A 72089-nucleotide genomic window follows, 5' to 3' on the forward strand; every position below is an offset into this window, starting at 1 on the left:
CTGACTCCCCTCTTATATTCGAGTGTGTTGGCATCTATCAGATGCCAATGCATTTGAACACTGGCGTCTTTCAGACACCAATATATTTGGAAACTGGTGCCGGGGCTGGGGAAGAGAAATGTGCGTCAACCCCGATCCCGTTAAGCAGCAGTGTGATGAGGTCAGCATGCTGCTGACCTCATCACACTGCTGCCAGAGCAGGGCTACACAGGCAGAGAAGATAAAATGTGCTTTTGTTTTAGCTGAGGGTGCGGAGAGAGAGAAGAGTTGTGTTTACTGTGAGGGCACATAAAGGAGTAATGGTGGGCATTATGAGGCAAGGTGGGGCATTGTGGTGCAATGGGTGTCATTATGGGGCAATTGGCAGATTGTGAAAGGGGACATAGTATAGAGAGTGGCAGTGGGAACAATATGTAGAGAGGCATTGTGGGGGAGATATGGAAAGGGGCAGTGTGGGCGGTGAGGAGGTATATTATGCAGGGGGCTGTCAGGAGGTATATTTTGGAGAGGGGCAGTGTGGGGGGTTATGGTTAGTGTCTTTTATACAATATCACTATGGGGTTACTAATGGATAGGTGTCTTATACACGCCTCTCCATTACTAATCTGTGGGCTTTATGTCACCTGACAATACAAAGGTGACTCGAACCCCACTTGCCACCGCTACAGGGCAAGTTGGAAGAGAGAGGCAAAGTGCCAGAATTGGCGCATCTTATAGATGCGCCTTTTCTGGGGTGGCTGAGACCTGATGTTTTTAGTCTGGTAGGGGGCCAATATCCATTGCCCCTTCCTAGGCTATTAATATCAGCCTGCAGCTGTCTGCCTAGCCTTTGCTGGTTAGATCTTATAGAGGGACCCGAAGTCAATTTTTATCTGGGGCCCCCTGTAAACTAGCCAGTAAATGTGAAGCAAACAGCTGTGAGCTGATATTAATAGTCTGGAAACCTTTATGGCTATTGGCTCCTTCCCAGAATATTAACATCAGCACTCAGCCGTCAGCTTTCCTTTTGCTGGTTATTAAAATTAAGCGGGAGCCCACGCATTTTTTTTAATTTTTTTTTCTTTAAAATTAACAGTTGCTGTTGGGTTACAGCTTATGTATGTTCATTCTGTTAACGCTCCTACATAGGTTGGAACAGGCTGCCATGAGAGGTGATGAGTTCTGCTTCAATGGAAGTCTTCAAAAAGAGGCTGGACAGATATCTGTCTTGGGTGATTTAGCGAATCCTGCTTTGAACAGGGGGTTGGACCAGACGACCCAGGCAGGGCCGGTTTTAGGCAAAGTGGGGCCCTAGGCAAAGTTTAAAATGGGGCCCCAAATGCTACATATTGCACATCACACAGAAGCATTTCAGTTGTATTTACATGTGCCGAGTTCAGGACACTAAATGAGTGTGATCGACAATACTGAAGTCGTTCAACCCTTGTTTCCCGGCTTCTTTCCACCATCTGAAAAAGAATGATGGGGACAGAATGATCACCTAATAGATCAATCTGTCTCCATACAGTATCCTGTTAGCAGCAGCACATCTACAGTTTAAGGGGGTTTTACACATAGCGATATCGCTAGCAGTATCGCTAAAGCATCACCGATTTGGTGACGCAGCAGCGATATCGCTAGCGATCTCGCTATGTGTGATACATACCTCCGACCAGCTCCCCCGCTGTCTGTCATTGATCGCGTGAGATTGTGCAGCTCCATTTCTCGTCGGGCGCTTCCTGCTAGCGACGCGTGGACGCGGACGGGAGGACGTCAGGATCGCCGCGTCTGAAAGGTAAGTAATGACCGCTGTATCGCTGCTGCATTTCTGTGAGATCTTCCTGTGTGGCAGCTCACTAGCGACCATTTAGCAATGCACCAGCGATCCTGACCGGGTCGTATCGTTGTCGGGATCGCTGGTGCATCGCTAAATGTAAAGGGGCCTTTACACCAGCGATGTGCTGCTGAGAACAATGATTTTTGTTCCGGCATAAACAATCCAATCACTCGATGAATATGCAGCATTTTGCTTGTTTAGTATAATACACCACAGAGTCCTCCATATATTTTAATGTGCACCACAGTCCTCCACATAGTATAATACACTCCTTAGTCCTGCATATAATATTATACACTTCCCATAGTCCTCCATATAGTATAATACACTCCTCATAGTCCTCCATATATTAAAATACACTGCTCAGTACTCCACGTAGTATAATACACTCCTCATAGTGGTACATATAGTATAATGCACTGCCATAGTCATCCATGTAGTATAATTCACTTCCCATAGTATAATGCACCCCATAGTTCTTCATCTAGTATAATGTATTCCCCATAGTCCTCGATACAGTATAATGTAGCCCACATATAGTATAATGCAGCCACCCCACAGAGTACAATGTAACCCCCATAAAATATAATGCAGCCCCTCTCATATAGTATGATGCCATCACCCCTCATAGAATATAATAAATATAATACAGCCCCCCATAGAATATAATGTAGCCCCAAATAGAATATACAGCCCACCTCCCCATAGAATATAATGTAGCCCCATCAGAGTATGATGCAATCCTCCCTCATAATATCTAATACAGCCCCCCATAGAATATAATACAGCCCACATACCCATAGAATATAATGTAGCCCCCCATAGAATATAATTTAGCCCCCCCATAGTATATAACACAGCCTCCCCATAGAATATAATGTACCCCTATAGTATATAACACAGCCTCCCCCATAGAATATAATGTATAATGTACCACCCATAGTATATAACACAGCCTCCCCCATAGAATATAATATACCCCCATTAGTACATAACACAGCCCACATAGTATATAACACAGACCACATAGTATATAGCACAGTCCGCATAGTATATATCAGCCCACATAGTATATAGCACAACCAATGTAGTATATAGCACAGCCCACAACTCCACCCCCGAGAATGGCCCCACAGTCCAGTACTCACTGTTATATTAAAAAAACCATAATCCTCACCTCCCCTCGTGCCCTCGCTGCTCCTGTCTCAGCGGCTGCACTGCAGGCACACAGTGGGTGCGTGATGACATCATCATGCACCCGCAGTGTCAGAGGCAGAGCGGGGAATTATAGGAGAGAGAGCGTCAGCTGATGATCTCTCCTCCATCATTGCTTTGAACTGTACCGGCGGGGGGAGTCGGCGCTGGCGGCAAGTGGGCCCCCCTGCCTCACGGGCCCCATAGCGACTGCGTGATGTACCACTAGCTGGGGGCCCCTGGGAGAACAAGGGCACTAGGCAGCTGCCTTGTCTGCCTGCCCCTAACGCCGGCACTGGACCCAGGAGGTCCCTTCCAACTTTACCATTCTATGACAATGTGTGTGTTTGTGTGTGTGTGTTTACGTGTCGGCTTAGTAATAAGGGTGTTGAGCCGACACCTTTTCATTACTAAGCCTAGGGCTAGGTGTCAATGACAGCTGCTGACACCAAGCCCTAACCATTACCCTGATGCCACTGCATCAGCATGGAAAAAGGAGGTGTTGCACCAAGAAATTACATCACAAAACTTTTTTAAAAATATCTTTATTTAGCCTTCCTTGCTGTACAAAAACACATGCAAAAACGCATGCAAAAAACGCATACAGTGGCCATAGGATGGGAGACATGAGCGCCTTCAATTATCTGATCACAGCCTCTGCTCTTCTATTGATTAGCCAGCCTGGTGGAATATCTCGTGTGTCATGTAACAATGATGACATTGAGCCAGGCCAAGTAATCAGAAAAGCCAAGAATGCTATCAGGTAAGATGCAGCTCTTACTGCTTCTGTTCAGTGGACAGAGATTAATGTCTTAGCAAATAGACTAGGACATTTAATTTTTTTTACAAACTATAGTACTAGCCTAGAAAATCACGTGTCCACGTCATTTTTATAGCACAATGAACACCGTAAAAACAAAACACAAAAAAACACGTAGAATTGCATTTTTGCTCAATTTCAGCACACTTGTATTTCTTCTCTCCTGTTTTCCAGTACATTGACTGGTAAAATGGTAAAACAGAAATTCTCCCAGTCAGGAAGGGGGGTAATTAACATTGATAGCGGTGCCAAATTAAATCTTATATTTTTGCTCCCCATTACCCATAAACATACAATATAGGTGCATTCTTGATGTATTCAGAGTACATGTATATGTATATAGACAGTACCCTATGAAAAAAAAATTAAATTCAGTCAATTTTGTGTTGTAGTAGAACCTAGGGCTGATTCTAGCCTTTCTGATGCCTGGGATGAAAATAGAAATGGCACTCCTCCCTACAGTGCAATTTAAATTCCAGTGAACAAACACAATTCTGTCACTGTATTTGCATTTTGCTTTTACAGTATTCATTCATTACCATTTTGTCACTTTAGGGGACTTGAACCTTCGTCTGACAGACACTATACAGTAGTATATAGAACAAATCACTGTCTTCTATGAAGGAATACAACAGCAGAACAACCATCAGTACAGGAATACAGCACCAGAACCACTATCACTACATGAACACAGCATCAGAAACACCACCAGTACATAAACACATTACCAGGACGATCATCAGCACATGAATGCATTACCAGATCCACCATCAGTACATAAATACAGCATCAGAACCACCACAGTACACAAACATATCACCAAGACAACTAAAGGCATATTAAAACATCACAAGAACCATCATCCATAAATGATTGCAGCACCAGAATCACCATCAGTACAGGAATACAGCACCAGAACCAACATCAGTTACATGACTGCATCACTAGAACCACCATCAGTACATGAATACAGCACCATAATAACCATCAGTAATGAATACAGCACCAGAACTGTCATCAGTACATGAATGCAGTATCAGAACCATCATCAGTACAGGAATCTAGTGCCAGATACACCATCAGTACATGAATACAACACCAGCAACAACATCAGTACATGAATAAAGTACCAAGCCTTCTACAGTAGTCAATTGCAATTTCAGATCAGCCCTCACCATAAACAATGGTATCATTGTACCTTTGCCGGCTGCCGCAGCGTTTTCTTTTGACTGGTCTCCGAGGTCAGTGATTGTTTTGTGATGTTGGTCTACTAGACATTGCTCCCACCTAGCCAGAATCCTACTCCACACTGATGAGGGGCAACACCCCGGAACAGCTGTCTGTGGATGGATACCTGGCCTTGGTATTTCCCTTGTCATATCTGTAAACTCGTAAAGAGCTGGATATTGACTTAAAGGGCCACTTAATATGGTGGTAATGGTGGTTTCCGAAAGGAGCCACTCCTTGGCTGGGTCCTTCCCTGGAGGAAGATCTGCCTAGTCCCTTGTTTGAGACTCTTAAATGAGGCTCCACGGACTTCATTTGCATATTCTATACATGGCATAGAACTCCTTTTGTCCCCGGTAGTGCCCATTCCATGGCATTGGCCTTCCCCTTTCTTTTACTAATATTTTACTAACATTTTATTATACTACTCAATAAATTTATCATTATTGGACATTTCTTCGGGGTCTCTCGTTGTTTTTGAGGCAGAGTGCAAAGCTCAGAAGGGAAGAGGCACCATATTGGAGTTCAGATTTTGCTGTAATGGTTTCAGGGTGCCATGTCACATTGGCAGAGCCCCTGAGGTGCAGTAACAACAGAAACCCCCTAATATGTGAACTCATTTTACAAACTTCACTCCCCAATGATTTAGTTAAGGGGTGCAGTGATCATATTAACACCACATGTGCCTCACAGAATTGAGCAGTGAAGAAAGAATAAATTACATTTTTACCACTTACGTTAAATGTTGTTTTAGCCTCAAGGGCGAATAGGAAATTTTTTTACAACAAACTGAGGCTGGTTTCACACTTGCGTTTTTTTTCGCGGTATTTTAGCGCTAAAAAACGCAAGCGATTTTTTTTCCTATACTTTGCATGGGATGCGCTTATGTGCGCATACACACGCGTTTGTATGCGTTTTTGCGCGCATGCGTTTTTTTGCGGTATGCGCTCGGGCGCACAAAATGCATCCTGTTGCATTTTTTGGGCGTCCGACTTGCCTCAAAAAAACGCATGCGCGCGCAATGCGTTTTTTTTACAGCAAGACACCCATTATAAGTCTATGGGTGCGCATATGTGCGCATTGGCATGCTTATGTATGCGTTTTTTTGCACATGCGTTTTTTTTTGTTAACCATGGAATTTAGGGGTTTGGGTTAGAGTTAGGGTTAGTTAAGGGGGTTTAGGGTCAGGGTTAGGGTCAGGGTTAGGGTTAGGGTCAGGGTTAGGGTTAGTTAGGGTTTAGGGTTTGGGTTAGGGTTAGTATGGTTTGGTTAAGGGTTAGGGTCAGGGTTAGGGTCAGGGTTAGGGTCAGGGTTTGGGTTAGGGTCAGGGTTAGGGTTAGTTAGGGTTTAGGGTTTGGGTTAGGGTTAGTATGGTTTGGTTAAGGGTTAGGGTCAGGGTTAGGGTTAGGGTCAGGGTTAGGGTTAGGGTCAGGGTTAGGGTTAGGGTCAGGGTTAGGTTTAGGGTTAGGGTCAGGGTTAGGGTCAGGGTTAGGGTTAGGGTCAGGGATAGGGTTAGGGTTAGGGTCAGGGTTAGGTTTAGGGTTAGGGTCAGGGTTAGGGATAGGGTTAGGGTCAGGGTCAGGGATAGGGTTAGGGTTAGGGTCAGGGTCAGGGATAGGGTTAGGGTTAGGGTCAGGGTTAGGGTTAGGGTTAGGGTCAGGGTTAGGTTTAGGGCCAGGGTTAGGTTTAGGGTTAGGGTTAGGGTCAGGGTTAGGGTTAGGGTCAGGGTTAGGTTTAGGGTTAGGGTCAGGGTTAGGGTCAGGGTTAGGGTTAGTAAAGTCATGGTTTGGGTTAGTGTGAGGGGCCACCTAATGTTTGGAAAAAACGCAAACGCGGTAAAAACGCACTAAAAACGCATACAAACGCATAAAAACGCTGCGTTTTTTTCATGCATGCTCATAAAAATGCTTGAAAAAAATGCAGCAGTTGTATGCGTTTGTATGCGTTTTTTCAATGCGTTTTTTTGCGGGAAAAACGCGCTGCAAAAAAAAGCAAGTGTGAAATTAGCCTGAGGTCCATTTTTTCCTGAGTGCGCCAATACCCTATATGTAATCAGGAAATATTTTTCAGGCAAAGTGCAGAGCTCAGAAGGCAAGGAGTGCCAGATTTTACTGTTATGGTTTGCAGGTGCCATGACCCACTGGGAGAGCACATGAGGTGGCAACACAGCAAAAAAAACATAAGTGACCCCATTTTACAAACGACACCTCTCAATTAATTCATTTAGGGGCGCAGTGATCATATTGACACCACAGGTGTGTCACAGAATTTTCTACCATTGGGCAGTGAAGAAAAAAATAACTACATTTTTAACACCAATATTTTGTTTTAGCCCCAGATTTTACATTTTCACACAAGAAGTGGGTAAAAATGGCACCAAAATTTGTCCCACAATTTCTACTGAAAGTGGCAATACCCCATACGTGTCTGTACAGTACTACTTAGCCAAACAGAGAGACTCGGTATGAATCTCCGGAGCGCTATTTGCCTCCTGGAGCACAGATGTTCCTAGAACAGTTTGTAGACTCCATATACAGAATTGCTAGAAGAGCAGAATCCCTCCTCAAGTGACCCCATTTTGGAAATTATACCCCTTAGGGGAATCTACAGGTGTAGTGACCATTTTGACTCCATGGGTATTTTTCAGAAACAAGCAGCAATGAATGTTGTCGAGTGAAAATTGTAAATTGCCGTTGCAGTCATCAGTACGTTATGCCCAGCCCGTGCTTCTGGAGGCATGCACCCGAAAGTTAGGTGGGCTCTCATCGCTTCAGAAATGTCAAACGTGGATGTTATATGTAGTTTAAGTACAATGTCGGGTTCAGAAGGGAGGGGGGGGCATTTGGATTTGGGAGCCCAGAATTTCTTTTGGGTTGAGAGGAGCCATTTCGCTTTTCAAAAGCCTTTGTACTACCAGTAACATGGAAGCCCTCAATATTTCCGTTAAAAGATGATGGACATGAGTGAGGGCTTGCTTTTTTGTGGATTAAGTTGAAGCTTTTATTGGGAACATTTTACATAATGTTTGGGATCACATTTATCCGGCTCTCTACGCTGAGCACTTACATAGGGGTTTCCATCTAAATCTCTGCGTGATGTGATTCAGATGAAGCCCCCGAGGGATTAATTCACTATAATGAGGCAGCAGAGTTACTCTGGACTTTGTCTGGCCTCTCTTCCACGGTGTCTTTCTTTTCAGAAGTGTACAAAACTGTGGCCGATAGCAATTTTATGCAATCCTAAAGAGACGGACACCGCCCGATCACAGGTCAGACAGCATCCACAGTGCCTTCATCTGACTCATTATAGAGAATCTTCCTCCAGGGGTTCCGTCTGATTCACGTATTACAGAGAATTACACGGAAACCCCAGTGTAAACGCTCAGCACAGAATGCAGGGTAAATGTGCGCAGGGCTTTACTGCGATCTTTGGGAGGTAGAATGAAAAAATTAACAGCATGTGAAGAATTGGTTTTATTAATTTTTTATGCCGTTCCTCATGTGGTATAAGTGATTAGGCGACTTAATTCATCAAGTCGGTGCGATTACAGCGATACCAGATTTATATCGGGTTTTTATGTTTGGTTGAAGTCCAGCAGAACAAAACGACATAGGTTTTGACCCAGTCCTGGGTCTTATTCACACTCTCTGGAAGGGTGAAAATAACATACTGCAAGTTACAAGATATCAACAATATACAAATCTCAATAATATATACAAGGACCCAAATTTGGACAACTCTTGTAAGACTATGAGAGCAGCAATATACAGTAAGACACATTTGTCACAATGTGCTTACATAAACAGATTTAAAGGGAACCTGTCACTAGAAATAACGCTGTTGACCTGAAGATATGCGGTAAATTGGCAGGTTAACAGCGTTATAATGCTGCCCAGTGCCTGCATACAGCTGAATGCAGCGGGGAGTAAATGATCTTTGTTCTCCCCACCATTCTGTATTCAGTCATAGGGGTGGAGCCGGTTCAGTCACCGCTCTGAGTATACAGATCGGCCACTGTAACCGCGCCTCCGTCCCTGACTGATACTCCCTCTGCATTGAGGCCGTCTGTCACGCTTACAATGAGTGGTTGTGACAAACGGCTGGTAGGTATAATACAACACTAGGGGCAGGGAACTAGCATTAGTGGCACCACTCCGGCCTTGAAATAAAACAGCAAACACTATAGTGGTGCTGTAAATGCCTCACACTGTTTCAATATAATAAACTAAATGATACCCAACCTCATGGATTCTGCAGGTTTCATTCTGGTGCTCGCCGGTCCCATCCTCGACACACACTGGAAATCATTCAGCCAATCCAGTGCAGTGGTGCCCCTTTCAGCCTGTGATTGGCTTGGCAGGCATTTCCCACCATTTCTGGTGTGTTGGGCACAGGACCAGTAAGTGGGGACCAGATGATTGCCAAAATGAGAGCAGCAGGGGATTGAAGATGGTGAGCATCATCAAGAAGAAGAAGGCATTTAAAAATACTCCCTGGCATGCCCCTTTAACCAATGCATATTTTAGGTATATACTGTACAAGTACGGTAATTCCAGCATATTTACATTACATTCGTTCATTCTTTAATTTGTATAAAAGACACTGTCCACAATCCAGACCTATAAAATGTACATATTACTCCTTGTGCAAATGAAGACATCTCGGTAACCATCACATCAGCGTCCTGCACGCTAGCAGCATCATTCACAGGTGAATAAATGAGAATCCATCCCGGAGAACATGGCAGGCCTGATTAGAATTTATGAGCCTACTTAGCTGTATCCATGTTTATGTCTGTCAGTGTGCATGTAACAAGATAGCAGGGGATGCTGCAGCCCTCTTTTCCATGGCAACTGTTTCCATGGGACTGCCTCTCTCTTCCTTCTGCTACCATGGAGATGGTAGTCGGGGGCCAGCTGCAAGATGTTGCTAGGGAGAAAAAGAAGGCTGTGTGCTGATGAGCAGAGCTGTATACACTACAGTGTGTGTGTATACATAGGTAAATAATGGCAGATGATCCACCTAAACCTGCATTTATTGCTAAAGATACATGCATTTAGTTGTAGCATGCTCATAGGTTTCATATAGCTAATATTCAATTGATAACTTTTACACTGTGCCAAGCTAACAAGGTGCCCTGCAACCTGGGCATCGGTGTATATTTAGTCACCTCAAATGACCCCAACATCCCTCCCCGTAGCTATCCTTCTTCCACCCCCACCCATCATCTCTCCTTCGCCCACAGCACATCTTTACCAGTGACTGGATATCATAAATGCTCCAAACTTCCAGCACACCTCCCCCTCCTGGCCACCACTATCCCTCTTTGCACATCTCCACCCTGACAGAAGCCCCTCCATATTTAGCTCTCCTCCTCCTTTCCATCCTCCACCCCCTCCAGCCGTCTCAAACCTGCATCTATAAGCACAGAGAGGTGAGTGAGGAGCTATGTGTGAGTGAGCGGATTGTAATGTGTGCCATGTACATAGGTGTGTGATTGCGGTCCCACTCCGTGCTGCACTCTTTATCTGGGCTCATTGCCACCTTATCCTGGGTATCATGTACATGGGTGTATGAGTGTGGTTCCACTCCGTTCTGCATGCTATATCTGGGCTCATTGCCACCTTATCCTGGGTATCATGTACATGGGTGTATGAGTGTGGTTCCACTCCGTGCTGCATGCTATATCTGGGCTCATTGCCACCTTATCCTGGGTTTCATGTACATAGGTGTGTGATTGTGGTTCCACTCCGTGCTGCACGCTATATCTGGGCTAATTGCCACGTTATCTTGGGTATTTCCTACCCCGGGATGAATATGTGCCCATCTGATAATCCCCCTGTGTGCACTCACTGTAATCAATACCTGCCAATATGTTGCTATTCATAATAATGTCTATTTAGCTTGTTTTCTGCACTATTTGCATGTGTTCTGTACATACATGCATGTCAGTGACCTAGAAATAGTAGTGTTTTGCTTTGTTTTCAGGCTGGCAGACACATTTTAGATAATATGCGTATCCCTTGGATGAGCCATGCTATTGTATGTATTACCATGACACACCATATATGCCCATTATACCGTAAACCTTGACATTTCTACATTTGGATATTACACTGACTAAATTGTTTTCTTTGTTAGGCTCCCCAAAGTCTGCTCATAATCATACTGTCAGTCATTTTTCGTTTTTACTATGCCTCATTAATAATTTACATATTGTCTGGTGAAGTGAATAATCTTCTGAACCAATAGTAAAATAGAAATAGATGAAGTTTGACCCCCAGGATCCCCTATTAGAGCTTGACAAATAATGTGGATTTCCATTCTCACTGCATTGACAACAAAGTGTAAACTCAGTGAACCATGTATAGTATTTAGTGTAACTGTCATGTTTTCTCTTTTTTAGGTATTTTAGTAGTCACATGACCGAACTGAGATTGACTTCGAGAGACCATTAGGGACTGGATAAGAGCTTCTACTTGGATAATGGACACACCGGTATAGGGACAGGTAAAAAAGAAATATAAAGCTGCAAAATCTTGCATTTATAGAAACGCCTTGGAGGAAAAAGGTGACAAAGAGCAATTAAATAGACTGAGTTTATACATGAATCCAACTCTTTATACATCAATGGGTGAACTCCATAGGAGACAGAGAAACTAAATATGCATTGATTGTGGAATAGGCAATTAAGAGGCAAACTGGGGGTCGGACGAGATCGATGTGAGACCGGCTTTTGCATGTTCAGCGGGGGAACATTTGGGTTTTCAGATGGTGGATGTTATGTGGGAGACTGGCATGAGGGTCGAGCTCATGGATATGGCGTATGCAAAGGCCCTACGAGGCAAGGAGAATACAGTGGCCTTTGGAGTAATGGATTCGAATCTCTGGGAGTTTATACGTGGCCCAGTGGTAACACATATCGGGGATACTGGGACCAAGGCAAAAGAAATGGGCTGGGTGAAGAGCACAAAGGGCGATGGCTGTATCGAGGCGAGTGGACACATGGATTAAAAGGAAGGCTTGGAATGAGAGAGAGCCTCTCCGGAGCACGATATGAAGGCTTATGGACAGATGGACAGCAGGATGGATATGGTGTTGAGACATATTCAGATGGAGGTAAGACATCAATCATCTATATTTTAATGGATTTTACTTACTGTCTAACACATATGACAAAGTCCATAAACGTTGCAAAGTGAAAAACATTCTCTGCTTTGGTAAAATGAACCTGTCACAATATACTTTGATAATTCTATTATTAAAATATTATTCCTAATATGTCAAGTTATCACCTATCCTTAGAATATGTGATAACTTTATACCAGTCCCAACTTTGCAATACATAATTTAAATGGAGTTATGGCTATGCGTATGCACCACCGCTTCATTCACAGTGTATGGTACTGCCATAGTGGTGGTGTACCCCCCAGCAATCAGCAAGTTATCACCAATACTATGATTAGGTAATAACATGCCATGTTTGGAATAACTACTCAAGTACTACAGCAAAGATCTGCATAATAACCAATGAATTTTATGCCGATATGACTTTTAAGTCCTTTTCTTCCCTGCAGGTACATATCAAGGACAGTGGCAGACTGGTAAACGTCATGGATATGGGGTGCGACAAAGTGTCCCATATCACCAAGCTGCACTTCTACGTTCTCCTAGAACACCAACCCTGAATTCCTTGCCACATTCACCTGGTCCCCATTCTCATGCCAACCCAGAACTGCTGCCAGGAAGTCCAGCCTCTGGCTCACGAGGAGGTTTTGTACTGAAAGTTAGAGGGGTTGGATCAGATGGCCCAGGACCTGGAGGCAGTGGTAAGCCCAAGAAAAGAGGCTTTTTTTTCACACGTTCTCTCATACTCAGTGGTTTCCGATTACATCGTGGATCAGACACCAAAGCACCTTCAAGTGGTCGAGATAGCCAACGCAGTTCTATAAGAAGTGAAACAAGAGGTGCTGGAGGATCTTTGGGGTCAAGTGCCAGTCAGGATGGTTCAAGTGCTAGTGTAGCGGAAACAGAATCTGAGTTGCCAATTGCTGCATGGGAAACAGAGACTTATGCTGGTGAATGGAAGGGTGACCGGCGCAGTGGGTATGGGGTAAGTCGAAGGTCCAACGGCCTTTGTTACGAAGGAGAATGGTTGCGAAATCGACGGCATGGCTATGGTAGAACCACGTATCCTGATGGGTCACGTGAAGAGGGAAAATACAAAATGAACATGTTGGCCAGTGGAAAAGTCAAGAGTCTGTTTCCACTACGAAGAGGAAAAGGGAGAGAGAAGGTGGAAAGAGCTGTAGATGCTGCAAGAAGAGCAGAGGTTACAGCAAGACAGAAGCAAGAGATGGCACTAGCCAGGTAAGTGTAACTAGAAGATGCTACTGACACAACAGTTCTCCCAAACAATAGTCTTTATTTGTATGATATTGTTTTTTAACCCATAAATGGAATTTTTCCCAAGCAGAACTGAACAAGGTTCACAAAACTTTGTTAGATTTCTTAAAGCAAAGGCAGTTTTGGCTTTACATACAACAATGGATTTGTTATTGGATAAATAGCAATTTCCTAATAAACTGTTAATAACAGGCTAGATAGCAAATAATTAATCTTGCTTTCTAGTTCTTCAAAATAGATGCTTTGGAACACAGTGAGCACAAGTCCCCTTGATTTTATACCATGCACGGCTCCACTCTAAGCGGTGGGGTTGCTGTGAGTTAGACCACCACCAATCTTTACTTAGGGTTGGCTATCAATTTTAAAGAACTGAATAAAGTCATTTAAAGATTTTTTGGACTTAATGAGCAGGCATCAATAGTATGTATGTGATGTTATATCACCTATAACTTATTAAAAGGTGGACTATCAAGATTATTTTCCTCTGTGTGATAGGATCACCTTGTTGTTCACATATTTCCTTTGTATCTGGAGCTATCCTACCAGCCCTAGTTACAAGGGAAGACGGCCTTGTTATTGGTAGTCTGATTCAGGGCTGTCATTTCACAGATCACATGAGAAGTCACCGGGTCCTAGAGAGGAAGATGCAGAACATCCTCCGCTGTGTACACAGGGCTCATTGAGTGCTGTGCGTAACATGATAGAGAAGTCAGACGCAGACTGCCCATACACTATTAATGTAGGAGGTTCCAGCCAAAAATATACCTATGGGTGCCCCTCAACTAAAGCAAATGCCATAAGTCTGCAAAAGGAGGATCAGATGTATTTGATTCGAGATATTCATTTCTGGCTTGTGCCATAAGAAAAGGCAGGGAGATAACTGTTTGGCCAGACGATGGTTTAACCAATAAGAAGTGGCGCACTCTTTTCCAATGTGTGCCCCGAAGGTCTCTCACAGCCGGATACCTGACAAGTACCCAATTGTGCTGCCATGGCTGTGCATCAACCTCACCTCATAAAATGTTACTGCAGATCAAATTATAAGACTATATGATGCCTGAAGATCGCACAGTCAGTCTTTGAGTTTAACCCCTTCCTATCTGAGCCCATTTTTGTTTCTGTGCTTTTTTCCTCCACTTTATCCAATAGTCATAACTTTTTTTATTTTTTGGTCGACATAGCCATATGAGTGCTTGTTCCTTGAGATGGGAAAAAAAAATCCATGAGAGGTCAAATTGTGAGAAAATGTAACTCTGTCATTGTTTTTATAGTGTTCATTGGATGAACATAATTCTCCATGTTCAATCACAATGGTATAGCTTGGATAGCTTTTTTACATTTTAGTGGTAAAAAAGATATAAACTTTGTAAGAAAAAATATTGGTTTGTGTGTCCATTTTCTAAGACTCGTAAGGTTTTTTTCTTTATCTCTCCCTTAATGAGGCTGTATGAGGGTTTGTTTTTGGTGTGACAAGCTGTAGTTTTTATTGGTACAATCTTGGGGTACATTCAACATTTTTTTTTTAGCTTCTACTCCCTATTTTTGGAGATGCGTGAAAACCAAAAAATTATAATTCAGGCTTTTCTCATTTTTTTTCTGTACAATGTTTTCTGTTCAGGTTAATTAATTTGAAATACTCATACATCAGACTTTTGCAGACACTGTGATACCAAATATATTTTTTATTATCATTTTTAATTTTTTTATTTTTTTAAATTGGGAAACAAAAATCAAACTTTTCGATTTTTATTTTTTAACTTTTTTTATTAACATTCACTTATTTATTTCAGGATTATTTGATTGCTTATACTGAAAAACTTTGGTATGGCAATATAAAGCAAGTGTGACAATCTCCTAAGAAGACCAGGCACAGGCTAGACTGCATGGGAATGCAAAAATGGTGGTGATGGGGGCCTTTAGTAGAGCCCGGCTGCTATGGTAATCCATCGGATAAGACTAAGTCCCTTCAATTAATATTTTATGCGTTTTTTCCTCTGCATGTATCCGTGCTAAAAAAACACAGCGTTTAAAAAACTCTCTCACAGACTCCTTACTCTTCTGAGACCATCAGGAGGCTTAAGTGTCCCAGATTTTACCTCATATCATAAAGCGATACATATGAGTAGATGGTTAAAACTCGCTTCAGCTTATCAGTCCTCACAACATAATAATTTAGAACTTCTTCTACTCGAAAATAACATGCACCAGTACATATGGAATGATATAATTCCCCCTCCCCATCTGAAGCTAGACCCAATCACCCTGACAGCCTTTAAAATCAAAAATGACCTATCTAAACCCAAATTCACAGATGATAGACTTTCCGCAGTGACTCCTACTAGTGTCATTCCGTATCTTCTTAATCCCAATTATACTGATACATTTAACCTTTGGCACCGTCTGCCTTCTCGGGCAATTTCCCAACTAGACTTAAGGTACTGTCACACTAAGCGATATCGCTAGCAATATCGCTATAACTTGTGACGTTATAGCGATATCGCTGTGTGTGATACTTACCTACAACCCTCTCCCCCGCTGGTTATCGCTGATCGCGCGAGAACGTCCAGGATTGTTTCTCGTCGTCAGCTTCCTGCGGCGCTTCCTTCTGTGGTGACGAGCGACGCGTGGAGCCAGGCGGGAGGACGCAGGATCGCCTAGTGTGACAGGTAAGTAGCGACCCCTGTACCCAGCGATGTCGCTGGTGAGATCTGCGTGTGTGGCAGCTCACTAACGACCACTTAGCGATGTACCAGCGATCCTGACCGCGTCATATCGCTGGTCGGGATCGCTGGTACATCGCTAAGTGTGACAGTACCTTTAGGCAACATTTCTCCTTTAGACATCTGGCCTACAAACTCCCACATTCACCCTAAGAACTTCCTACAAGAAATCCATGCCTTGGAAACTCTAAAACAATTTAATGCTAAATTTACTAAGACCAGAGACTGGACTTGGAGTGAATTACTGTTGAAATTCCGAATGCCTTTTCCCAAATTGCTTTCCAAGATATACAAAAACATCATTTCCCCTCCCGCCGTATCAAAACCAGTATGCCTCCTCTCTTGGGAAAAAGAACTAGACATTTCGTTAACTGATCTAGAGGTGTACAACATCCTAACCACCTCAAAAGGCTTTTCTAGATGCACGTTGCTACAAGAAAATGCGTACAAAATCTTTACGAGATGGTATAGAAAGCCCGAGTTTCTTTACCATCTTGGACTAACTAAATCAAAATTATGTTGGAGGTGCGGCTTAGGAATGGGCAATATGTCACACATATACTGGTCCTGTCCTCAACTTCTTGAATTTTGGTCGGGGGTCAACAAAACATTAAAAGACCTTAAACTAACTACTAAAACCCTTTCCCCTAAGGAGGTTCTGCTTTCATGTCCCTCATCTGATTACAAACTGAAGAAACATGAACCCTTGGCTCTGCTGCTAAGCGCTGCTAAGCATCTTATCTCAACCCATTGAAGGGACCCATCTCCTCCCTCCTTACCCGAATGGATTGAGACAGTAAAACTTATATATAGATTAGAAGAGCTCTCAAGTTGGGAGTCTCACTCACATCCATTTTTCTTAAAGGCCTGATCCTCATGGAGACAAAAATACGCTCAATAGAGCCCTCTGATGTTTCCTGACCTTTACCTGCTCTCCAACTAGCCTTTATTCCCATCCGTCTGCCCTGAGTAACATCTACAGTTAGATGACCCCCGTCCTAAGTGCTGCCATGTCCCTCATCCGGACCCACTTTGTAATTTTAATATTAATCGACTTCAATACCTGTCTACCTGTTAATGATGACGTATTACTTCTATCTCGTATTACCTTATTACACCTGTACCACTGCATTGTTCTGTATTGGTTAATATTTGTGTTATATTATTGGGTTTGACTCTGTTAGTTAAACCGTATTTTTCCTATGACATACAGATTGTCAAATAACTGTTTCTGCTCATGCAAAGTATTTATATATCTGTACTGTTGTCCATGTTGTTTGAATAAAAATTACATATTATATAAAAAACACAGCGTTTTACAGTTCTAGCAAAATGTATGGGATTTATAGAAATCTCATTCACACTGTGCTTTTTTTCTACTCTTGGGAACTTGATTTGTGGTGTGATTTTGAAATCTGCAACATGACAATTACTCTTACTGTAAATATGCATTCAATTTAGAGCTTTTCCCATAAGCCTGGATGAAATGAGGAAAATCCATAGATAAAAAAAACACTTATGCAATGTTTCTGCGTTTCCACAGTGGAAATGCAATATAAACGCATGTATTCCACACAATGTCAATAAAGTTTTAAAAAAAAGCTAAGTAGCAGGAAGTATCCAAAACAAAGCAATTATATCTAAAAACAAGATATACCAAAAAAAAAACAAAAAATGCAGCTAAAAAAATGCGATAAAAACTCGTTACCTAATTTACGTAGTAGTTGCAGAAATTCAGCAGAAAATCTGCAAAATCAAAAACTTACTAAATATTCGTTGTGGAAAGTTAGTCGAAATGGCTAAAATACAGCAATCTCTATATTTGTAGGCATTTAATAGAAAATTTGACCTGGTCATGTGATGAGCACAAAGGTAAAGGACTGACTACAACTACAGTACAGTTATCAGAGCTCTTTCTTAAAGCACGGATTTCCAGGAATTGCAGTACTTGGGCCGACTCTGCGTTTTGCTGGCTGCCAGCCCTTTAATTTCTTCTTAGTCTACGAGCACGTGCATGCAGCGCTCACTACTGAATGCTGCGGCATATGCAATGAAAGATTGTATCCTACCACTGGCCAGTGCCAGCGTCAGGACGTACTTTGTGGTTAGAGTTCGCGGGCAATGCGCTCTCGTCCCACAGTAGCGCGTCTGCAGTGACATCTATACTGCAGCTCCTTGTTCCTGTGATGTCTTTATACCCCAGCCCCATGTCTCCTCCTGTGATGCCTGTACCGCATTTCATGTCTCCTGTGATGTATATACCACAGCCCCATGTCTGCTGTGATGACTATGCTGCAGTCCAATGTTTACTGTGATGTATATACTGCAGTCCTAGAATCTCCCGTGATGTCTATTCTACAGCCCCATGTTTACTGTGGTAACTATACCTCAGCCCCATGTCTCGTGTGATGTCTATACCACTGCCCCATGTCTCCTGTTATGAATATACTGCAGCCTTTTGTCTGCTTGATGTATATACAGCAGTCTTGATGTCTCCTATATGATGTATTACAGCAGTCTAGGTGTCTCCTATGTGATGTATATGGTAGATCTCCCACTGTTTGAGTTTTATAAATGTAATGTGAACAATGATGAGTTTCCTACTGTGAGGAGACCCCCCAGTGTAATATACAGTGCCTACAAGTAGTATTCAACCCCCTGCAGATTTAGCAGGTTTACACATTCGGAATTAACTTGGCATTGTGACATTTGGACTGTAGATCAGCCTGGAAGTGTGAAATGCACTGCAGCAAAAAAGAATGTTATTTCTTTGTTTAATTTTTTTTTAAATTGTGAAAAGTTTATTCAGAGGGTCATTTATTATTCAACCCCTCAAACCACCAGAATTCTGTTTGGTTCCCCTAAAGTATTAAGAAGTATTTCAGGCACAAAGAACAATGAGCTTCACATGTTTGGATTAATTATCTCTTTTTCCAGCCTTTTCTGACTATTTAAGACCCTCCCCAAACTTGTGAACAGCACTCATACATGGTCAACATGGGAAAGACAAAGGAGCATTCCAAGGCCATCAGAGACAAGATCGTGGAGGGTCACAAGGCTGGCAAGGGGTACAAAACCCTTTCCAAGGAGTTGGGCCTACCTGTCTCCACTGTTGGGAGCATCATCCGGAAGTGGAAGGCTTATGGAACTACTGTTAGCCTTCCACGGCCTGGACCGCCTTTGAAAGTTTCCTCCCGTGCCGAGGCCAGGCTTGTCCGAAGAGTCAAGGCTAACCCAAGGACAACAAGGAAGGAGCTCCGGGAAGATCTCATGGCAGTGGGGACATTGGTTTCAGTCAATACCATAAGTAACGTACTCCACCGCAATGGTCTCCGTTCCAGACGAGCCCGTAAGGTACCTTTACTTTCAAAGCGTCATGTCAAGGCTCGTCTACAGTTTGCTCATGATCACTTGGAGGACTCTGAGACAGACTGGTTCAAGGTTCTCTGGTCTGATGAGACCAAGATCGAGATCTTTGGTGCCAACCACACACGTGACGTTTGGAGACTGGATGGCACTGCATACGACCCCAAGAATACCATCCCTACAGTCAAGCATGGTGGTGGCAGCATCATGCTGTGGGGCTGTTTCTCAGCCAAGGGGCCTGGCCATCTGGTCCGCATCCATGGGAAGATGGATAGCACGGCCTACCTGGAGATTTTGGCCAATAACCTCCGCTCCTCCATCAAGGATCTTAAGATGGGTCGTCATTTCATCTTCCAACAAGACAACGACCCAAAGCACACAGTCAAGAAAACCAAGGCCTGGTTCAAGAGGCAAAAAATCAAGGTGTTGGAGTGGCCTAGTCAGTCTCCTGACCTTAACCCAATTGAAAACTTGTGGAAGGAGCTCAAGATTAAAGTCCACATGAGACACCCAAAGAACCTAGATAACTTGGAGAAGATCTGCATGGAGGAGTGGGCCAAGATAACTCCAGAGACCTGTGCCGGCCTGATCAGGTCTTATAAAAGACGATTATTAGCTGTAATTGCAAACAAGGGTTATTCCACAAAATATTAAACCTAGGGGTTGAATAATAATTGACCCACACTTTTATGTTTAAAATTTATTAAAATTTAACTGAGCAACATAATTTTTTGGTTTGTAAGATTTATGCATCTGTTAATAAATCCTGCTGTTGTGTGAAGTTTGAAGGCTCTAACTTATTTGCATCTTATCAAACCTGCTAAATCTGCAGGGGGTTGAATACTACTTGTAGGCACTGTATATCTGTGTTCAGTACGACTTACCGCTGCAAGTTTTTTACAAAACTTATAATTGGAAATATTTGCCTTTGCGCTAGACCAGGGTTCCCCAACTCCAGTCCTCAATGCCCACCAACAGGTCATGTTTTCAGGATTTCCCTTGTATTGTACAGGTGATGCAATTATCACCTGGGCAATACTAAGGAAATCCTGAAAACATGACCTGTTGGTGGGCCTTGAGGACTGGAGTTGGGGAACCCTGCTCTAGACCGACACAAATCTGGAAAAGCAGTTACAAGTAGCAACATTATCAATACCACCTAACATCACAGCCTCACCAAAGAGAAGCAGTTACAGCTATCACATTAGCGATGAGCTTCATAAGAGAAGTAATGCTGAAATCTGTGTTTTAACCCCCTCCTCACGGTGTCTTCAGATTACATAGTAAAAACTTGCTGACAGATTCCCTTATAAAGGAACAATTGGTGAAAATAGTCCAATTAGCCCACATCTGTGAGATTTGTCAGTACGACCTTGTCTACAAACCTCCAGTTGTTTTATGGTCCTCTGTATACAAGTTTATTGAGTATCAAAATGTGTTCTAATTAAAGGGGTTTTACCACAATAAGAAATACTTCCAATCTAAAATATTTTGGAAAAAACATACACTTTTCAAATAGAATTAATTTCCAAAAATGCATCCTTTTTTCAATATCAAGCATACCCATGTAGCCTGATCTCTGGTGCGTTACATTGCTTCTAACCACATGCTTCTCCTGCTGTGACCCAGCATGCGCAGATGATATCCGGAGTATGGAGATTGCACATATTCTTCACATGGGCTTAGGCAGACAGCGGAGTTCTCATAGCAGGCAGGTTTCTTCATCCTGTGCCAGTGAGCTACAGAAAGTTGGAAATATCAGCTTACTGTCACCGCTCTAGAGGCCAGTGTGAGAACTGTAATTTCCAGATTATTTTAATGTCAATATTCACATGAAAACTGAAAAAAACAGATCAACCAAATTAAAGCCCAATTGTACATGCTGATGAATTCCCTTTAATGTATGACAAAGGGTAACATGCAACGTTAAAAACAAACAGACTCTGTAAGTGAGGTGGATGATGAGTCACATGTTGACGGATTTCACAAATTGATAGGATGGCTAATTCCTTAAGTGTGTTTTTTCCTTTTTTATCTTTTTCCCTTTCAAGCTTCCTGAACTATAACAATTGTAATTGCTGCGCAGACAAAATTGCAGAAATCATTTATTGTTGATGCTCTAAGTGCTTTTATGCCAAGAAAATAAATTAAGATTAATGACAATGTTGGAGAGAAGAGCACAATATGTTGAGGTGATGGTATCATTCCAAACCATGAATCCCCTGGAGATAAATTATGGAGATTTCTTTAGATTGCACATGACCAGACACACAGGCAGTAGATAATTTGCAGTACCCACTACCTAAAACATGAAAGAATTTGGTAACAATATTTGAGAACAGTTTGATTTCCTGTAATACAATGGTCATAAGTGACCATTTTCTTTTCTCATAGGGAAAAGCCATAGTCCAAATTCCCCCTGCCCCCCTTATATTTAAAAAAAGAGGGCTGGTCCAGGTAATATACTAATTGGTGGGAATCCAACCAATGGGACCCACATAGATAGGCAGAACTGGGAATTTTCATCCCTAACGAGGCACTTCTAACCTCGTTACTAAATGGAGGAGGCAGGTCTGTTGGAATGTGCTTGGTGCAACAACTCCATTCCTGTCTGAGTGTTTAGTTGCTAGATTTGTATGCTGTTTATAAAATTAGGAAAAAAAACTCCCAGAGGCTCACACAGGGATAGCATGTGACTGTATTTCCTGTTTTTCCTGTGTCAGTGTATGAGAGATGCAGCCTGCTGTAGATGCTACACAGATAGAGACACACAAATGATTTATTCTTGATCTATTAAGCTTATCATACAGTATATTGTTCCTGTTTGTTCCTGAATAAAGAAGCTCTATTGTCACACGCATGGAGAGTATCGTGAGTAATCCACTGCCAACAAGGTCGAATTCTCCATTGATTCTCTATGAGGCTGCTGGAAAAAACAGAATGAAACACTCAGCAGCTCCAAGAAAGTGCCTCATTCTGCCCATCGGTGCAGGGCCAGCAGTTGGACTCCCCTATCTTTTTCCCCTATCTCACCTGAAAACCCCTTTAAAAAGTACACACAGTAGTAGAGTTGATGTGCAGGTTAAAGGAGGGTAAATTCACAGCACGCTCTTGTGATGAATGAAATTTCTTTTTATTTCAATATTAAACTGCAGCTGGACATAAGCTCAGAGTAAGCATAAAGTGCAAATTATAGATATGACATAACGTTTTGACTAGGTCCCGGGTCTTTTAATAAAGATGCTCTGGAGGAGAGGGGATGAAATAAGCATACTGTTAGAGAACACATATAGACAATATATATAATAGATAGACCCAAAAGGGTGTCTCTGGAGCATTTATAGGTATAGCAGCAAACATTATGCTGTACATGTCACAATATGGTAAGATGACTAGATCCTCAGGCAAACGTCCATACTACCTCTTGATAAAAACAGCGATCACGGTAAATAAACATACTTCAATGCAAATAAACAGAGATCAAGGAAAATAAGTGAAAATAAATGAACTTGCATAGATACAAATCAGGGTCTCCCAGTTAATAAAGGGTAAAGATGGTTTGTATGGATGCTTAAGTAGGTAAAAAATAAGAAATGCAAGGTCAAGGTTAATGGTATGCCTGAGGTGGGAAGGAAGAAGTCATTGAGGGGGAGTATATACCTAAGTGTGCTGAGCTTGTGCATAAAGTGCAGTGGTAGTCCCTGGTGGGCAGAGGCTTACTGCCAATGGCGGCAGAACACGTTGCGTATCGTACTTTCAACTTTTTGAAAGCAATGATGGGAAAGGGAGCCGTCAGCTGAGTACCTATGGTATGTGGTGCCTATAATACTGTGGTACCCATTATACTGTATGGAGGACTATGTGGTACCTATAATACTGTATGGAGGACTGTGTCGTGCCCATAATACTGTATGGCGGACTATGCGGTACCTATAATACTGTATGGAGGACTGTGTGGTGTCCATAATACTGTATGGTGGGCTATGTGGTACCTATAATACTGTATGGAGGACTATGTGGTCCCCATAATACTGTATGGAGGACTATGTGGTATCTATAATATAGTGTTGAGGACTATGTGCTGCTCATAATATTATATGGAGGACTATATAGGAGGAAAATGACTTTATAAGGGTGCAATGTGACCCATTATTTAATGAACAATATATGGGGCTCATTATATTGTATGGAGCATTAAATGTGGCTCATTATTCTTTATGGAGCAATATATGGGGCCTATTTTATACTGCATGGAGCAATATATGGGGTCCATTATTCTTTATGGTGCAGTATATGTGGCCCATTATACAGTATGGAGCAATATGTGGGGCTCATTATACTGTATTGAGCAATATATGGGGCCTATTATATACTGCATGGAATAATATATGGGGCTCATTATTCTGTTATGAGCAATATATGGGGCTCATACTGTATGGAGCCATATATAGGACTTATAGTGTATAGAGCATTACATGGGGCTCATTGTTCTGTTAGGAGCAATATATGGAGCTAATTATTCTGTATTGAGCACTATGTGGTGTCCATAATACTGTATGGAATACTATACTGTCTGGTTTCTGACCTATTGTAGAATTTACAATAGATATCACTCACGTAATGTAAGAAGTAAGTGAAATCTTTGGCATTGTACTATATATTTATTTCTCTGCCATATCTGTGCATCATGATTGTGGTATGTGTTAAAGGGACCCACTGAGACTCTTTCGCCCGGGGGCCCACAAAAACCTGAAGCCAGCCCTGCTCTGCAGCTACTGTAGAGATACAGTTGAATTAACTTATGTATCATTACAGACACTTCCAGATCTCATCTTATAGTGCTGTCTGTTTTTATCGACCCCCCCCCCCACACTGACTGCCATGAGATGAGAATATCTGGAAAAGTTTGTATTGAAATACGTCATCTGTTTCATTTCTACTCAGTAGCTACAGAGAGCAGTAAGGAGAGGAGGGTGTGTATTTATTATCTTCATAACAGTGCCTACTTATGATTGGTCAATCTCATGCAGGTGAAGAAGTGTGCGCCCTCAAAGACAAATGTCTGGAATCATCCAGATGGACTGTAACATAAATCATAAACTAAACTTTATAAGCTAATTTTTCCTCAATGGAGAGGAGAAATTAAAAATTAACAACTTGTTTTACTCATCTCCTCAACCGCTATTCCTTGATGTGGCCAGTTTAACATACTCAAACAAGTGAAAGATCTGTTTTGATTATACAGGGTGGGCCATGTATATGGATACACCTAAATAAAATGGGAATGGTTGGTGATATCAACTTCCTGTTTGTTGCACATTAGTATATGGGAGGAGGAAAACTTTTCAAGATGGGTGGTGACCATGGTGGCCATTTTGAAGTCGGCCATTTGGATTCAACTTTATTTTTTCCAATGGGAAGAGGCAGGGCTTCCAATAGGAATTTCGGGGCCTCATACTAACAACATTTTTGGGGCCCCCCTTGAGACTCCACCCAGGTTCCACCCCAGCCCCGCCTCCACCTTTCGAACTGTCCACAGTGCCACTGCTCTCTTGGAAAAACTCCACTTCTCACCAATCACACATTAACAGTTCCCATCTCCAGATCACACACATAGCCAGCAGCTCTTGCTCTAGCCAAAAAATTTTTTAAATTCACCACCACAACAAGGTAGACTCTTTTGGCCAGGCCCTACTCTACTCTAACCAATTAAATATTTGCTACAATATCCATTACAATTTATGTATATTTTTATTTATTTTTCAATTTTTAAAATGCCCAATATTATCACATCCAAAAGGGACAAACACCACCGCACCATGTCCAGACCACATATTACCACCACATACTGACCTATAATACCACATACAAGGAAGAAATACAGCCACACCATGACCAGACCACATATTACCACCACATGGTGACTGAATACTAAAATACTGATCATTAATAAAAAAAAACCACAATACTATCACCATAAGTGCCATTATACTCATGAGATCTGTACTTGGTATGCAGTGTCTGTGTACAGGAAATACAGTGATCACTGATGACATTATTCACAGGAGCTCTGTATATAGTGTCAGTGCACAGGAAATACAGTAATCACAAGTGACATACACAGGTGCTCTGTATATAGTGACAGTGTACAGGTAATACAGTGATCACTGGTGACATTGTAAATGGAAGCTCTGTATACAGTGTATAGCGTCAGTGTACAGGTAACACACTGACTCACCAGTGATGTTTCTAGGTGAAGTCCTTTATCTTCGCTTTTCATCTTTCATCCAGCACAGAACGCCATCACGTCTTCCAGCCAGGGCTCGTCTCTGCAGGGAATAACACAGTTATCTAGAGCTCCGCTTGCAGAACACATTACTTAATTTTTTCCCAACTTCTACACTACACCAAGATGAAGAAAAAAAAGGCGACAGTGTCGCTCTGCACATTAACAGGACCACCCCCCATTTAAAACAGCATCCTCAGAAACATAAAATAAATACATCATTGCAGTAATAATATCCCTTAATTAGCCCCTATGGTACTAATATCCCCCATCCTGGCCCAGTGTATCTAATTTCTGGCTCCAGCCATATGTTCTCCCATCCTTCCCTCATGAGTATACATTATGACCCATATGATCTCCCGATCCTGCCCCATCTGTCCCATGATTCTGCCACCCCATCTGTCTCCATTCTGCCCCATGATCCTGCACCATGTGTCTACCATCCTGCCCCCTCCTGTGTCACATATTCTGCCTCGTGTCTCCAATCCTGCCCCCTGTATCCATTCTGCCCCATGCATCCATTCTGCCCCACTGTGTATCCATTCTGCCCCCTGTGTCCATTCTGCCCTTCTGTGTCCATTCTGCCCTCCTGTGTCCATTCTGCCCCATGCCTCCATTTTGCCCCGTCTCCATTCTGCCCTCCTGTGTCCATTCTGCCCCAGTACCTCCATTCTGCCTTCCTGTGTCCATTCTGCCCCCTGTGTCCATTCTGCCCCCCTGTGTCCATTCTGCCCCCCGTGCCTCCATTCTGCCCCCGTGCCTCCATTCTGCCCTCCGGTGTTCATTCTGCCCCCGTGTTGTACATTCTGCCCCAGTGTCATCTATTTTGCCCCCCGTGTTGTCCATTTTGCCCCCCGTGTGGTCCATTCTGCCCTCCTGTGTCCATTCTGCCCCGTGCCTCCATTTTGCCCCCTGTGTCGTCTATTCTGCCCCCCTATGTCCATTCTTCCCCCGGCTTGCCGCTTTCAATAAAAATAAAAAAAACAAACACTTTCTCCTTACCTGGCCGCGGTCCTGCAGCGAAGATCCATCAATTCCGTTGTAGCGCGCACTGCCGGCGACTGAGAATGACATCAGATGCAGGCGCGTGCACACTGATGTCAGCTGCCAGCCTCCGATTGGAGTAGAGTAACTGAGCCTGCGCCTCGGATACAGGTTCAGTTAATTGATGGGCAGTGGGGCCCGATCGGCGAAAGTGACGGGGCCCGATGCAGGCCCCATACAACAGTCAAGGCAGTAATGCCCTGATGGCGGCCCTGGGAAGAGGGTCATGTGACACATCAATTACTGAGAATTTCACTTGAAAAACAATGGTGTGCTTGGTTTTAAAGTAACTTTATTCTTTCATGAGTTATTTACAAGTTTCTCTTTGTTTACAGCGCTGAATTTGCAGAATGGGCAAAACAAAAATTGGAACAGGACCCTCAGTTTACACAGAACATTATGTTCAGTGATGAGGCAAACTTTTTTGGGTGGGCCATTTATATGGATACACCTAGATAAAATAGGAATGGTGACAGTTTTCTTGTGTAGGGTGTCTTGCATTAAAATCTGCTGCAATGACCCGGGTACTACATTCACGAGATATCAACACAATTTCTATCCGCTCCTCACGTATTAACCTCTGTGACCTGTCAATGGCTGTAAACAAGAGAAACTTGTAAATAACTCATGAAATAATAAAGTTACCTTAAAACCAAGCACACCATTGTGTAACAAATGGAAGCGGAGGCACACGTGGTGAAGTTTACATTCGTTTATTTTTTGAGTGAATCCTTAGGACCACGATCAGGGGCTCCGAAGGGGGCGTGACTAGTGAGGCCCAGGTATCCGTAGTAAGACCCCTCGAACAGTATCAGAATGGAATAACTAGGGAACACAGGTGCTACCTCCAGTTAGACCCCGGACACGTGGCAGCTGTCCCAGCGGGACAGACGAGTAAGCAGAATATACAGATATGGTGGAGCTGACCGGCGGGTACCGGGTATACGGATAGAAGCTGGCACTGACGTTAACCAGCGAATTTCGGGTATGCAGGTGGAAGCTGGCTCCAGTGAAACTGGCGTAGTCCAGAGGTTCGGCTGGCTAAGCGGCGGGACGAGACGGAACTGAAGCAGTCGGTACAAACATCGTCTTGGACAGGCGAATAACAGGTCACTGATATTCTGCGGAAATAAACAGTGTAAGCAGAGTACTAGACGGAATACTGCAGAAACGCAGACAGAGCAGACACAGAACTGGGACTAGCAACAGTAGATATTCGTTGCTCCGGCGCCCTCCCTATGGCGAAGGGGCCAGAAATAGCAAATAATGCGATGCCATTTTTTAATTACTCTTTTTGAAAAATGCACACGGTCTCTTTAAGAAACCTAGAGACCACGCGCGCGGCCTTAATCTCATACCAGGGGATGTGCTGGCCGCACACCAGGAAGCAGGGGAAGGAGCAGGACAGCCGGCAACGGACTGAGAGCGAAGGCCCCACCGGGGGTCTCGCCGAGGTACGGACTTTACAACATGAGGAATGGAGCCCTGCCGGAGGTCTCGCTGAGGTACGGCCACCACAGCATGAGTACGGGTACCCCGCCGAGGCTCTCTCTGAGATACGGGCACATATGTAACACATTGTTTTTCTTGTGAAATTCTCAAGTTTGATATGTCACATGACCCTCAACCCATTGGAAAAAATTAAGTTGGATGAAAAATGGCCAGCTTCAAAATGGTCGCCATGATCACCACCCATCTTGAAAAGTTTTCCCTCTCCCATATACTAATGTGCCATAAACAGGAAGTTGATATCACCAACCTTTCCCATTTTTTAGGTGTATCCATATAAATGGCCCACCCTGTATAATTATTTGAATGCTTATACAGTACTTTTAGGTGCACTCATATATTAAATGTATCAATATCAATTATATAAAAAAAATCCCCTATTAGGTAAAATATTATGATAAATGTAGATGTTAGTGTGTATCTGGCATGACATCAATGCAGCAATTCAGTCATAAGAACCGTATATGCCCCTAATGGATTGATCATTGAAAATGGTCATGAAGGAATGACTCTAGCATCTATACACTACTTAATTATTTATACCGACGCTGGCCTAATAGCATAGCAGGCGGGGGCTACAGATTTGAGGTTTAGAGGACTTGTGTTAGTACGTAGGTTTGTCCATAGAAGCATCTGGTGAATATGTTCTATCACTAAATTCCATTGGGAATATTTCCAAGACTGTGTTATTTCTACTGCTTGCTCTTTTTACAGTATGATATTAAACATATATTATCACACCTCATCACCATCTCTTCAATGATTTATATATTTTACAAGGATAACTTGCTTGTCGAAGAGCTGCTGGCAAGCTTCCAAGTGTTTGAGAAGGTATTGTACTCCCTTTTATTTTACACTTAGCCAGGAGCAAATTGCAGGGAAGCATAAATTACATTTGTAAGCGCTATTGCCCTGTCTGCTCTTTTAATGTATTTGCATTTTTTCGACAGTATACCTTCAGTTGCAGTAATCAAAGAAATCACTATCTGAACAGTCTTGCACTTGACAAATTCAAAATGGAAAAAATGACTGAAGGAATTAATGAATATATAAAGACAAATGGGAATTGTCATGATCCAGGTTGGATATGACAGGTTTTGAATAGGTAACCTTTTTTTTCCTTTGAGCTGGTTGCTTAGAGTTGGTTTTGCCTCCGGTGGCCATTAGGGTTATTACACAGTGGTGTCTTTTGTTCTAGTTTGCCCCCAGTGGTGGTGAGCGTTATTGCACAGGAATCTCTAACAGGTGTGAGACTCTGGCTCTTAACTATAAAGGTGTGTCAGGTGTTCTCACTCATTGTTGGTGATATTGGTGTTTTCCAACCATCCTTGGTGAAGAAAGGAGTTAGAGAGAGTTCCTGGCAGCTCAGTCAGAATCCTGGAGTGGCAGCTATGGTGTCAGAGAGGAGTTCTGGCAAAGCTTGGAGGAGTGGCAGCTATGGTGTCAGCGAGGAGTTCTTGTAAAGCTTGGTGGAGTGGCAGCTATGGTGTCAGCGAGGAGTTCTTGCAAAGCTTGGTGGAGTGGCAGCTATGGTGAAAGCTGCACTCAGATGTGGGACTCTGTTGCTGGAAAGCTGCACTCAGGTGTTTGATCCGGTTGGAGGAAAAGATGCACTCAGGTGTTGGACTCTGTTGCTTGGAGCATTAGCAACAGAGCAAAGCTAAGTGGTGTTTCCCTGCTTGTCACTTTCCTCAATGTGTGTTTTAGTGCAGTGGTGGGATTAGTTTCTGCACCGTCCACTTCACTAGTAAGGGATTGGTTCAGGGTGAGCTAGGGATTTCAGGTATCCTGATCGGCGCCCGGTGCGGAACCGGCCTAGGGATCGTTAGGAGTGTAGAGACACTGACTCAGGGGAGTGCAGGAGGTCTCCACGTCCCCGTTCCCTATCGCAGGGCCACCATTGTAATTGTTTTCCTGGTTTTCCTCTTTATTCTGAAATTCGCCCTGCTGGAGGCGGTGTATCCAGACATACGTGTACTACTGAAATTCGCCTGCTGGAGGCGGTGTATCTGGCTGCACGTTCTATTATTTAAATTCGCCCTACTGGAGGCGGTGTATCCAGGGTCACGCGTGTCATATAAATTTGCCCTGCTGGAGGCGGTGTGTCCAGTCACAAGTGCCCATGACAGGAATTAAGTAAAAGAAAATAGTAAGGATGGGTTCCCTACATAGGGTAAATCATGTGTAGTGGTTGATCTTTACTTACCCTTTGTATTAGTTAGATAGTATTTGCATTGTAAAAGGAACCTAAAATTTCTGAGTCATGATCGCATGTATAATATCATATGCACTTTATTATTTTATTTGCTCGCATAAATAAATTGTGAAAAAAAAAATCTGTCCCAAAATGGCACTGCCCGCCCCTGCGCAATAGCATCTCTCGGCGATCCGAGATATGAAACTGCGCAGGCATCTGCGGTACCATCTTGCTAGAGAAAAAAAAGATGGCACCACCATCGCAGTAGCATCTATTGGATCGCCTATAGATGCTACTGCGCAGGTGCGGACAGCGCCATTTTGGGATAGATTATTTTTTTTTTTCTGAATTAATTTATACAAGAAAATAAAATAATTTAATGCACATTATACATGCGATCATGCTGCATCACAGATGCCGAGGCCAGCGCTTGGCTGCTGAAGGTGAATTTTCTTTTCAGTACATATAATATTCAGTATGTAAAATTGGGGGCAGGTCAGTGAGGGATCAGTGATCTGTCATAAGCCATACAGATGAATATGTAAGCACAGCACCTCATGAAGACCCTCCCCATACAGATTAAGCAACAACCACAAGATGGATTTCATTAACCAAGATATTATTTTAATCAGTACAATAGCGCCAACCTGACACTGTCTGTAGGTTACTGAGCATAATCCTTTTGACATGTTAATGGCCAAGCCAAATTTTACAATTCTGACCGCTTCAACGAATCCCACTGATTCTGAGATTTTTTTTTTGTGACATATTGTACTTCATGATAGTGATAAAGTTTGCTCAATATGATTTGTGTTTATTTGTGAAAAAAAGCGTAAATTTGGCAAAAAATTGGGAAATTTAGCAATTTTGAAACTTTTTTAATTTTTATGCCCTTAAACCAGAGAGATATGTCTCACAAAATTGTTAATAAATAACTTTTCCCACACGTCGACTTTACATCAACACAATTTTAGAAACATAATTTTTTTTGTTAAAAGGGTTAAAAGTTGACCAGCGATTTCTCATTTTTCCAACAAAACTTACAAAGCCCCTTTTTTTTTACAGACCTGATCATATTTGAAGTGACTGAGTGACCTATATGACAGAAAATACCCAAAAGTGACACCATTCTAAAAACTGTGACAAAAAGTTAAATATTAATTTTTTCCTTCCACATTCCAAAAATTCCTGTGAAGCACCTGAAGGGTTAATACCCTTCTTAAATGTGGTTTTGAGCACCTTGAGGGGTGCAATTTTTAGAATGGTGTCACTTTTGGTTATTTTCTGTCATGTAGGTCCCTCAAAGTCACTTCAAATGTGATGTGGTCTCTATAAAAATAGTTTTGTAAATTTTGTTGGAAAAATGATAAATCAATAAAAAACTTGTCGACATGTGGGAAATGTTATTTATTAACTTTATTAACTATTTTTGTGACATAGCTCTCTGATTTAAGGACATAAAAAATAAAAGTTGGAAAATTTAGAAATTTTTGCCAAATTTCCGTTTTTTTCACAAATAAAAGCAAGTCATATCAAATATATATTACCACTATCATGCAGTACAATATATCATGAAAAAAACAATGTCAGAATCACCGGGATCCGTTGAAGCGATCTAAATTTATGCCATGTCATCTGCTGGTATAGGTCCACTGTGTTTTATCAAGACCAAAGTCAGCACAGCCGTCTACCAGGAAATTTGAGAGCCCTTCATGCTTCCCTCTGCCGACAAGCTTTTTGGAGTTGGAAATTTCATTCTCCGGCAGGCCTTATCACCTGTCCACACTGCCAAAACTACTAATACCTGGTTTAAAATCAACATCACTGTGCTTGATTGGCGAGCAAACTCGCCTGACCTTAACCCCATAGAGAATCTATGGGGTATTGTCAAGCGGAAGATGATAGACACCTGTTATGAATGGGTCACCGAGGAGAAAAAAAGCAACACGCGCTAAGTCTCAGAAAACCAGAGAGGTTGGTAACTATGCAGATTGCAGATCCCTGATCTTAAATCACAACTAGCAGCAGTCGTGGAGCGTGCCTACGATGGTCCTGGACGCCTCGTCACAACCGGAGAGCTAAATAAGCCTAAAGTAAGAAAAGAGGAAAACTAACTCCCCCAGAGCAGACCCCAAAGGAAAGACAGCCCCCCACATGTATTGATGGTGAAACAAGATGAAAACACAAACAAAGGCAGAAAAATAGGCTGAGCAAACGGTGGGGCCAAACTAACTTTAAAGGACAGGAAAGGAAAGACACTATCTGCAATCTGCCAAAAAACCCTCAACAAAATCATGTCCAACACTTCTGATAACAAAATTAGCCCTGAAGTCACTAGACTTCTCCCACTATATCAGCACTCTGAAATATTCTGAGACCGAGCAAAAAGAGGCCAATCTAATAAGGACAAAAAGGCAAATCGGCAAATACTGATAAATAAGAGTGGAAATTCAGCACAGCACAGCCCAGCCGGGCTGGCTGACCACACAAAAACTGAGTTGACCAACAAGAGCAAGTGTGAACATAAGCAAAAACAAACTTAACTTGAGAAGACTGGAGCAGAGTTGAAGTCCAAGACCTGAGAAGCAGACTGAATCACCAGCGCCAGGATAGGGCGTCGGCTGTCTTATATCCAGTCTGATACTCCAGAGATCCAATCATTATCCTCCTCGTCAGGTGGCAGACCATTACCAATTAAACCAACCTCACTACCTCCTGTCACCACTAGATGGAGAACGGAAGTAGAACTCCCAGCTGGTGGTGCAGAAAATGAGCTCATAACAGACACCAGACCCAACATTGCAGATTAGCTGAAGGCTGCTATCAAAGCAACCTGCGCTTCCATAACGCCTCAGCAGTGCCACAGGCTGATCGCCTCCATGCCACACCGCATTGATGCAGTAATTGATGCCAAAGGAGCCCCGATCAAGTATTGAGTGCATTTTACTGACCATACATTTCAGTAGGCCAACATTTCTTATTTAAAGCTGGTGTTAGAATAATTTATAACTTATTGAGATAATGACTTTTGGGTTTTCATTGGCTGTAAGCCATAATAATCAACATTAACAGAAATAAACACTTGAAATAGATCACTCTGTTTGTAATGACGCTATATAATATACGAGTTTCACTTTTTATAATGAAGAACTGAAATAAATTAACTTTTTGATGATATTCTAATTTTGTGAGATGCACCTGTATTTTGTAAATGTAACTATTGCTACAAACACTTTCCAATGCACAATCTATTGGATCAATGTAAGAAATGAAACAGTAAATATTAAAAAAATGTTACCGTGTTCTATAGTTGATCTATTTGCTCCTTTTTTTTTCCAAAAAGCCTATTTTCTTAAAGGGGATATCCGGGACTTAAAAAAAAAAAGAAAAAAAAAAAGTGCTTAAGCACTAACATGCATGTAGTTGCTAACAGAGGCAACTACCTGCCTGTTGTACACGACGCCGGTCATTGACCACTCCTGCCGGAGATTCAGCTTCTATTTGTCAACAGAGCAGCAGTAAGGCTAAGTGCACACGTACTTTTTTGCCCTGCGGATTTTTCCGCGCAGAATTGAAGAAATCCGCAGGTCAAATGACCTGCATTTTTCCTGTGGATTTATTCCTGTTTTTTTGCGGTTTTCTTGCTGTTTTCCCCTGCGCTGCGGATTTCCCCCTGCGGATTTGGAGAATGGAGCAGGTGGAAAACCGCACAAAAGAAGTGACATGCTGCATATTTTGAACCACAAGAAAACCGCGCGGAAAAATCCGCAGCGTCTGCACAGCGTTTTTTTTCTTCTATTGATTAACATGCTACTGTACATCACAATGCGGATATGCAGCGTTTCTGCGCGGTAAAATCTGCTGCGGATCCGCTGGAAATCTGCATCGTGTGCACATGGCCTTAGTCTTCCTGTTGACAGTCAGGAATATTGGTGGCGTGCTGATTGACAGCTGGCTCCCCCCAGTTAGGCAGCAAGGAGCCGGCAGTCAATCAGCATGACACCAGTAATCCCACTCTATCAGCAGGAAAAGAAACAGTTGCTTGGTTGACGTGATGTCAAGTCAGAAGTCTGTGACCGCTCTGTGCTGTCGGAGACCAGTGCCGGGCACAACCTTCCTCTTAGTGTTTAGGCATATTTTGTTTTTCTTAAAGTCCTGGATATCCCCTTTTAAGTATTTCAACATTTCATTGCTTCTGTGCATTTAAAAAATGGGTATAATTTGCAAACAGTATTGATTTAAAAAATGTCCTACTGTTCAGTGATTTAAAGGGAGTCTGTCACCTCGGAAAGCACTAATAGCAGATATAGGGTTAATCTGCAGTTAAATAGCATTCCTATGCTGCTCGGCTTTTTAACTATAAAAGTGACGTATTGGGTGAAAATGAACGTATTTCCTCCTGGGAGCTGATGGCTTTCAGTCATGGGGGTGTGTTCGGAGTGTCTGCAGTCACCGCTCACCGCATCGCTCACTATACTGTGAGCAGCAGCTGTGTGCCTGCCCCAGCACTTTGGCAGTTGGCTCCTCAGCATATCTGCGCAAAGCAAGCTGTCAAATTGCTGGGGTGTGCTTATAGCCGCCACTCACAATATAGTGATCAGTGACTATAGCTGCTTCGCGCATGCCCCTATGACTGAAAGCCGGCGGCTCCTCGGGAGAAAAGTTAATTTGCTGCCGGGTGTTGCACATTCAGTAAGGTGACCAGGCAGCATTGTAATGCTGTTATATATCTGCCGGTAAATAGTATTTTCCAAGGTGACAAGTTTCAGCTACTGTGCACACCTCTGTGTCTACTACATTAATGCAAACTAAATAACTAAACAATCACAGTGTGAAGTCACAACAGTGTTATATCACTTTCTTCTCTTTGCTTTCTTTTTTTGCAGTCTGTAAGTCCACAGGAGTCAAAGGGAGTGTAGTAACTAATGATCCCAGGTTTATATAGTGCTACACAATGGTGTTTGTTGTCTGTATGTTTGTAACCATGGAAACATGAGCTGTATACACAAGATTGTTGTATATGTTAAACCACTTAGCGGTGGGGTATATGTAGTGGCTTAGGTGCTGATCCCGCTTCATAGACAGCAGATGCTACCTGTGTTACATAGCCGACCCAATTAGCTGCTTTTAACCATTTAGATGCTGCCTTCAATCACTGGCAGCGGCATTTAAATGATGCAATGGCTAGTGCGCTGTTACACTGGCTCCCATCTCCACCATGTAATCGCCATGGGCCGATAGGATATACCCGGCAGCTAGAGTTCTGCTGAAGGCCCCCGTGGCTGCCATCCATCTTACTGCACCTGTGAAGGTCATAGGACAGTGATGGTGAACCTAATAGAGAACGAGTGCCCACACTGCAACCTGAAATCCATTTTTTTATGGCAAAGTGCCAACACAATTTAACCTGAATACTGAGGTTTTAGTTTAGAAAACCACTCGTGCAGCGTGCAGGCTGAGGGCAGCAGAGAGCAGGTGGGGACAGCAGACAGAAGCTGGGGTACCGGATTGCAGAAAAACAAGAATATGCTTCCTATCCTGGTATATGATCCTCCATTCTGGTATATGCCCCTCATCCTTTTATATTCACCCCATCCAAGTATATATATGTCTCCCACCCTGGTATATGCTCCCCGATCATGGAATATGCCCCCCCATCGTGGTATATGCTCCCACATCCTGGTATATGCCACTCCATCCTTGTATATGCTTCCCTAATCCATGTATATGTGGTGCCCCCAGGAGTATGGTTGCTACAGTGGCATTACCTTCCTCCTAGGGAGTATGATGTCATGCTTGGAAGCAATAAAGGGTCTCTCTATCAGTTAAACATGACACACAGCACAGTTCCCACTCCAGGCCAGCAGAGGGAGCTCTGAACCAAAACTGGGGGAGGAGCTGCTCTCTGGGGGCCAGGAAGGGGAAATTAATTAGCTCGTGTGAGGAGGGAAACGTGTGTGGATGTGAGGAAATGAGCTGGAAGATTGAGCGGAGTTCAGGCTCACTTCTAGCTGTAGCGCATGGTCTGGAGTCCGGTCTCCAAGGTTGTACGGATACTGATGTTCCTGCAGCAGAAACCGGAGGAATAGGAAGCTGTAAATGCTCTGGTCCCACATAAGACTCAGAGGCACAACAGCAACGTGTGAGCCAGAAGAAGGAGGCTACGGCTGTCTGCCATACGAGGGAGTTCTAAAAGAGAACAAGCAAGTGGAACTTCAGTGTAACACAGTACTGCAAGTACCTCAGAAAGCGCTAGAAAGGAGACTACACAACCCATCTGCATAGAGAGATTCCTAAGTTGCTTCCAAGCTGGCCAGCCTCTGTTCCATCTGTAATCTGGACCCTGGACTGCACTTACAAAGCACAGTAAAGGTAACGGAAACTGCACCCTGTTGTGTCATTGCATTCTTCCTGCAAACCCTCCAGCACTGCTACACTACACCCTCTTCCTCAACACCTATTACCACTGCCCTGGGACTACAGCTCTACCTGTGGGGAGCTATCACATCTTGCTGCCTTATACCATCTGTCCCAGAGGATCTGCCTGCAGCGTCGGCTTAACCCCTTCATTGCCGAGCACCGCAGGTGGCGTCACGTATCATCCACTTACATGGACGCCAGGGCCACGGACACTTCCCTCTGAGACACCGGCCCAGTACCGAGTACCCCACTGCCCTGGCGGGAGATACATTTTGGCGTCACAAACAGGATTTACGGAGCCCGGTGTCCCCGGATCCTGTGTGCCAGAGACTGTGTTGTGTGCCATAGACTATCTGCGCAATTGCCACCATTACCCCGCCACTTGGCGCGCGCGTGAAGCCAACGGGGCGGGCCGTTATGGGCGGAGCCAGCCGAAAAGTGGGAAAAAGTGAAGTGCTGCGTGGGAAGAGACCAGAGCACAGGAAGTGAGAAGCCGAGGCCTGCAGTCCCGGCGTCCCCCCGATCATCCAGCCTGCAAAGCGGCAACCGGTAAGCCAGTGCAACCCAGGGCCTGGCCAACGTTAACTAGGGGGGAGGAGAATGTCTGAGGCAAGAGCAGATGCAGCGGTGGACGCCACCGCACCCCCCACAGCGCCGCAAGATGCAGGGGCCAGCGCAGCTGCGACCCCAATGGCACCGCAGAATCCAGCAGCCAGTGCCGCTTCCAGAGCGCAGCAGGAACAAGCGCCCATCACCGCAGTCCCCATGATGCCGCTGTCCATGCCCTATATACCGGGAGCAGCCTGGCTACCGCAGTAGGGGAGTCACATACCCTGAATGAATTTAAAGAGAGACTGTGCAGTTTGTTTGAGGTGCATCCTCTGTCTGAAAGCCAGAAAGTGAACATCCTTATTGGGCAGCTAACTTGTGCAGCGCAAAGGAAAGCAAAAACCTGGCAGGACACTGATAAAGAGACTGTTAAAAAGATTCTGGCTAAGCTAAGAAGCACCTTTGACAACCGCACTGCAGCTGAAATAAAAATGAGATTCTTTAGGTGTAAGCAGAGAGCGCAAGACAGTATACGGGACTATGCTCTTAACCTGCAGGAGGCGCTGCGAGCCATAAAGCAGATTGACCCAGACAGTGTGAAAGATGGAGACAGGCTGTTAAAGGAGCAATTTATTGAGGGACTCCTATCCAGTACCCACAGAGCACAGCTGCGCATCATAGCCCTACAAAACCCTGACCTAGACTTTGCAGACTTCAAAGGCAGGGCTATTCGGGTGCTGCATGAACCAAATGTCAGCCGTCCAGCGCCCCCTAGGCACCCAGCGATCACATACCACCAGGAAGCAGCATCTTTCCCTCCCAACCCTGTGGGGGCTGATGCACAGACTCTGGATAATGATCCATCTACAGAACTGCGCCTTCAGGTCCAAGTGCTGACCAAAAATATGGCTGCACTTGCCAAAACTGTGCAGTCCATACAGGTGTCCTCAAAGGAGAAGATCCAGCTGGCCTCCAGTCCAGAGGATGTCCCGTGGCTATGGAAGAAGAGGATCCCGCCACGCCGAGGGAGAGACAACGATCGCTATGACCAGGACGGACGTCCCATCTGTCGTCCCTGCCACAAGGCAGGCCACATCGCAAGATTCTGTTATTTAAACGAGCAACCCCTGGGGTAGAGGGCCAACCCCCAGGAGTAGGACCACAAGGCCCAAAGAACTGGCGAGCCAAGTATGTTGGAGGGCGACCGGTCCTCTCTGTGGTGATTGACGGCATCCCCATGAACACTTAGCTGGACACTGGCTCTCAGGTGACAACTATGCCATATATCCTTTACAAGCGGTATTGGGCTGACTCCGAACTTACCCAAGGCCCAAGTGATGAACTAACAGTAGTTGCCAGCAATGGTCAGTCTTTGCCGCAAGTAGGATGTAAAGAGATTACCATTAAAGTGGGGTGAGTAGAGTTAAAATCTCAAGGTCTGATAGTTGTAGACATTGATCGACGAGAATGTAACCCAATGATGACCTTAGGTACTAATGTGATTGAAAATTGTCTTGCCGAGGTTATTGTTTTGTTGCAACAGGTAGCCGAGACTGCTGGTTCCAGTGAACAACGAGTCCTGCAGAAGGAGATCAAGGCCCTGATGCAAAGACAGCAGGTAGAACTGTCTAGCGGAGAAATTGGCAGCGTCAGAGTGAGTGATTCTTTCCCCATTGCGATACGAAATGTTAATTTGGTGTCGGGCAGCCATCGGCCTCAGAGGAAAAGATTACCAAGCATTGGTAGAGCCAGTGTACTCTGATAGCAGGACCACTGTCCTGACAGCCAGAGGGGTAGTTGATGTCCGCAAAGGGAGAGTACCTGTACGCCTCTTGAATTGTGGAGAAGAGGAGGCCACAATACCTCGGTATGCCACAGTTGCTAAGCTGCTTACTGTCAGTAACAATGCAATACGGGCAGCAGAGCCCTTGGTTTCGTCCGACCAGGCAGGGGACAATGGCTCTGTAAAGTAGCTGGAGGAGTGGTGTCAGCAGCTGCAGGTGGGAACTGACTCCACCCCTTCATACCAAAAGAATGGGATTTACCGAGTGACTCAGGAGTTTGACCGGGTATTCATTAAACACCCTCTAGACTTTGGGAAGGCAAAAGGGGTCAACACCATATAACCACTAGAGATCATCCACCCATTAAAGAAAGGCACCGGCCTATACCCCCAACACAATATCAATGTGCCAAAAGTATGTTGCGGGAAATGAAGGAGGCTGGGGTGATCAGAGACAGTTGTAGCCCCTGGGCAGCTCCAATAGTCTTTGAGAAAAAGAAAGATGGTACCATGAGAATGTATGTTGATTACAGAAAAAGTAACAGCATTACACATAAGGATGCCTACCCATTACCCAGAATTGAGGAGTCATTAGCCGCACTTAAAACTGCTATTTTTCCACCTTAGATCTCACTAGTGGGTTTTGGCAGGTTCACATGGCAGAGGCAGACAAGGAGAAAACAGCGTTTACCACACCAATGGGTCTCTGCGAGTTCAACTACATGCCATTCGGGCTCTGCACCGCCCCAGGGACATTTCAACGGCTAATCGAGTGCTGTCTTGGACACACGAACTTCGAGACAGTCCTGGTGTACCTTGATGATGTCATTGTTTTCTCCAAGACTTATGAAGACCATCTAAAGCACCTGGCTGAGGTGTTTGAAGCCTTGTCCAACTTTGGCCTGAAAGTGAAGCCATCCGAATGCCACCTCCTGAAGCCCAAAGTACAGTACCTCTGTCATGTAGTGAGTGCAGAAGGTGTGGCACCAGATCCAGACAAAGTCACTGTCATCCTAGACTGGCAGAAGCCCAGCAACCTCCATGAAGTACGTCAATTCCTCGGGTTAGTAGGCTACTACCGAAGGTTCATCAAAGGCTTCACTGAGATAGCCAGCCCTATGCAAAATCTTCTGGTGGGCCAGCCCAAGAAAGCCAGGAAGAAGAGTCCTACATTTGAATGGAATGAGGAACTGGAGAGGTCCTTCACTCGACTGAATATGGCTCTCACAGGAGATGAAGTTCTGGCCTACCCAGATTATGACCAACCATTTGTTCTGTATACTGATGCCAGCAACATGGGACTGGGAGCAGTACTGTCACAGGTACAGAATGGCAAAGAAAGAGTGATCTCCTACGCCAGCAGGAAGCTTCGTCCCACTGAAAGGAACCCTGACAACTACAGTTCCTTCAAACTGGAGTTCCTCGCCATAGTCTGGGCTGTGACTGAACGATTCAAGCATTACCTAGCTTCAGCCAAGTTTACCATCTTCACGGACAACAACCCGTTGACTCACTTGGAAACTGCAAAACTAGCTGTACTGGAGCAGCGATGGATGGCCCGGCTGTCTAACTATGAATTTACCATCAAGTGCCAAGCGGGGCACAAGAATGCCAATGCTGATGCGCTGTCCAGAATGCCCAATCTGCCAGATGCAGGAGAAGACCCTGAGGCACTCGAAGAAATAGAGTTACCTGCCTTCCACCGGCCAATTGCGGCCCAACGTGCCCAAGGAGTGAGAAACAGACGGTCTATCGTGAAAGAGGCCACCCTAAATCCATTGCCTCATCATGACTGGGCAGAAACGCAGGATAACGACCCCGCAGTCTCCCTGGTAAAGGAGCTACTGTTGCAAGCTGACTCACGCCCAAGTCCAGATGCTCCTGAAGAAACCCAGCAGTTGTGGAAGGAAAGAGGCCGGCTGAGATTCTACTGGGCTGGTATGAGGAAGGCCATTGAAAATTGGTGCTGGGAGTGTGGACAGTGCAACCTGCACAGGAAGGACCGTAGCAGCCAGCGAGCTCCTTTGCAGCCAATAATAACCAAACAACCCCTTGAGTTGGTCACCCTGGACAATGTGGTCCCAAGTCGTTCAGGCTACGTTTATGCTCTTACCATCGTTGACCACGACTCGAGATTCCTGGTAGTCGTGCCTGTCAAGTATCAAACAGCCAGGACAGCAGCCAGAGCATTCCAACAGCATTTTTGTCGACCACACGGATATCCCGAGCGAGTGCTTACAGATCAAGGTCCAGCCTTTGAGGCCAGAAGTGTTCCAGGAATTCTGTAACTTGTACGGTTGCAAGAAGATCAGGACAACACCGTACCATCCACAGACCAATGGCATGTGTGAAAAGATGAATCAGGTGGTGATTGATCTACTGAAGACCTTGCCTTTGGAAGAGAGGAATCTGTGGCCAGAGAAGTTGCCAGATCTGGTAGACCTCTACAATCACATTCCTGTGAATTCCACAAACTGCACTACAGCCTACCTAATGAGAGCGAGGCCTGGCAAGCTGCCTATTGATTTGGATATGGGAGTCCTTACACCTGAGGTGACATCACCAGATGCTGACTGGGATACAGAGAGGCAGCAGCAGTACTGTAGAGTACAAGAGTGTGTAGAAAAGAGTCTAGCTCAGGCAAGTCAAAAACAAGAAAAGAACTACAATCAACATGCACCTGCAGTTCCCCTGTCGCCAGGAGAACAAGTCCTAAAGAGGAAAAGGAGGATGCATAAATTGGATGACCAATGGGAAGCTGAACCATACACTGTCCTACCATCAAACTTTGACAACACCAAAGTGTGAGACTTTTGGAGGTACTCCTGGAGTTGACCCGCTTGACCGTGGCAACAAACCTCCCACAGGCGAGCTGACCAGGTGGACCACCCCCTATACAGGGAGCGTTAGGGGCAGACCCACGGGAGACTATCACCACGGCAGCCGGTACCCAGGGAAAGGACTCAGGAGTCAAAGCGGGAGACCAGAGAGGCTGGCAGATGACCACACAAGGACAGGAACACTGACGGCGGGCAGGACTGGAAACACGGACGAGGCATCAGGGACAAGGCACGGGCTGGAGGACATAGCTGGGACACCAGAACAAAACAGGATGGAACCACAGACAGCCAGGCACTAGGAGAGAGAAAAACGGAGAGGGCGAATAAGATACAGGCACGGGGAGCAGAAGCTGCAGGCAGGGACATGCGCAGCGGCCCATGGGGCCAGAATCACTTGTTAGGCACAAATGACAATCAGGCACTGTCAGGAGGAAGAGGCGGCCTGATATGGGAATGTGCCTAAGGACTTCCGGGTCATGACCCCCACAGGGCAGAGTGACAGGAGCGCGCGCCCTCAGGAAGGACGGAGTGCGCGTGCGCTCCTAAAGAGAGTGTGAGTGCGCGCCCGTCGGGAAGCAGGAAGCAGAGCGGTAGCGCGCACCTGTCGGGGAGCAGGAGACAGAGCGGGAGCGCGCGATGGGTAAGTGTGCCGGGGAGCGGCGGTGAGGCCGGCTGCGGCAGCGGCGTGAGAGCCGGCGACAACCGCAGCGTGACAGTACCCCCCTCCTTACGTGCCCCCCTCCGCAGGCTGGAAAGAAACCTAGCCAAGATTCGAGGAGCCTGGATGTTCTCCCGAGGCTCCCAGGATCTCTCCTCGGGATCAAAGCCCTTCCAATCAACCAGGAAAAAGGTCCTCCCTCTTTGATTTTTCATGGCCACAATGTCTTTAACTTCAAACACATCGTCAGCGGAGACAGGCGGAGGTGACTGGGTAGTAGAGGCATGGAACTGATTGAGGATGACAGGTTTTAAAAGGGACACGTGAAAGGAATTAGGGATGCGGAGTGAGGCGGGAAGCCACAGTTTGTAGGAGACATCGTTGATGCGAGCCAAGAGCTCAAAGGGTCCAATATATCGGGGACCCAGTTTATGCGAAGGGATCTTTAGGCGAATGAAGTTGGAGGATAACCAAACCTTATCACCCGGACGATATAGTGGGGAATCCAAGCGCCTCTTGTCTGCGTGTCTTTTCACCCTGTCACGTGCCAACTCGAGAGCGGCCTTGGTCTCCTGCCAGATCCTGGAGAAATCCCCGGACAGAAGATCAGCAGCCGGTACACCCGAGACAGGAGGAACCGGTAGGGGTACACCCGGATGTTGCCCGTAGATGACAAAAAAAGGTGACTTGGCAGAAGATTCGCTGATATGATTGTTATATGCGAATTCAGCCCACAGGAGTAAGTCAGACCAGTCATTCTGGTGGGCATTAGAGAAATGCCGTAGATAATTGACCAAACTCTGGTTAGTCCGCTCTGCTTGACCGTTGGACTGTGGGTGGAACTATGAGGAGAAGTCAAGTGTGACGTTCATAGACTGGCATAGAGCTCTCCAAGGTGATCTGGACTCCTCTGTCCGAAACAATATGCTGAGGCAGCCCATGGAGACGAAAGATATGGTGGATGAAAACTTTCGCCAAGTCAGGCGCTGAGGGTAACCCAGGGAGAGAGATGAAGTGTGCCATCTTGGAGAATCTGTCTACGACCACAAGGATGATGGTGCAGTCTGCAGACCTAGGTAGATCAGTAATAAAGTCCATGACGATGTGCTGCCAGGGAGCCGAAGGGACTGGGAGCGGGAGTAGAAGACCAGAGGGCAGCTGCCTAGGAACCTTGTTCTTGGCACAGGATGGACAAGAGGCGACAAAACTTCAGACATCCTGGAGAAGGGTAGGCCACCAGTAGTAGCGGGACACAAGGACAAGTGTCTTTTTATGGCCGACATGACCCGCAAGTTTGGAGGCATGCCCCCAGCGTAAGACCCGCTTCCGATTTTACTCTGGCACAAAAGTTTTACCAGGAGGTGGCGAAGTTAGCCTGACAGGTGCCACCGTGATGAGCCTGGAAGGGTCCAAGATGTGCGTGGGTTCTTCCTCAGTATCTGCATACAAGAAAGACCTGGACAAAGCATCAGCCTTGAGGTTTTTGTTGCTGGGACGGAAGTGAAGGTCAAAATCGAAGCGGCCGAAGAACAGGGACCACCTGGCCTGCCGGGGGTTGAGTCTCTGTGCCGATCGGATGTAAGCTAGGTTCTTATGGTCCGTGTAGATTGTAAACGGATGTACGGCTCCCTCCAATAAGTACCTCCACTCCTCCAGGGCTAACTTGAAGGCCAGCAGTTCCCTATCTCCGATGGAATAGTTCCGTTCCGAAGTGGAGAATGTCGTGGAAAAAAAAACGCACATAACAAGCCGGCCGGAGGAGGATTTCTGAGAAAGCATTGCTCCGGCCCCGGTTGCCGAAGCATCAACCTCGAGGATGAAAGGTTTGTTAGCCTCTGGGCGATGGAGCATGGGTGCCGTGGCGAAGGCTTGTTTCAGAGACAGGAAGGCGTTCTCGGCCTCGGATGGCCAGATGTGAGGATTAGCTCCCTTGCGGATCAAGGAGGAGATGGGCCGGTCAAAGAGGAAAAATGAGGAATGAACTGCCGGTAGTAATTCGCGAAGCCAAGAAATCGCTGAATTGCCTTAACGCCGTGGGGACGCGGCCAGTTGAGCACAGCAGACACTTTCTCTGGATCCATGTGTAAGCCTGAGTCGGAGATGATGTAGCCCAGGAACAGGAGGGACGATTGCTCAAAGGTGCACTTTTCCAGCTTAGCATACAGGCGATTCTCCCTCAGGCGCAGCAGTACTTGACGGACAATTCTCCTGTGGGTGGACAGGTCAGGAGAGAAGACGAGGATATTGTCCAGATATACCACCACACAGGAGTACAGAAGGTCTCGGAAAATATAATTTACAAATTCTTGGAATACTGCAGGAGCGTTGCACAAACCGAAGGGCATGACCAGATATTCATAGTGCCCATCCCTGCTGTTGAAAGCGGTCTTCCATTCATCTCCGGAGCGAATACGAATGAGGTTGTAGGCTCCACGAAGGTCTAGTTTGGTAAAGATTCGTGCTCCTCGCAGCCGATCGAATAACTTCAGGATAAGAGGTAGCGGGTACTTGTTCTTGATTGTGATTTCATTAAGTCCCCGGTAGTCGATACAAGGACAAAGAGACCCGTCTTTCTTCTTGACAAAGAAGAAACCTGCGCCAGCGGGTGAAGACGACTTCCGGATAAAGCCTCTGGCCAAATTTTCCTGGACGTACTCGGTCATGGCTTGGGACTCAAGAGGATTCAGAGGATAAATTTGACCCCTGGGTGGAGTAGAGCCTGGAACAAGATCGATCGGGCAATCATATGGCCGGTGTGGGGGAAGACTCCTTCTTATTTAAGACGTCGGCGAAGTCCCAATAGGCCGAAGGCAAACCTGCAGGCACCGTGGCTGGTGGCGAAGTTTTAAGAGGCTGCACGGGAAGGAGGCACTTAGTCTGGCAGGACTGACCCCAACGAAGAATGTCTCCAGACCGCCAATCCAGGACAGGTTCATGTATCCTCAACCAAGGAAGACCTAAAAGAAACGTATGGGATAACGATGGCAGTACGAAGAAGGCTATCTTCTCTCGGTGCAAGGCTCCAATCTGTAACTTCACCTCTTCGGTGACCAAGGTAAAGGTCTCCCGCAGAGGAGCACCGTCGACCGAAGCGAACTGCTGATGAGTCTCCAAGGACCTGACAGGTATCCGCAATTTTTTTACCGCCTCGAGCTGGATGAAGTTTCCTGCTGCTCCTGAATTTATATAGGCCACCTCAGAAAAACGTTTAGAACCCAGGCTCAACAAGACAGAGAGGGTCAAGGGTGAGAGGTATCACTGACACCTAGGGAGGCTTCTCTTACCTGTCCTAGGCGGAGGCGTTTCCTGGCCTCAGCGGACAGGAACGCAGGAGATGGGTGGCGCTGCCACAATAGAGGCAGAGACCTTGTGCGAGTCTCTCCTGGCGATGCTGCTCCGCCGGCTTGAGTCGGTCCGCTTGCATGGGTTCTGGTGCTGAAGCCGCGGTGGAAAATCGTGAACAGGGAGGACTGCATGTAGAAAGAGACGAACGAGGAAGTCTTCTCTCCTTGGCAGCTTCGTGGGAACGCTCCTGGAAACGTAGGTCGATACGCGTTGCCAGGAAAATGAGGTCATCCAAGGATGTTGGTGTGTCTCGCCCAGCCAACTCGTCTTTAATTTGAGCGGACAAACCGTGCCAAAAAGCTCCTACCAGGGCCTTGTTGTTCCATCCTAGCTCGGAGGACAACGTACGTAACTGGATGGCGTACTGACCCACAGAGAGAGTACCCTGGTGGAGATTGAATAGTGACTCGGTGGTAGAGATCAGGCGACCGGGCTCGTTGAAGACTTTAAGAAAAGTCTCCAGAAAGGTTGCAAGCTGGGAGACCAGAGGATCATCTCGCTCCCACAAGGGGTTTACCCAGGCCAGCGCCTCACCCTCCAAATGGGATACCACAAAGGTTACCTTGGCTCGGTCGGTGGGGTACTGCTGAGGCGATAATTCGAAATGCAGCTGGCATTGGTTATTGAACCCCCGACAAAGCTTGGGATCTCCACTAGACCGCGGAGGTTTAGCCAAATGGGGTGATGGCTGTGGGGCCAGAGCCGAGGCGGTGGATTGTAGAGAGAGCAGTCGATTGTCCACCGAGGCCATGTAATTAAGTATTTGGGCTTCGGTGTCTCACTGCTGGGCGAGTTCCTGCTGGAGACTGGAGAGCTGGGACAAGCTCCCTGGATCGGAGGGCTGTAAAGATGAGAGACGGGACTCCATGGTTCAAAAAAGCCATGATCCGGGACTGATTTTCCCGCAGGAACGCTAGTTCCTTCTGGGCGGCGGCAGAGGTACCAGCGGGGTCCATGGCCTGATTTTACTGTGAGACTTTTGGAGGAACTCCCGGAGTGGACCCGCTGGACCGCGGCAACGAACCTCCCACGGGCAAGCTGACCAGGTGGACCACCCCCTATACAGGGTGCGTTCGGGGCAGACCCACGGGAGACTATCACCACGGCAGCTGGTACCTAGGGAAAGGACTCAGGAGTCACAGCGGGAGACCAGAGAGGCTGGCGGAAGACCACACAAGGACAGGAACACGGACGGCGGGCAGGACTGGAAACACGGACGAGACAGCTGGGTCAAGGCACGGGCTGGAGGACACAGCTGGGACACCAGAACAAGACAGGACAGAACCACGGACAGCCAGGCACTAGGAGAGAGAAAACCGGAGAGAGCGAATAAGATACAGGCACGGGGAGCAGAAGCTGCAGGCAGGAACACGCACAGCGGGACGTGGGGCCAGAATCACTTGTTAGGCACAAATGACATTCAGGCACTGTCAGGAGGAAGAGACAGCCTGATATGGGAATGTGCCTAAGGACTTCCGGGTCATGACCCCCACAGGGCAGAGTGACAGGAGCGCACGCACTCAGGAAGGACAGAGTGCGCGTGCGCTCCTAAAGAGAGTGTGAGTGCGCGCCCGTCGGGAAGCAGGAAGCAGAGCGGGAGTGCGCGCCCGTTGGGGAGCAGGAGACGGAGCAGGAGTGTGCGATGGGTAAGTGTGCCAGGGAGCGGCGGTGAGGCCGGCGGCGGCTGCGGTAGTGGCGTGAGAGCCGGCGGCGACCGCGGCAGCGACCGCGGCGTGACACAAAGTGTGCCTTATCAGTAAGGATGGAGGAGAAACCTCATCAGCAGTATCGAGGGATCATCTGAAACTGTGCCATGACCAACTAAAGGACAGAATGGAAGAGCAAAACAACCTTCAGCCCATAGAGGAAGAAGAAGAAAAGGTCAGCACTGTACTCGGAGAATTCCCTGCAAATTGGAATAGAGTGAATCAAGCCATAGTGGTGCCAGTTTTTACCTTTCCCCAACTGGTAGTGCAAGAAGAAGTGACTCAAGACCACCCTGAAAACCAGCAAGTCCAGGCAGCGGATGCTACACCAGCAGTGGAACAAGAGAATTCTCACCCTGCCAGTGGTGAATCTGTCATGCCCACAGTGAGTAGAAGTGGTCCTAGGAAATCTAGTATTCCTGGGCTATGCAGAACCAACAGTAATGTAGCCAGTACAACACACTACACCAGTAGTAGTTAACACAAGGCATCCAGTAAGGTCCCCAACAACACCAGTGCTATGTAGGTCTGTCTGTAGTACCCAAGGTATACCACCCATAAGGTTTCATATATAAATAAATAATGTGAATGGTAAAATGTAAATATGCAACCTTTTCAAGCTCATGTGCCTACAGAGACTCTGTAAGAACTCTTTTTGAACAGTCAGTTTGTTTTTGATGGACAATTGGGCAACAGGACTATGTGTGACCAAAACTATGTTGTACATAGTTACCAACTTGCTCAGGAAATGGACCATGGACATTGATGCATGGACTAATCGTCATCAGGACTATTTTTGAGCTTTGGTTTTTGTAATTTTTCATTTTTGAAATTCTGTTACATTTACAATTGTTCATTTGTTAATATGTTTTACATGTTTTCTTCAGTCTGGGAGTACTGAATTGCACTAGGGAGGAATGTGGTGCCCCCAGGAGTATGGTCGCCACAGTGGCATTACCTTCCTCCTAGGGAGTGTGATGTCATGCTTGGAAGCAATAAAGGGTCTCTCTATCAGTTAAACACGACACACAGCACAGTTCCCACTCCAGGCCAGCAGAGGGAGCTCTGAACCAAAACTGGGGGAGGAGCTGCTCTCTGGGGGCCAGGAAGGGGAAATTAGTTAGTCCGTGTGAGGAAGGAAATGTGTGTGGACGTGAGGAGACTAGCTGGAAGATTGAGCGGAGTTCAGGCTCACTTCTAGCTGTAGCGCATGGTCTGGAGTCCGGTCTCCAAGGTTGTACGGATACTGATGTTCCTGCAGCAGAAACGGGAGGAATAGGAAGCTGTAAATGCTTTGTTTCCACATAAGATTCGGAGGCACAACAGCAATGTGTGAGCCAGAAGGAGGCTACGGCTGTCTGCCATACAAGGGAGTTCTAAAAGAGAACAAGAAAGCGGAACTTCAGTGTAACACAGTACTGCAAGTACCTCAGAAAGCGCTAGAAAGGAGACTACACAACCCATCTGCATAGAGAGATTCCTAAGTTGCTTCCAAGCTGGCCAGCCTCTGTTCCATTTGTAATCTGGACCCTGGACTGCACTTACAAAGCACAGTAAGGGTAACGGAAACTGCACCCTGTTGTGTCATTGCATTCTTCCTGCAAACCCTCCAGCACTGCTACATCTCTGTGCCAGACACTACACCCTCTTCCTCAACACTTATTACCACTGCCCTATGTCTACAGCTCTACCTGTGGGGAGCTATCACATCTTGCTGCCTTATACCATTGGTCCCAGAGGATCTGCCTGCAGCGTCGGCTTAACCCCTTATTGCCAAGCACCACAGGTGGCGTCACGTATCATCCACTTATAAACTTTAACCAGCCACTCTTAACCCCTTTTACATGGATGCCCAGGGCCACGGACCGGGTCGCTGCTACTGTGACACTTCCCTCTGAGATACCGGCCCAGTACCGAGTACCCCACTGCCCTGGCAGGTGATCCATATATGCCCCCCCATCCTTTTATAAGCTACACCCAATCCATGTATATGCTTCCCCAATCCATGTATATGCTCCTCCATCCTTGTATATGCAACCCCATTCCATTGATATGCCCCACATCAATGTGTATGTTACACCTTCCTTAAATATGCCTCCCAATCCATATATATATGCCCCCATCCTGGTATATGTCCCCCATCCTGGTGGCGCCAAAGTTGTTTAACGCATGTGTCTCACCTTCATTCCTCTCCCCCTCCGCACCGTCATCTGTAGCCAGCAGCTAACTTCAGCGTCCAAGCAACTGGTGCGCATGACGTCACTGCCATGCGCCCAGTCAGGTGTACGCCGACGTTGGCGTGCATTGCTGCTCACAGACCCTGCAAGGTCGCTGCGATACGCTTCAGCTGTATGTGTGTCCAAGGACTCAGATCGAGCTAAAGTAGGGGCTGGTGTTGTGTGCCCACAGGGAGGTGCCCTCTCTGGCACATGTGTCATAGGTTTGTCAACAGTCATAGGAGAACAGCGAGTACAAAATATACTGCAATATATTCTGGTATTGCAGTATATAGTGATCAAATAAGCACAGATTCAAGTCTTTATGGGTGGGGGGGGCTAAAAAATAATATACTGTATATATTTATCAAAAGTTTAAATCTCCCCCGTTTCCATATTCAAAAATAACGGCATTAATAAATTAAATTGAAAATAAACTTATTTAGTATTGTTGGATCCGAAAAAGTCTAATGGATCAAATGTATCTTTTTCGGTTGTTTCCCTAAGAAACTATAGTTAAAAACTTTTAAAATGTACTCCAAAATAGTATCAATAAAAACTCATCTCTGACACAAAATAGGGCCTCAAACAGCTCCAGGAACAACAGATGTTTTGGGTCTCAGAAAATGGCAAGAAGAATTTTTTTTTTTTTTTCAAGGCAATGAATTTTAATTTAACGACTAAAATATAAAAAAATACCTTATAAGATTGGCATAGCTGTAATAGTACTGACCAGATAAATCATACTGCCATGTAATTTTTACCAAATAATGTATGTTTTAAAAAAACAAAAAACCCCAAAAATTGATGAATTGCTTTTTTTCTAAACTGTTTTACTAGATTTGTATTTTTTTCAATTTTTCAGTACATTATCTTGTATAATAACTGATGTCGTTCAAAACTGCAACTTATCCTACAAGAAAGCAATTCCTCATTCTGTGCTAGGTTGATGGAAAAAATATGGCTCAAAGAAGCAGGGAAGGAAAGAAGAAAACTGTAAAAACGTTAAATGTCCAGGTCCTTAAAGTGTTATCAATACAATACTGCAAAGTTACTTTTAGAGTTTCACATGCATTGGAACAAAAGTGTATTATTGAAGCTGTGCATACTACAAAGAATGACTTTATATCCCAATTACCATATTATATTTTCTCTGTATATATAAACACACGCTGAGTACTGTAGAGTAGACCTGCCTATGAGCCTCTTTTATTCTTACCTCCTGAGGTGTCTTTTTATGTCTCTTTTTGCTTGTCAGTGCGGCTGATTCTCGTCTTCAAGCTGACTCTGCTTCTGTAGCAGCACAACAGGCGTTGGAATCATCCCGTACTGCTCGAATCCTCTCTCATGACCTGGAGGAACTGCTGGAGACACCAAGTGAGCACATCATCAAGTAAAAATCCAGTTGCATGCACACATATTTAGATGCAATAGCTAGGAAAGTTTCTAACGGACCAGTTTCCCTTTACCAGGTTTATAAGTCAGAGTATAAAGTCTGGTAACTTCATCCGAGCTAACCTTAAGCAACATCCGGTGTATGAAATCTAATTTAAAGAAATGAGGGTCACCGAGGATATCACATTTCTAACTTTCTTTTCCAGTCTTAATTTATATTATCTGAAATGTCTTAAAGTGAATCTGTCACCAGTTTTTTCTATGTAATCTGAAAGCACCATGATGTAGGTCACAAGACTCGGATTCCAGTGATATGTCACTTACTAGCCTGTATTTTGCTATTTCAATACAATCAGTGTTTTATCAGCAGGAGACTATCACTACAGGACAAGCAGCCTACATGCCTCTTAGTCCAACCACGCTCCCAGCTCTGATTAACAGCTGTCAATATACAATGTACACAAAAGCTGCCAGTCAGTGGTGTGAGCGGAGTTACACAGAGCTCAGCATTCTCAGCACGGCCAGATCTTCAGCTGAGAAAACTGTGATTCTTATCACAACTGCTGTACCCAGTAAACTAAGTGATATATCGCTGGAATCAGTGCCTCTATCCCTACATCATGCTGCTGTCAAATTACATAGTGAAAAACCTGCTGACAGATTGTCTTTAACAGATTGCCTTTCCTGGGGCAAAAGAGGAGGGAGGGATGTAGATAGAATTAAATCTGGTCATGACTGATGCCAAAAGTATCGTCCCACAGTATCAGTCAAATGCCCCTGGTGCCAACTGTTTCAAATATATCAAAAGTATTTGTATGTATTGGCAAGGCCAGTATTTGATGTGTTTTTATTCTCTGGATCTTGTATATATCTTTCCAGGCTCACAATGTGTACAGGATGAGGAGGAGCACAGTGTTGAAGGTGATATGCCCTGGCTTAGACAGTGTTCAACTGAGATGTGTAATGATGGAACACCTTTGTCTGACCAAACCCCAGAACCAAGCTTGCCTCCCAGCCACCCTGATACTCCCCCAGGTCTGTTGTGCAGCCATCTCAGAGACGGGACTCCATGCCCACCCATCCAGGAGGAAGATACTCCATCTCAGGTGGGAACCCCTGCACATGCTGTTGATCACTCAATGGAACAGGAAACCATTGAATACATGCCTGACAAAGAACTGAATAACCCTACACCCAGCATAGAATGCATGGAAGAACCAGCGGATACAGGGGGGACACAAGAGCCCCCCCAAAAACCTCGTATGCAAATGGTGAGATTTCATAAGGGATCTGAGATTGGTTCTTGTGTTCTCTGTCTGCGTTTTCTCCATGTATACTTTTCATACTTCTCTCTGATATTAATCTTCCTCTTCTGCAGGATGCTGACCCTCTTGTGGTGGCTGTCGTGCTGTTTCTTGATGTTTCGCTCGCATTCCTCATCTCGTATTTTATGACATGAGATGGAAAAGTGTTCTTTTATGATGCTCTCACAAAGTCTCTTCTATCTGTCTCTCCTTCTCTACCTCTCTACCCCTAATGTTTACATGAAAAGGGCTTCTCTCTCTTCCTGTCTTCTGTCTCTCATTAACCCTCTGTCTCCCATTGTTCCCACATCTTCATCTCTCTCTTTTGCTGGCGACACACTTAAATCGGACTTTTTACTCCTCTTAAGCGTCTTTGTCAAAAATATCGCACAGTTGCAGAGACCCAGTTAAGGCTGGGTTCATACTGCGTTATGGCAGTCCATTAACGCTGCTGTTATCGGGCGCATTGCCAAAGCATGCCATAATCGGCATGCGCTAGCGATGTGCTGTCATTCAGTGACAGAGCCTCGGAAGCGGGCTGCAGCGTCTGAGGCTCCGTCACCGCTAGCACAGATGAATCATCTGCGCTAGCGGTATCGCATAACGCGATTGCGTTATACTATAGCGTTAACGCAGCCCTTCAACGCTATGTGTTGAACGGGCTGCTTTAACGCAGTATGAACCCGGCCTTAGGAGTAGAGGATTCCAAGATTGTCACCTTGATAACCAGTGCCAACTCACATATGTCAGCATGTTCATTAACTTGACTATTTTTTTTTAATCTACAGTATATTAGAGTGATCAGATTTTGATCACACAAGTTGAGGTCACACATGGCACAAACTACATACTCGGCATGTATTAAGTAAAATAACCAATGAGAAAACCTTTGATTGTGTAGCCAGCTTTAATATTAGTAGTTCCATCAATCCCTATAACAAATGGACTATGACTGTTGAAACACTTCTACCAATTGTGTTCTTTTCTTCTGTACTGTTTTCTTCATTTCTTCCTTTTGTCTCCCAATTAAGTATGCTTTCAAGGAATGTGATGATCCCGTTCAGTATATTTGCAGTATTTCTTTTCCATTGCAGTACAATTTTGCACCTATACTCATTCCTTCAACAGCCTCAAAATCAACCCCCCAAGGATATGCTCTCCCCTTGCCTGCAGTACTCCTTTTTTCACATCCTTTTCCAGTGCTTCCTCATTTCACATGCCTCTTATTGACTTCTGTATGTCCTGCCATATTGCCTGAACCCTTGCTTTAATCTATCGCCTATTTATCTCCTTTAATTGCCTTGTGCTCCTGATGCCTCATGCTTTATGCCCCGTTTCAGAGCATGCACTCCACTCCTATTTTTGTAGCAGTATTTTGCCTTTGATTGAACCTGAAAGATGCAAAAAAATATATATATATATAATTTAAAATAAAGCTAAAATAATAAAACTTTAAATGATATCAAAGTTGCAATGTAAAATATATTTTGAATGAACAGTAATTGTGTGTAATACAGAAAATGGTTGCATGCAATGTACTGCATTAAAGGATCGGAATCATAATACGTAACTACACAATGAGAAGCCATATAAAGTGGGGAAAACAAGTATTTGATACACTCCCAATTTTGCAAGTTTTCCAACTTACAAAGAATGGAGAGGTCTGTAATTTTTATCGTAGGTACACTTCAACTGTGAGAGACAGAATATAAAAAAAAACTGAAAATCACATTGTATGATTTTTAAACAATTAAATTGCATTATATTGTATGAAATAATAATTTGATCACCTACCTACCAGCAAGAATTCTGTCTCTCACAGACCTGTTAGTTTTTCTTTAAGAAGCCCTCCTACGCTGCAGTCATTACCTGTATTATTTGCTCCTTTTTGAACTTGTTACCTGTATCTAAGATGCCTGTCCACACACAATCAATCATACTCCAACCTCTCCACCTTGGCCAAAACCAAAGAGCTTTCTAAAGACCCCAAAGACAAATTTGTAGACCTGCACAAGGCTGGGATGGGCTACAGGACAATAGGCAATCAGCTTTGTGAGAAGTCAACAACTGTTGGAACAATTATTAGAAAATGGAAGAAACAGAAGATGGCTGTTAATCTTCCTCAGTCTGGGGCTCCATGCAAGATCTTGCCTCGTGGGGTAAGGCTGATTCTGAGAAAGGTCTGAAATCAGCCCAGAACTACATGGGAGGACCTGGTCAATGATCTGAAGAGAGTTGGGACCGATAGATAATACTGTGTAGACACACCCAGCACCATTTCAAGGGAGATTTTTTTCTGAATACATTTATATCAGCAAATAAAATAATTAAATGCATATTATACATGTGATCATGCTGCAGCGCAGGCGCTACCGCCGGCACCTGCCTGCTGAATGTCTTTTTTTTTTTTTTTAAATTCATATTACATTCAGTATGTAAACTAGGGGGCAGGTCACTGAGGGATAAGCCATTAGTATGAATACCTAAGCAGAGCAGTATGAATATCTCAAAGACCCCCCCTACAGGCCGCCCCGAAGCACCAGAATCTCATTAACTGAAAACTGAAAATACAGATTAAACAACAACCACAAGACAGATTTGTACCAGCAACTGTGGTAACTCCAGTTCCAGTAGCGTAAACTGATGACTTCCACCACTAACGCATACACATGGCTAGTACAGTGAAACTGCAAATCGAATGATCATTAAAGAGTTAATTTGGTCTGCTTTGATTAATTTCTGACCACAGATCACTGTATAAAACATGAATCTGTTAATGAATTTATGGAAAAAAGTTATCAAGTTATGAACAGTGGAAGAGATGTATATGACCAGAATGAACACTCATTTCCAGCAGATGATACCGATAAGAGGCAACAAGAAACAGAACCAACAAGATGTCAAAAAACAACAATTTGATGGCTACGACCACGTCCCCTATTTGGTGTTTTCCTTATTTTTTTTAAGTGTTTTTTATGCAAAGTAAATCCACGGACACATTTGTAAATTGGAAAATTTTGATTTTACGAACAATACTTTTACAGACACGGGCGCACAAGATTAAAAAAAATGTGTTTTTACACTCAATACTGCTAGTTCCAGTAGGTGGCACTAGAGTTCTAGTCCTCTTCCTCTCTGAAGAGACAATTTGCATAATTAGTACACTCAGTACTATCACACACACGGGTGCATAAGAGTAAAAAAATGTATTTTTATACACATTATTCTCACAGACACGGTTGCAGATTAGGAAAATTTGTTTTTACGCATATTAATCCCACAGACAGATACAGATTAGAAAAAATTTGGGGTACGCACCATGCTATCCAAGACACGAGTGCAGAGTAGACATAGAGAGTCTTTTTGTAAAACTGCACACACACAAAACTGTCTCCTCACTTCATCTGCTAAACAGAGCAGAAATAAAAAATAATAATCTTCAACCAGGTCCAAGTGGAGGAGGAGGTCGAGTAGATGGAAGAGGTGGAGGTATAGGTGGAAGAGGCAAGAGAGGAATAATACAACACTGTTTTTGGGTTGTTTTTTGTTTATCTTTTCTTTTTGCTTTTTTTAAGGGACTGACTTAAAGGGGATCTGTCACTCCATTTTTGGACTATCAGCTGCGGCCACCGCCATAAGGGGCTTATCTATAGCATTCTGTAATGCTATAAATGAAAATTGTGGAATACATTATGTACATGGGACCAAAAAGATCTCAAATAGTCACATGGCAGATATATATAACCAGTACACATGCACATGAAGGACAGATAATCTCGACAACTGCAATCACAAGGAATCCAGAATAAATGCAAAAAAGCCAGCAGTCAAAATGTCACATAAAAATCAATACTTTATTAGTGATCTATAATTGGACAAAGGTACATGGGAGGGGGGGAAAAAGACTCACCGAAGGCTAGACAAAGGGCCTAGTATGTCACCCACAACAACCAGGATATCAACCCCATATGGTAATAATAAACAGGAGTTCATGCAAAAACTGCCCCATAGTTGGTAAATATAATATACATCAGCATGATAACTGGGGACACAAAGAACTCACTGACAATAAAAAGTATATATAATATAGAACAGACGTTCATAACGAGTAGACCTGAAGGGGTCTGCAATATTACCTGGACGGAGTGGGAGGAAAACATACAGCGGCCGTACCCCTGTAATGCTGTAGATAAGCCCCCGATGTAACCTGAAAGATAAGAAAATAGAATTAGACTTACTGGTAATTCGGTTTCTAGGAACCTTCCACGACAGCTACATCGGAGGATGTCTTCCCCGCCCTAATAGGGGACAGGAACACAAAGAGGTTAAATACTCCTCCCCTTCCTGCAACCACCAGTGTTTTCCTGGACACCAGTATGAATAGTTACCACCAAAGTGCAGGAATCATCCAATAAGGCTGTGTGCACACGATGCAGATCTGCAGCGGATTTTACCGCGCAGAAACATTGCATTGTGATGTACAGTACCATTAAAAGTAATGAAAAAAAAACCCGCTTTGCAGATGCTGCAGATTTTTCCGCGCGGTTTTCCTGCGGTACAAAATCCGCAGCAAGTTACTTCTTTTGTGCGGTTTTCCACCTCCCCTGTCTCCAAATCCGCAGGGGGGAATCCGCAGTGGAAAACCGCACAAAAACGGCAGGAAAAATGGAAGAAATCCGCAGGAAAAATGCAGGTAATTTGACCTGCGGATTTCTTCCATTCTGCGTGGAAAAATCCGCAGGGCTAAAAAGTCCGTCTGCACTCCGCCTAAGAATATCAGGTAGGGAGGCAAATTAGTGCTGTCGTGGAAGGTTTCTAGAAACCGAATTACCGGTAAGTCTAATTCTATTTTCTCCAGTCACCTTCCATGACAGCTACATCGGAGTAATACCGACAGCTAATTTCTCTAGGGTGGGGATCACGGCCTGCAGCACTCATCTGCCAAATGTTAAATCCCCATTCAAATTTAGCCTGTAATACCTGGTGAACGTGTGGATGGACGACCAGGTGGCGGTTCTGCATATCCGCTCTGACGAAGCATTCCCCCTTTCTGCCAAGATGATGTTGCTATTGCAAGGGTAGAATATGCCCTCAGTGAGGCGGGTGGAGCCAGCTCCTGTGATGCGTAGCTCAGGCAGATAGATTGAGTGATCCAATTCGCGATCATGTTCTTTGATGCCTTCTTGCCCTTATTTCGTCCTGAGAACTGGATGAATAAATTCTGGTGAATCCGCTAGGCTTCACTCTATTGTCGGTAGACAGGACCACTCTGCAAATGTCGAGAGTGTGGAAGGTCTCTTCCTTAGGGTTGGAAGAGCTTGGGCCGAATGAGGACAGTACAATGTCCTGATCCCTATGAAAGTTTGAGTAGAAAGGCGTGATCTAATCTCAAGATAATATTATCTGTAATGATTGCAAGGTAAGCTTCTTGAATTGACAGGGCCTGAAATTCTCTTATACGTCTAGACGCAGTAATTGCGACTAAGAGGATGGAAAAGGGTTAGGTTTTCATGGTCATGGAATCTAGAGGCTCAAATGGATCTTAGGTTAGGGTGTTGAGCACGCTGTTGAGGTCCCAAGGAGGCCCTTGACTGTGGAGTTTAGGACAAATCCTGGCTGCCGAAGCCATAAAATCGTTTGATCCAGCGGTGGCTGGCCAGGCCAAGATAAAAAAAAAAAGGTGCTAAGAGCTGATATTTATACCTTCAGTGTGCTGGGGATAAGGTCCTGTTCTAGACCTTTTGTAAACGTCTAGGGTCTGTGCTGCACTGGGATGGAAGGGATCAGGGGTGCCTGGAGAGCACCAGGGCGTAAACCTTTTCCCAGACCATGGCATAGATGGCCTTGGTTATTGGTTTTTGGCTTTCCTGAAGGGTTTGGTTTACCCTATCCGAGAGCCATTTGGCTCTTAGGAATTCGGCCTCAATAACCATGCTGCCAGGTTCCATTTGCCTATGTTCGGGTGTAGCAGAGGACCTTGGTGAAGGAGGTCGCTCTTTTTGGGGTAGAAGCCAGGGCCTTCCTGGGCCATGCCAAGTAGGGCACTGTACCAGCTTCTTCCAGGCCACAGAGGGGCCATTAGTATTGTGGGAACTCGGTCCTTCCGGATTTCCTGAAATGTTTTTTTGCCCGCATCGGTATGGGTGGGCAGGCATATGCGAGGTTGGAATCCCACCATTGGGTGAAGGGCATCTATTCCTTGCACTCCGTCCATGTGGTTGAGGGAGACGAATACCCCTGTCTTCGCATTTTGCCTGTTGGCGACTAGGTCCACTTCATCTTGAGGCTAGGGACAAGAATACCATCTGGTCCAGGCGCCACTCCTCCGGATGAACGTCTTCTCGACTGAGGAAATCTGCCTGAGTGTTGTCTGATCCTTTCAGGTGCATTGACCAGGAGAGGATCCTTGCTTCTATTGCCTTCAGGCCGGCATATTTCGTACCCTCTTGGATGGAGATAGGCCACTGTGGTCATGTTGTCCGAGTAGATGCAGACGTGGCGATTTTGGATTAGCGATGATGACGGTTTTTAACGCTTTTCCTACCGCCTTCAGTTCTCTCAGATTTGAGGAACTGGTGCTGATGCTCGGCAGCCAATCGCCCCTGAAAATAGGATTTCTCTACTACTGTGCCCCAGCCTCGTTGGCTGGCATCTGAGTGGAGTGTTTTCAGGGGAAGTTGAACCTGGCTGACTCCCTTCTGAAGATTTCGGTAGTTCAACCACCACCTCAGGGCCGGTTTAACCTGACCAGGGAGGGGAATCCTTCCGGACAATGGAATTTGTCGTCGCATAGGCCAGGCGGATACTGGAATGTAAAAGCATGTGGCTTTGCAGAATTTGGGTGTGGGCCTGAGCCCAAGAAACCACCTGGGTGCATGTGGTCAGAGATCCTAGAGCATACATTGACTCTGAGGGTCGGTGCCCGCTGGTCCCTGAACCAGGTTCTTTTGTGGACAAGGTCGACCTGACAAACCTTAGGTAGGAAGGATGTCTTTCCCCTTGAGTCCGAGAGAACTCCCAGAAGCTTCCTTCTCGTGGAGGGATAGACCAGGTTCGGTATCCAACCCAGGGATCTTAATATCCCCGGCGTCTTTCCTATGTCCATCTTCTGACATGAGATAGAAGGTAATGTGAGGAGGAAGTCAGATGAAAATCACTGCTTCCACCATGATCTTGGAGAGATACATGGTCGGATGGATTGGTACATGGTAATATGCACCCTTCAGATCTACGGTTGCCACTACCCCCCGATTGACTCCATTTTGAATTGCCTGTACCTGACCAATTCGTTTAATGGCTTCAGGTTTATGATGATTCGGTTTTTCTCTGAAGGCTTAATGGCTGTGTCCTTCTCCCGCTTTAGCACCCACGAGTTCTACCGGAGCAGATCTCTTGGTAAGGAGCCCTGAAGGTGTGGAGGCTGTATGGAGGTTACCCCTAAGCATTACGGGGAAGGACTGTCGAACCCAATTTTTAGTCCATCTCGTATGGTACGGTGGACCCACTGATTTGTGGAGATGGACTGCCAGCGGGTGAAAAAAGAGCGAGAGACGACCCCCAGCCGTGCGTCATTGCTCATCTGAGGTCTGTTGATGGTTAGGGACAAGGATGTTCCTGCCCTTGCCCCCCTATACTCTTCCTGAGTATGTCAACAGGACCAGGGATTCCCAGCCAGTCTCTCATGCCGGTACTGGCCCAGCCTCAAGCTGCTTAACGGCTGTGATCTGACGAGGACATGCAAATTCAGCTTAGAATAGCTGTTGACAGAGGTTTGGTCATGGGGGGGACGAAAAATCCGGTGACAGGACAATTGTGTACAAGATAATTGTGTACGGACTATTGTGTACAGACAATTGTGTACAGGCCAATTGTGTACAATGACAATTGTGTACAAGGCAATTGTGTACAAGGCGATTGCCCTGTACACAATTGTCCTTGTACACAATTGTCCTTGGACACAATTGGCCTGTACACAATTTTCTGTACACAATTGTCCGTACACAATTATCTTGTACACAATTGTCATGGAACCGAAAAATCCATCTCCTAGGATTTCTAGGTTCCGGAAGAGATCCTTTTGTCCGAAGCCTTGTCCAGGATGTTATCCAGGACAGGCTTGAACACATAGTGGCCCTGGAAGGGGATGGCGCACCATTTGGAGACAAGTTGCCTCCCTTTGGATTTTAACCAGGGCACTCCTCTAGAGGAGATAGAAAGGACGGCCGCTTTTGCGGATACCCAGACCTGACGAGAGCAGTCACGCTCAGCCTAGAAGAGCCTGAGACCTGCGAATTACAGGCTGGTCTTCCGTCCTGGTCTTAAGTTGTTTAGCGACCACTAGCGGAAGCATCGGCTAGGAACCTCATTGCTTTCAGTCAGGTATCTTTTCCCCTGAGGTGCACTGAGTCTGTGCGTAATCATAGAGACAGGGCATGTGGAAGCTATATTAGCTTCTAGCAGATTTGCAGAGTTGTCCCAGGACTTCCTTGATAAGCGCTCAAAGCATTTTTTTTTTCTCTTGATCCATTGGATCTTTGAGCTGGGAGGAGTTCTCAAAGGGATAGGCTTTTTTTTTTTCCAGGGAGGCCTCCTTTTATGGAGGATCAGATTCTGTACGTTCTCGTGTAGAGGACACCTTCTTTGGGCTTCAGCCCAACATCTCGTCCTGTACCGTGTATTTAACTTCTTCCTCCTCCACCCCTATGGTGCTCTTAACCATACTGATTAGCTCACCCATATTCTCGGAACCAAGTGATATTTTTTGTTCCCTGGTTTTAGGGGTGGACGTGGAAGAGGAACCCTCAATCTCCCGAGCGTCCTCTGAATCCGAGGACTGAATTTCGCCTGAGTCTGAGTCAGATCCTATTGGAGCTTTCTTCCTCCTCCTAGAGGGAGGTGGTCTGGGAGAAGGGAGCCACGGAGGAGTGAACCTCCTGTATTATGAGGGATTTGATGCTATCCAGGAGAGAGGGCTGCTCAGCGTGAAGGACCTCTCCGTACAGGATGGGCAGAGCTTTCCCCGTGTGTTGAGGGAGTCTGGCAGCACACATTTTACACTTGTGTCTGGTCCTCTTAGGGTCAGAGACCTTTTTCTCCCCATATTAGAGAGAGAGGTATGCTACGCCATTATAGGAAATAAATGCTGGATAGCCAGGGCCGACGCCTGCTACTTACAGTAGGAGGGGGTACGCTGGGCTCCGCCGATGCAGAGAGAGAGGGCTTGTCACCGTCCATGCCGTCTACAGTCAGTGTCAGACAGGTGTCTTACCTGGTGATCTCCTCACCCGGACCTTGAAAGATCGAGGGTCCAGCGTTGTTTGTTCACCTCCTCCTCCCTTTGGCCCAATGGGGGGAACCACATGAGGATGCCCCAGAATGTGACCACCGGTCCCAGGAGTAACACGCCCCCCGGCGCGTGCTCCACCGTGGAACGCATAGGGACACACCGGAAGTGACGCGCGCCTAAGCGATGCGCGCCCCAGTGGAAAGCCCAGTAACGCCCGAAGTGGAGGAACGACACTCCTGGCCAGCGTGAGCCCCCAGGAACCGGCAGCACGGAGGTGGAAGCCGGGGAGCTATCTGGAGGCCCCCGGCGCACACATCACCGCCTCGCTTTACCCCCGAAGGAGGCGCAGGAGAGGCGGGAGAGTCCCACCATGCAGGCGGAGACGGGAGCAGCCACCGAAGGAGGAGAGCAAGACCCCCAACCTCAGCTGCCCGGCATCTGACAGATATCTCCAGCTGGTACTGGACGTGGGGTGCTCCCGATCGCCGGCCACGGAAGCACCATCGTAGACCTCTTCATGCCCCATAGGGAACAGGAAAACACTGGTGGTTGCAGGAAGGGGAGGGCTATTTAACTTCTTTGTGTTCCTGTCCCCTATTAGGGCAGGGAAGACATCCTCCGATGTAGCTGTCGTGGAAGGTGACTGGAGAAGAAAAGGTTAGATTATACTCACCCCGGCGTTCAGTCAGGTCCGATGGGTGTCACCGTCCGATCAGGCACCTACCATCTTCAAACGATGATGTCCTCCTTGCTTCTCCCTCAGCTCCTGCGCAGGCATACTTTCTCTGCCCTATTGAGGCCAGAGCAGAGTACTGCAGTGCGCATGCGCCGGAGCTCTCTGACCTTTCCCGGCGCATGCGCACTGTAGTAATTTACTCTGCCCTCAACAGGGCAGAGAAAGTACGCCTGTGCAGGTGCCGAGGGAGAAGCAAGAAGGAGGACGGCATCGTATGAAGATGGGAGGCGCCGGACGGGACGGCGACACCCACCACACCCGACTCCGCCCCCCAGTGAGTATAATCTAACGTGTTTTTCTTATCTTTCAGTTTTCATCGGGGGGCTTATCTACGGCATTACAGAATGCTGTAGATAAGCCCCTGATGGCTGTGGACGCTGCCAAAAATTAGGTGAGAGATTCCCTTTAAAAGAGCATACAATTAATAATAATAACTACCTAGAATCATGGGGCAGGGGTCCAACTGGAGGAGGTGGGCATGGCGGTGTAGGTGGAAGAGGCAAGAGAGGAAAAAAATCCAACACTATATTTTTTTTTATTAACCTCTTCACCCTGAAGCCTGTTTTCACCTTACTGACCAGGCCATTTTTTTTCAATTCTGAGCACTGTCACTTTATGAATTAATAAATCTGGAACGCTCCAACAGATCCCACTAATTCTGAGAATGTTTTTTCGCGACATAATGTACTTTATGACAGTGGTAAAAGTTGTTTGCTATGACTTGAGTTTAATTGTGAAAAAAAACGGAAATTTCGCAAAATTTTTGAAAATGTAGCAATTTTCAAACTTTTAATTTTTATGTCCTTAAACCAGCGACTTATGTCACATAAAACAGTTAAGAAATAACATATCCCACATGTCTACTTTACATTAGCACAATTTTTAAAACATATATTTTTTTGTTAGGAAGACAGAAAGGTTAAAAGTTGACCAGTGATTTCTGATTTTTCCAACACAATTTACAAAACCATTTTTTTTAGGGCCTATATGACAGAAAATACCCAAAATTGACACCATTGTAAAAGCTCCACCCCTCAAGATGCTCAACACCACATTCAGGAAGTTTACTAACTCTTCAGATGCTTCACAGGAATTGTTGCAAGGTGAAAGGAAAAATTGCACATTTAAATTTTTTTTCACAAAAATGTTACTTTAGACCCACATTTCTTTATTTTCACAAGAGTAACAAGAGAAAATTGACTCAAATTTATTGTACAACTTCTCCTGAGCATGCTGAGTACTGTTTGGGCGCTTGGCAAGGCTCAGAAGGGAAGGAGCACCATTTGACTTTTTGAGCGCAAAATTGGTTGGAATCGAGAGCAGACATCATGTTGTACTTGGAGAGCCCTTGATGTGCCTAAACAGTGGAAATCCCAAAACAAGTGACCCCATTTTGGAAACTAGACCCCTCAAGGAACCTGTCACATGTAAAGCGCCATGGAATAAATGGCGCTATATAAATGCATTATAATAATAATAATGTGTGGTGAGCACCTTAAACCCCCAGCTACTTCACAGAAATTTCAAAGTTTATAACGTTTATCACATTTTTCCAACACAATTGTTATTTAGCCACCATTTTTTTTATTTTCACAAGGGTAGCAGGAGAAATTGTACAAGTTCTCCTAATGTATGCAGATACCCCAAATATGTGGGAAAACTGCTATTTGGGTGCAAGGGAGAGTTTGGAAGGGAAGGAGTTCCATTTGACTTCTTTAATGCAAAATTTGCAGGAGTCATTGACTAACCCCATATCTTGTTTGGAGAGCTTCTGATATGCCTAAACAGTGGAAAAAACCTCACAAGTGACACCATTTTGGAAACTAGACCCCTTAAGAAACTTATCTAGATGTGTGGAGAGCACCTTGAACCCCCAGGTGCTTCACAGAAATTTATAACATTGAACTGTGAAAATAAAAACATCACATTTTTCCCACACAAATGTTATTTTAGCCACATTTTTTTTACTTTCACAATGGTAACAGGAGAAATTGCACCACACAATCTGTTGTGCAATTTTTACTGATGTACGCCAAGATCCCATATGTGGGGGAAAACTGTTGTTTGGGCGCATGGGAGAGCTTGGAAGGGAAGGAGTGCCATTTGACTTTTTGAACGCAAAATTTGCTGTAATCATTAACAAATACCATGTCTTGCTTGGAGAGCCCTTGATGTGCCTGAACAGAGGTGCTTCACAGAATTTTCCAACGTTAATCTGTGAAAATGAAAGAAAATTTTCCCCACATTAATGTTATTTTAGCCCCAAGTTTTTTATTTTCACAAGGGTAACAGGAGACATTGCACCATACATATTGTTGTGCAATTTATCCTGAGTACATCGATACCCCATATGTGAGGGCAAACTACTGTTTGGGCTCACGGTAGGGCTCGGAAAGGAATGAGCTATGCTTTGGAACTTAGTGTTTGAAGGAATGTTGTTCGAGTGCCATGTTGCATTTGGAGAGCCCCTGTTAAGCCTACACAGAGAAAAAAAAAACACAAGTGACCCCATTTTGGAAAATACTCCCCTCAAGAAATTTATCTAGACACGTGATGAACACCTTGAACCCCAGTTGCTTCGCAGAATTTGACAACATTGATCTGTGAAAATGAAAAAAATTTCCCCCACAAAACTGTTGTTTTAGCAGCATTTTTTTAATTTTCAGAAGGATAGCAAAAGAAAATGAAACCCAAAATTTGTCGTGCAATTTATCCTCAGTAAAACAATATCCTATATGTGGATAAAAACTACTTTTGAGGCACAGCGCAAAGTTCAGAAGGGACGAAGGGCCATACTGGAGTTCAGATTTTGCTGGAATAGCTTGAGGATGCCATGCCACATTGGCAGAGACCCTGAGGTGCCAGAACAGGAGAAACCTCCCATATATGACATCATTTTCCAAACTGCACCCCCCAATGAATTCATCTAGGTGTGCAGTGATAATATTGACACCACTTGTGCCAAATTACATTTTTACCATTAAAATGTTGTTTAACTCCACGTTTTTAATTTTTCCATGGCTAATAGGAAACAATAGACCTCAGTTTGTTGTAAAAAAATTTCTCCAGAGCGCCGCCACAGAGAAACCCGTGATTCACCCGATTCTGTTCTCCGTGGATACCGAACCACAGTGTCACCTCACCTGAGAAAGGGGCCCTGCTCAGGTGTACGCCGAACCGCCCACTGTGCCTTAGCATCGCCGCATCTCTGCTGCCGCCACACCACAACCCTGCCACAACCCCCCAGTAAGCCTGCGTTCGCACTATAAGACGCACCCCCCATTTTCCTCACAATTTCTTGGGGAAAAAGTGCGTCTTATAGTCCGATAAATGCGGTATATTTTTACCACCAAAATTTGTCCAACAATTTCTGCTGAACATGGAAATATGTGGCCGTACAGTACTGCTCATCAATACGGTGAGACTCGGGAGGGACAGCGCTATTTGCCTCCTGGAGCACAGATTTTCCTAGAATGGTTTGCAGACTCCATATAGAGAGCCCCTAAATGCTAGAGCAGAATTCTCCCTCAAGTGACCCTATTTTGGAAATTATACCTCTTTGGGAATTTATCTACAGGTATAGAGACTAGAGTTGAGCGAAACGGGTCGAAAAATTTCAAAAGTCGCCGACTTTTGGCAAAGTCGGGTTTCATGAAACGAAACCCGACCCTAGGATGAGGTCGGCCACGAGGTCGGCGACTTACGAGCCAAAGTCGCGTTTCAAAAGTTTGTTTTGCGCTCTTTTTCAGCCAATAAGGATCCACGGACACTGTGGGCAACGTGATGACATGGGGTCACCACCATCTTTCAGAAGGGCATGCAAGTGATTGGCTTGCTTTGGTGGGCGTCACAGGGGTTATAAAAGGGCATGCACGCCGACCGCCATCTTACTTCTGCCGATCTTAGCATAGGGAGAGGTTGCTGATTCTGTAGGGAGAGCGTTAGGCAGGGAAGAAGAAAAAAAACTGCTTCTGCTGCTAGCGATTTTGCCTGTACAACACACCAGTCACTGTGTGTGCAGTGCAAGGGGAGGCTATATTGTGATGGATCAGCGGTGTTGGTTGTTAGGCTGCCTTCTAAGGCTTCCTGACAGCTGCATTGCTGTTTACCCACTGCTCTGCAAACTGCTTTTTTAAAAGCAATCCCAATTTTTTTTTTTGTCCTGCTGAGGTACTGAGCGTGCATTTTTTCACACCATACAGCGTCAGTGGGCGTCACACAATCCAAAAGTGTCCAGTGTCCACTAGTGTCTGCAGAAATTCAAAATCTCCCTTATCCTGTAGTCACTTTTTCACACCTGTGCCATCGAGCCTGTAACATAGCGCTCTGATATTCAGTGGGCCTCACACAATCCAAAAGTGTCCAGTGTCCACTAGTGTGTGCAGAAATTCAAAATCTCCCTTATCCTGTAGTCACTTTTTTCACACCTGTGCCATCGAGCCTGTGACATAGCGCTCTGATATTCAGTGGGCCTCACACAATGCAAAAGTGTCCAGTGTCCAGTAGTGTCTGCAGAAATTCAAAATCTCCCTTATCCTGTAGTCACTTTTTTCACACCTGTGCCATCGAGCCTGTGACATAGCGCTCTGATATTCAGTGGGCCTCACACAATCCAAAAGTGTCCAGTGTCCAGTAGTGTCTGCAGAAATTCAAAATCTCCCTTATCCTGTAGTCACTTTTTTCACACCTGTGCCATCGAGCCTGTGACATAGCGCTCTGATATTCAGTGGGCCTCACACAATCCAAAAGTGTCCAGTGTCCACTAGTGTCTTCAGAAATTCAAAATCTCCCTTATCCTGTAGTCACTTTTTTCACACCTGTGCCATCGAGCCTGTGACATAGCGCTCTGATATTCAGTGGGCCTCACACAATCCAAAAGTGTCCAGTGTCCACTAGTGTCTGCAGAAATTCAAAATCTCCCTTATCCTGTAGTCACTTTTTTCACACCTGTGCCATCGAGCCTGTGACATAGCGCTCTGATATTCAGTGGGCCTCACACAATCCAAAAGTGTCCAGTGTCCACTAATGTCTGCAGAAATTCAAAATCTCCCTTATCCTGTAGTCACTTTTTTCACACCTGTGCCATCGAGCCTGTGACATAGCGCTCTGATATTCAGTGGGCCTCACACAATCCAAAAGTGTCCAGTGTCCACTAGTGTCTGCAGAAATTCAAAATCTCCCTTATCCTGTAGTCACTTTTTTCACACCTGTGCCATCGAGCCTGTGACATAGCGCTCTGATATTCAGTGGGCCTCACACAATCCAAAAGTGTCCAGTGTCCACAAGTGTCTGCAGAAATTCAAAATCTCCCCTGTCCTATAGACACTTTGTACCTTGTTTTACATTACTATATAGTTTGTTGGATTTTGTCTACATTTCTACCAAAAATGAGGAAGGCTGGTGGAAGAGGCCGTGGAATTGGGCGGGGGTTGGCAGCTGGTAATGATGGTGTTGGTGGTGGATCTGATGGTAGTGGCAAAAGCAAAATAGGACCGAATGCAGGAGGTGTTGAGCCTGCGTCATCGTCTGGCTCCACAAGGCCTCGAAGGCTTAGTTTTCTAGGAGTTGGCAAACCGCTTTTAAAGCCAGAGCTTCAGGAAAAAGTTTTGTCTTACATTGCTGACTCAGCCTCCAGCTCTATCGCCTCCTCTTCTGAAGTTGTAAAAAATAAAAGCACTGAGTCGTCATTGGAGGCTCAAGTTCATGAACCACACCTTTCCTTGTGTCCTTCACCCCAACCAAGATTGAAGGATGACGCAGGCCATACTACTGATTACTCCATGGAGCTGTTTTCACATACCATGCCTGGATTATCAAGTGAAATGGTGAATTACCCAGGCCAAGATAAATCTGACATGGAGTGCACTGATGCACAGCCGCTGATAGATGATTCTGCTGGTACATTCACTCAGAGCACTACATTGTCCTCGCAGTGTACAGAGCCAGATTCTGACCCTGATGAGACTCAGGTGCCCCTTCCCGCACACTATACCACCATACACGGTGACACAGAGGAAGGTGCGGTGCACATGACACTGAAGAGGAGGTGATGGATGACCCAGTTGTTGACCCAGATTGGCATCCATTGGGGGAAGAGGGTGCTGCTTCCAATAGCTCAGATGAGGAGGAGCATCCACAGCAGACATCGACATCACAACAGCTGTTATCTGGCAGGCCCGTAGCACTCCAAAGACAGGTTCCAAAAATCAAAAGAGTTGCTGGACTGCTTGTCCAGAGGGTCAAAAGATCACAGCGTGCTAGGACACAAAATGTCTGCCAAAGTAGGAAGAGTGCAGTGTGGCACTTTTTTGAACAAAATCCTCATGATCAGGCCAAGGTTATCTGTAAGAAGTGCGCAAAGACCTTTAGCCGAGGGAAAAATCTGAAAAATTTGAATACCAGTTGCATGCTTAGACATTTAACCAGCATGCACTTGCAAGCGTGGACACAACACCAAACCTCAAGTGCCACATGTGCAACTGATCACAAAGAAGGTAGTCAGCAACGCTACATTGTTTCCCCCACTGTAAGCCCACCGGTTAGCACAGCAGCAAATGTTGAGGTGTCGTTGCAAGGCCACAGCAGTCAGGGAATCCCACTGTTATATCAACGAAATACTGAATCTAGGCCATCAGAAAGAACACCAACTCCATCACCATCATCAACCCTCTCTCAGTCCGCCCTGTCCACCGCTACTTCCACCATATGCAGCTCTCAAGTCCAGCTCACCCTCCCAGACACTATGAGTAGGTCAAGAAAGTACTCAGTCTCTCATCCGCGTACACTGGGTTTGAACGCCCACATTGCCAAACTAATTTCGTTTGAGATGATGCCCTACCGGTTGGTGGAAAGCGCAGCTTTCCGCGAACTCATGGCCTATGCAGTACCACGCTATGACCTACCCAGTCGCCACTTCTTCTCTCGCAAAGCCATCCCAGCCCTCCACCATCATGTAAAAGACCGCATTGTCCATGCACTCAAGCAGTCAGTGAGTGGAAAGGTGCACCTCACAACTGATGCATGGTCCAGTCGGCATGGCCAGGGCCGTTACGTGTCCATCACTGCGCACTGGGTTAATGTGGTGGATGCAGGGTCCACAGGGGACAGCGGTGGTGGGACAGTGCTGCCTAGCCCACGGTATAGGAAACAGTTGGCTGTAGGCGTTCGACCCTCCTCCTCCTCCTCCAGAAGCGAAAGCTCGTCCACAGAGCGCAGTCGTACGAGCACTCCATCTGCAGCTGCCACTGTTGCACACGAGGTGTCCCCCTATCGAGCAGCTAGTAGTAAGCGTCAGCAGGCTGTGTTGCAGATGATGTGTTTGGGCAACAGACACACCGCCGAGGTGCTGGCCGAGTACTTGAAGTGACAAACTGAGTCATGGCTGGGCAGTGTACATCTTGAGGCAGGCAAGGTAGTTAGTGATAACGGCCGTAATTTTGTAGCAGCCATAGCCCTTTCAAAACTCAGCCACATACCTTGCTTGGCTCACACCTTGAACCTGGTGGTGCAGTGCTTCCTCAAAAATAATCCGGAGTTAACAGCCCTGCTCCAGAAGGTGCGAAGACTGTGCACGCACATCCGCCGGTCGCCTGTACACTCCGTTCGTATGCAGAAGCTGCAGCGATTGCTCCACCTTCCCAACCACCGCCTCATTATCGACATTGCAACAAGGTGGAACTCCACCCTGCACATGGTGGAGCGGCTGTGCGAGCAGAGGCAGGCCATAATGCATTTGTGGGAGGTTACACGGCCAGGCACTTTGAGAGCAGACATGGAGTTGACAGGTGTGCAGTGGTCGAAGCTGAAAGACCTGTAAAGTCCTTCAGAGGTTTGAGGAATGCACACGGCTGGTAAGCGCAGACGACGCCATCCTAAGCATGAGCATCCCACTTATGCGTCTGCTCATGCAAACTTTGACGCACCTTAAGGAGCAGGCATCTGCAGCCAATGTTGATGAGGAGGACGAGGAGGAGGGAATCCTTGATGACATTCAGCCATTGTCTGCTCAGGGACCTCTCCTGGACGAGGTGGAGGAAGAAGAGGAGGAGGAGGATGATGATGGGGATGATTACTTAGGGGAGGAGGATGCATCTCGTGGGGCAAGTGAAAATGTTGGCGTGGCAAGGTCTGGTACAGGGTTTGTGCGTGACTGGAAGGATGTGGATTTGCCAGAAAGTGCGCCTCCACCCAGCACTCGCAGTGCATCATTGACACCGGGAACATTGGCCCACATGTCAGATTATGCCTTGCAGATCCTAAAAAGGGACCCCCGCATTGCCAAAATGATGAACGATGACGACTACTGGTTGGCCAGCATCCTGGATCCACGTTATAAAGGCAAATTACAAAACATCATGCCACAGGAGAACCTTGACCTAATATTGGCTAATAAACAAGCAACTCTGGTAAATCGGTTGCTTGAGGCATTCCCAGCACACAGCAGCGGTGATGGTTCTCACATGAGCCGTACGGGCCGGGGCAGCTTGGCAGAGGTGTTCATGGTGCACACAGCAGAAGTGGCGTTGGAGACAGGGGTTTCATGACAATGTTGTGGACTGATTTTTCACAGACCGCTCACACAACTGGTAATACTGCATCGATGGAAAGTGACAGGAGACAGCAGTTGTCAACTATGGTTACAAACTACTTTTCCTCCCATATCGATGTTCTCCCACACAGGTCATTCCCCTTTGACTATTGGGCCGCTAAACTGGACACCTGGCCTGAATTGGCACAATATGCCTTACAGGAGCTCGCTTGCCCAGCTGCAAGTGTGCTATCGGAAAGAGTCTTCAGTGCAGCTGGATCAATCCTGACAGAAAAATGGACCCGTCTGTCAACCCAAAATGTGGATGATCTAACCTTCATTAAAATGAACCATGCATGTGTTTCCAAGGATTTTGTCCCACCTTCCCCTGATGACACATAGGGTGACAGAAAAATGGCTTGCTTTGGTCCACCTCTTCCTGGGACTTGACCTATTTCGCCTTTTGCATCAGCTGAATGTCCAACATCAACATATGCCACTTTCTAAAACTCCCTAACTGTGCTGCCTCCCCCCCCATGGCCGGGGTCACCACCTAGCGCACGACACCGTGCGAGTGCCGTTGCCCTGGACAGGTGGGTAGGCCGACTCTTGGGCGCGGGCACTGGCACAGGGTCCCTCATAGTGCAATCAAGTGTCTCTGAAGGTGGTGGTGCACACCCACCGTCAGACACACCGCCGTACTATGAGGGGCCCAGTGCCAGTACCGACGCCCACGAGT

The 72089-nt window shown here is 45.4% G+C and overlaps 1 protein-coding gene across 3 annotated transcripts; it reads left to right on the forward strand.

Annotated features, from left to right (window-relative positions):
* The first annotated feature begins 10205 nt into the window (after positions 1-10205).
* On the forward strand, positions 10206-55137 carry JPH4 (junctophilin 4). 3 transcript variants are annotated; one of them, XM_073575412.1, is made up of 6 exons: positions 10292-10491; positions 11464-12176; positions 12635-13427; positions 51361-51479; positions 52377-52768; positions 52876-55137. In XM_073575412.1, exons 2-6 carry the CDS (start codon positions 11798-11800, stop codon positions 52954-52956), a joined length of 1764 nt encoding a protein of 587 aa, XP_073431513.1. In that variant the 5' UTR covers positions 10292-10491; positions 11464-11797; the 3' UTR covers positions 52957-55137. The 3 variants fall into 3 exon arrangements, with proteins under 3 accessions (XP_073431515.1, XP_073431513.1, XP_073431514.1); XM_073575413.1 differs by having other exon boundaries at positions 10490-10509; XM_073575414.1 differs by lacking the exons at positions 51361-51479; positions 52377-52768; positions 52876-55137 and adding an exon at positions 15254-15387 and having other exon boundaries at positions 10206-10491.
* Positions 55138-72089: the final 16952 nt, after the last annotated feature.

The sequence above is a fragment of the Dendrobates tinctorius genome, unplaced genomic scaffold (assembly GCF_039654945.1).
Source record: "Dendrobates tinctorius isolate UK_male_01 unplaced genomic scaffold, ASM3965494v1 ptg000044l, whole genome shotgun sequence".
NCBI lineage: Eukaryota > Metazoa > Chordata > Amphibia > Anura > Dendrobatidae > Dendrobates > Dendrobates tinctorius.

What these genes read in the sequence shown, in the direction of transcription:
- JPH4 (XM_073575412.1), top strand. Translation starts at nt 11,798, where the DNA reads ATGTTCAGCGGGGGAACATTTGGGTTTTCAGATGGTGGATGTTATGTG. An exon ending in TGAGACATATTCAGATGGAG is followed by an intron (nt 12,177 to 12,634) that starts GTAAGACATCAA and finishes TCTTCCCTGCAG; the next exon opens with GTACATATCAAGGACAGTGG. An exon ending in GGAACTGCTGGAGACACCAA is followed by an intron (nt 51,480 to 52,376) that starts GTGAGCACATCA and finishes ATATCTTTCCAG; the next exon opens with GCTCACAATGTGTACAGGAT.